The sequence below is a fragment of the Aphelocoma coerulescens genome, chromosome 6 (genome assembly GCF_041296385.1).
Source record: "Aphelocoma coerulescens isolate FSJ_1873_10779 chromosome 6, UR_Acoe_1.0, whole genome shotgun sequence".
NCBI classification, from domain to species: domain Eukaryota; kingdom Metazoa; phylum Chordata; class Aves; order Passeriformes; family Corvidae; genus Aphelocoma; species Aphelocoma coerulescens.
In genome coordinates, this window is record NC_091020.1 from 33,360,557 (window position 1) to 33,432,645 (window position 72,089).

At 43.6% G+C, this 72,089-nt stretch overlaps 1 protein-coding gene across 2 annotated transcripts; it reads right to left on the minus strand.

The window, feature by feature from the left end:
* Positions 1 to 710: 710 nt before the first annotated feature.
* On the minus strand, positions 711 to 45,797 carry CHST15 (carbohydrate sulfotransferase 15). 2 transcript variants are annotated; one of them, XM_069020221.1, is made up of 8 exons: positions 45,724 to 45,797; positions 19,267 to 20,332; positions 18,197 to 18,536; positions 14,365 to 14,511; positions 9,771 to 9,927; positions 5,474 to 5,630; positions 2,476 to 2,623; positions 711 to 1,347 (listed from the first exon to the last, which is right to left on the minus strand). In XM_069020221.1, the coding sequence occupies exons 2-8, from the start codon at positions 19,807 to 19,809 to the stop codon at positions 1,157 to 1,159; spliced, it is 1,683 nt and encodes a 560-aa protein (XP_068876322.1). In that variant the 5' UTR covers positions 19,810 to 20,332; positions 45,724 to 45,797; the 3' UTR covers positions 711 to 1,156. The 2 variants fall into 2 exon arrangements, with proteins under 2 accessions (XP_068876322.1, XP_068876323.1); XM_069020222.1 differs by lacking the exon at positions 45,724 to 45,797 and adding an exon at positions 28,292 to 28,520.
* Between the last annotated feature and the right edge of the window lie 26,292 nt (positions 45,798 to 72,089).

Here is a 72,089-nt window from a genome sequence, read left to right on the forward strand (position 1 = left end):
ACCTAACCAGGTGTGTTTGAAAGCAAAGATTGAATTGCTGCACATCTACATAGAAATCCGACCATTTTAGTCAAACAAAAACTTTCAGGTATCTCAAAGTTTCTCCATAGCTTTCAATTTTTATTTTTTTTTACTCAAGTCTGCATATCTCGACCTCTTTAACCAGATGTAGATGTTTTTCCTGAAGAGCAAAACACATAACATACACCTAATTCCTTAGGTAACACATCTGTTCTGTAAGGTACTGAGTGTCCTGCCCACTTATGATTTTAATAACAAAATTTCATATGGCTTTTAAAATGCATATTCCTTCACAATGGAGAAGAGGAATCCTGTGGAATTTAGCAGAAATATCCATAAAAGCTCTCCATGGCCAGGAATGGACTTTTAATAAAGCCCATTCTCACTGGGAAAATGTGTGAGTGACATGAATAAATGATACATATTCATACTTACATGAACAAACTGAATTTGTTATGCTAAACACCAAATCAGCCTGTTTGGATCTCAGCTATCTATTCTTACCTGGCTTAGAAAATTTTCTTTTACAAGAACTGTGGCTAGGAAAGTCCATTTATCTTGAAGATATAAATTAGATTTGGAAATTTGTGTGAATACACTTTATCTTTCTTTCAGATTTAAGGAAACACACTTAGCCATGAGTGAAGACCATTTGTAAATAGGCTGACAAAAAGAAACAGAATTTTAGGTTGAATTCAATTAAAAATTTTAATGACTAAATGACATTGATTGTTTGAAAAGAAAATGAGTGAATAACATATACTGAAAATGAGATTATAAGTGTAATTGTAGGAAACTGATGCTAACTCTGTGTTGTAGCATCTCAGAGAAGTTTCAGCTTCAATACCCCTGTGGAAGAGTGTAAGACATCATCTTTGTCCTAATTCTTGTCCACTCCTTTGCAGGGGTGAAAGAAGTTGCAATAAACTGATTAAAGCAAGATGCTTTCCATTCTCCCAAGGAAAACGTGGTAGAGCTGTTGAGACATGTGCTGACTGAAGGTGAGGCTCTCAGCTCATCCACCGGCTGCTCTTTGGAATGGGGGAAAAAAAAAGTCAATATCCACACACAAAAATAGAATTTAAAAAAATAAAAACTCCTTTAAGCACTGTAGTTGTGGCACGAAATTTACACGTTATGTCCTCTTCCATAAAAAAGCATCATCAAAAAGAACTTGTGCCAGTTTTGTATTAAAAGGCCTATAGAAATCTCTTAAAATTGCCTTGGTGGTTGGCAGCATTGGGCCCAGGCTTCTGTCTTCAGGTCTTCGGGTGTTTGATGCAGGACTTTTGGTAATCAGAGCTTCTTGTTTCTCACTCAGAGGTCCTGTGGGAAAAGAGAATGTTATCTTCAAATATTTCCCCAAAAAATGCCCATCCTAAAGAAATTTAATGACTAAATTAGAAGGTTTGCCATGGGGAGAAAAATGTGATTTTTGTTAGCAGCCACGTTGTTTCAGAATATTGAAGGCAGGCTCAGATTAGTAAAATAAATCACTGCTGGTAAATTTGGAAGTAATACATCTTCCTCTCCCATTAATTAATCAGCTCTATAAAAAGCAGCATAAATCACTCTTGGAGGAAAAGACCTGTTTTCAGAAAAAAAATGATTGAAGACAACATCCCATCCATTTTGGAGCTGCAGGTATTTTATGCTGCTATTTCATTTCACAGTGTGAGTTGATGAATACCTGACAGAAACTCTACAAGCTTCACTCAGCACTCAGGTAAGCCCTTGTTTTGTTTATTTTGGAGGCTGGCAGTGGGATCAAAGTGGACACAGGTGTAGTGATGCCCCCACTTTGGGAATAAATGTGCATCAGCAAGATAAAAACCTACAGAGTTTTCCAGCACAAACCATATTCAGGAAGCAGATGCCAAGCTTTTCATCTGTTCAGTCTGCTACATCCAAGCTTTCTCATCATCTAGACCAATCTTTGGACCAGACAGACAATTTTTCAGCCACATTTTCATTCTCTTGCTGCTGTCAAATCAACATTGGGCAACGTTTTGTCTGCCGGCGTTTCTCCGAGGATTAGCAGCAGATGTCTCAATCAACACAGCAAAAACACAATTTCCCCCTTCTCAGCTACAAGCACAACCTTTCATCATGCTCAGATTTAGGTTCTGGGCTAAAATTGTGCGGGGTTCCTTAGCATCCCTGGAAGCCTGTGGCAAGCAAGCCCTGAGTGCCTTCCGAAGCAGGACTGGCTTCTGTATGGGAAGATAAATCCCTGCACTCTGAGTGGTCTGGAATTTTTTTCTTTATATAATCTAAGATCTTCTAACACCAGGCATTTGAGAATTTAATTTTGCTTGACTCCAGGCAATGAGATTAACGCAGCCTTCAAGCCAGATTCCTTTGCTGCTCTTTTTGCCTCTTAAAAAAGCAAAAAACGACCGAAAAGAAGAAGGATAATAAGGATTTTGCATGCTTAAACCAGCAAGCACCTACCCAGATCCAGGAACTGGAACACCATGTGCATGGTGTACTTCATGTTTGATGCATGGTCCTCCAGGCGAAGAACAAGTATCTGATCTTTGTTAAAAACTGTCAGCCAGTCCAGGAGATACACAACGTAGAGCCCAACTTGTAACCTCACCTGTAAGCACAAAAAACCCCAAGTTAATTCACCTTACAACACTTCTAGCTGTAAGAAAAACAACACTCACCTCTATCATCTGGGCAAAATATCCCCAAAATGTGCTTTTGAGGAACGGCAAAAAGAAAATAGGTGAACATTTTGTCATCTTCCTCTTGTTTTCAGAGCAGCCGAAGGAAATCTTTGCAAATGGCTTTTCTACAGGGGAGAGATGTCATTTTACCAAGGGCTGGGCTGTGCACCCGCTGCACCAGCCACAGGTGTGTGTAAAAGTGTTGCACAGACACAGTTAGCTGTAGAAGGATGCTCAGACACCTCACATCCAAGCTCCTCCGTGCTTGGGATGATCCAGCCTTCACGGAGATGCTGAGGGCTCTTGGCTCCCAGATGAGCAGCCATCCAAGGGAAGATGCTCAGTCTTGTCACTTTCCCAGTCCCTAGGGCTGCTTATTTCAGTTTGATTTCACCTTGGGGACGTGGTTTAGGGCTGGGCTTGGCAGCGCTGCCTTACAACTTGGACTCAACGACCTTAAGAGTCTTTTCCAACCTAAATGATTCCATGACTATCAGCTGCACCAGGTCATGCTGCCACAAGCAGGACAAATATTTGGACTTGACATCAGGTATGAGATTTTGGGTGCATTTTGCTGCATCCTCTGATTGCAATAATTAGGTTGAGATCTCAGCTGCAGCAGCGTTGATGGTGCCTTGTCTGAGTACACAACGACAGAGCCAGGCTCTGTCAGACCAGAGAGGGGGAAAGGCAGATTTTCAGCCTCTCCTGCCCTAATCTCTGGTTTTTTTCCCTCCTCAATATTAAATAACAAGTTGAAACATAAAAAGTGTAGCCTGGTGTTCTTAAAAAGTCCAGGCTCCAACTATGCTTATAAATATTTTTCTAAATCCCTTCAGGCTCAGAAGAGAGGAACATGAATCCCAAGTCTTAAGTATCTTTCATAAAAGAGACTTAGCATCTTCAGCTCACTTTGCCACAGAGCCAATGAAGTCAGACAACAGCCTCTTTCACTTCTGACACTGCCCCGTGACCTACAGGACTACCTAAATTCCTCTAAAAAAGCTATATTTTGAATTATTGCTGAATTATTATTATCCTGTGTGATTCTGACGTGTGTCTTTGGCTGATTATAACTTGAGTCTCCATATTTAGCAGGCTTCTTTATGGATGTGCTGCACCAGAATTTGGAACCTCTTACTTGATTAAGACATCAGGCTAAGATGGGGTAATTCTGGCAGGGCAGCACCCCAGCCCTCAGTCAATGCCTCCTTCCACTCAGCACTGGGGCAAACTTGTGGTTTAATGTTTATTTTCTTACTCCAGGCTCTTGTGAACAGTCTCTCCATCTCCCTTGTCCACTCCTTCAGGTGCTGGAAGGCCACAACTGGGAGCACCCTGGTCATTGTGCCTTTCTCTGGGTAATGTTCTTTCCACTGATTCCAAGTGCCAAACACCCCTTTCTTCACCATCAGCATCCAGCAGCAGCCACGATGCCCAGGGCACCTCTCTGGTTTCAGAAATACATTAACAAATAGCAAACCCACTTTTTTCCTGGCATAGTCACAGAATTAGCAACCTAATGAGCTCACCAGGGACAGCAATCCTCACTTTTTCAACACACAGCAAACCACGAACACAACAGATTTAGCAACTTGGCTGAAGAAGAAGCTAAAAAGGGCCATTGAGGAGCACAGTTGGCATGTGGGTTTTATTCAAACACCTGCTTGTGGCTCTATGGAAAGAGGCCTCCTCTGCTCATTTCCAAAAGCATCTCCTTCAGAGGGCTGCCGAAGACAACAAACGGAGATGGGTTCTGCACCCTGAGGATGAACGTAAGAGGAAAATCTTTCCTTCTGGTTCTCTCTCTGCCTTTCTCTGCCACACTGGAAGGAACACTTTTGTGCAAGCAGATGGCTGGAAAATTCAGTGATGCTGCCCAGCAGCAATTGGTGTGTGAGGGAGTCCTGGCAGCTGCAGTCAGGGATCAGCAGCTCCAGTCTACCTGGTGAGTGAGAGCAGTGTCCTGTTTGCTCTGCTGCTGCAGGGCTCCAGCCCATGAAATACACTCTTGTACTGTTATTTTATCCAGTGGACGAGGCAATAACTTCACCCCAGAGGCAAAGGAGGGAACTATTCCCTCTGAATCCTTTACAGCCTGAGCAAATAAAAGAGGATTGACTGGCAAAGTGGCCAGATGTGATACTTCAAGTCAATCTCTTCTGTATTATTTTCTGCCCTCAAGCAAAATCTGACGTGAGTTCTATGCAAAAATTGTGAATTTTGGAATCCTAAGCCTCTAATAGTTATCCACTCCCCTGCCAGCAGTTTCTGTGTTTTCTTGTATCATTTTCTGGCACACACAAATTAAAAAAAAAAAAAAAAAAAAAAAAAAAAAAAAAAAAAAAAAAAAAGGGAAAAAAAAGGTTTTATCTAGCTATTGGTAGCCTTTTCTTACAAAAGAACACATAATTTATTCTGATTTTGAGGCAATTTGGTACTGCAAAGATCTTTGCCAGAGCTACTTTTTGGAGACATCTGCAAAAAGCATGCACATTAAATTGCAATCTTCACTAAATGCACTCTCCATGCACTTGCACAATAGCAAGGCTGCGTTATTCCTGTTGGCATTCATCAGGGAACAGGCTGAGGAGACAGGTGGGCCCCTACACCATCTTTTACATGTTTACACTTATATTTATGTCCTCCACTTTACAAACGAAAAGGGACAAAGTTTCGATTTCTCGCTGCTTCCTTGCGCAGGATTTTGGTGTCTTCACAACCTTTCCCCCAGGTGAAAAAGCAGCAAGGAACCAAATGTGCCTGGAAATACCTACAGGCATGGCGTTGTTGAGGGTGTTATTGTAGACACAGGCTCGCAGGGAGAAATCCAGCACACAGCTCTCAAACAGCTGCAGGGACTCCGCCACTTTTTCATGGAAATCCTCCGCGGATTTGTTGGCGCTGGCGAAGTACAGATAATCGGAGTACAACCTGTGGGGGAAACGTGGCAGTGAGGGGCTGAGGGGGTGGAAGAGTGTGGATACAAAAATGCTGCTAGCAAGGATTTCCTTGCTATTTTCTAAGCCCGTGAGAGACTTTTCTCCCTCACAGAAGAGGTGGCAGGGAATGCAAACAACCAAACACCTGCAGCCTTGAAAAGTCTTGTTTGTAGCATAGTAGTAAAATATTTTGACAATGGATGTTTTAGGATTTTAGCCAATCACCCCCAAGGGGAGCCTGATCCTTTGTCCAATTAGACTATGAAGAAAAAAGTCTATCAAAGAGTTTGTAAAATAATTAAATAGATCAATCTTGCTGCACAGTTCCTGCCTGCTGGATCTTCTCTCCTCCTCCCTATGGCTGTGGGACACAGTGATATGCCCTAGGGCATTTTAATAGAAGAGCATTTATTTACCTGGCAATTCCAATCTGGAATTCCATACTGGACTCCAGGGAAAGGGGACATGTGTGTAACAGCATCCCACCCACAGCCTGCTGCCCAGAAACACTTTTTCCACTCATTTTAATGAGTTTTAGCTCCCAGCAAAAGCCTCTCCAGGGAATTTTGAACAGCATCCCCACTTTCAAGGTCAGCATCCCTGGAGACCTGACCCTAGAAATTGTGGGTGTTTTCTCCTGAAGGCAAATTTTTAGGCTTTAAATTCATGCTCTCCGTGAGCAATAGAACCGGTCTCAGGTGATGTTGGTGCCCCTCTGCACTTGGTGTTCCATGGACAGGAACAGTCCTTGCCTCTAAAGCTTAAAGCTGATTTTAGAAACTGTCACTTTAGCTGGGTTAGAAAGTGTAATTTGTATATGATTACCAAGCTGGCTACCATCATGACTGAGTCTGGATTTCACACTCTTTTTACAGGAAGCTTCACCTCCAATCTTACATTGATTTTCCATCAAAAATTTCCCATTTAGAGCATTCCACCTGTTGATTTTCTATTTTTTTTTTTCAAGATGAAGCAGGAGTTTCACTAAGTTACAGAGGAGTATCCTCTCATTGCACACTTTTAGCACAAGTTTTTCAATTGCTTAAAATGACTTTAAAAAGTTTATGTAAATTCAAATCTCTTTGGGGGTGATGTGGTGAAAAAACCCAAAACCTACAGGCAAGGAAAATATGAATTTTAGCATTAACCCCTGAAAGCTTGGTTAGGCTTTTGCAAGATGAACATGTTTTAAAGAGACAAAAGAAATACTCTGACATGGCACAAATACTGGATCTGCTGAACATGATATTTTAAATTCCATTTGTAATTAGGCTTAGAATGACCAGAATCACAACAATACCACAGGATTTTGTATCATTCGAGGAGTCACTTCTCCAAGTGTGTTTGCAGCACAGATTTTATGCCTCCACAGTACCCATCTCTTGACAAAATTCCAGAAATCCTACATATTTTTCAGCCTCTTCCAAAAACCCACAGGTGTCTAAGAAATGACCTAAAACCACCAATCTATTTAGGTCTCGCTTATTACTCTAGTAACCTTTTGTATTGTACTTACTTTATTTATCCTTTAACTTCCCTAGATTTCTGTGGGTACTTAAAAATATCTCATTTGGAAAGTTTAGGCCTTAATCCAGCAAAGCACTTAAGCACAGGAATAGCCCCTCTGCACTCATTATTTATGTCAGTGTTTTGCAAGAACAAGGATTTTAATTCCCATGTGAAACAAATGAAGACTCCATTCATTTAATAAAAAAGAAAAAAGGGAACAGCTGAAGGACCAAGCCTGCTGAGTTCACCTAAATTAGACACACAATAGCATCTCCTACTTGCAGGAAATGTGGATATATCAGCACTCAGCTTGTCCCAGGGATGGTGGGACTGACTGGTGAAAGGTTTCTTCCTGGGGAAAATCAGCCAGCAGGCATCAGGTACAGCATGGGCCAGGTTGAAGTGTCATTAAAGAGGTTTAATATGACTGCTTAATGTTTCTAACCATCCATCAAAAGAAATGCATCATTTTTAAGGCTTGCTGGCATCTTATGAAAAACTACATTCTTGAAGACAAGTTCTCCCTCTGCAGGGCAGTTGAGATTTTCTTTCCATTTTTCTTTCTTTTTTTTTTTTTTTTTTTTTCCCCTATGTGTTTTTAATTCTGGGGACATCTGCCTTTGCTGATTAGGATTTCAGCTGTTCTGGCTGCTTGAAGTCCTTCCCTTCAACCTCTATCCATTCTGATGAACTAATGACACCGGTTGACAGCCATCACAAAAATTATGTCATTCAAATATTCCCTGCTGGGGATAGGCCAGACCCTGTGCAGGTTAGATCAGAGCCTGTCCCAGCTCCATGCCCTCCTGGCTACTCCAAGGAACCTGTCCCACTGCCTGGCATCACCAGTGGATGCCTGAGCTGTCCCTTCTGCTTTTGGTCCTGCAGCTCAGATGAGCCATCAGGAATGTAAGGAACTGTAAACAAAAAGGAACCAATTTGTCACAAACACAGTAAGGGAGATGAAGCTGACTTTTTCTGTCACCCCTGATAAGGCTGGCAGAGAGTACATCCCCATTACAGAGGGTGGTTAAGGCAATCAGGGAGTTTGTCACTAATTTACATGAGGAAGCCACTTCAGGCGTTCTCTCACATAAAATTACCATCTGTTAACCCCTGGGGTCAGGAGATGCCGCTGAAGTTGAGAGCTGCAGTTCCTGACACAGGAGCTGGGAAGCATCTCCCAGCCCTGCTCGCACCACAGCCATGTCCTGCTAGCAGGGGAGCTCCTTGGGGTGCCCCATCCCTGCTCTGGAAGCTGCTGGGCAGTGGGTACAGGCTGCCTGCACAAGCACCACGGGTCTGCTCTTCTCCCAGAGCCACCAGAGCCTGGTGCCCACTATCATCTGCAGCCCCACCAACATCTGCAGCCCCACCAACATCTGCATCCTCACCACCATCTGCATCCCCACCATCATCTGCAACCCCAGCATCATCTGCACCTCCACCATCATCTGCAACCCCATCATCTGCATCCCCACCATCATCTGCAACCCCACCAACATCTGCAGCCCCACCATCATCTGCAGCCCCACCATCATCTACACCCCCACCATCATCTGCACCCCCACCAATATCTGCACCCCCACCATCTGCATCCCCACCATCATCTGCATCCCCACCATCATCTGCACCTCCACCATCATCTGCATCCCCACCATCATCTGCAACCCCCACCATCATCTGCAACCCCCACCATCATCTGCATCCCCTTCCTTCCCTGAGTTTTTCTGGGGCTCTGCCCTTGGGCATTGACCTTGCCAGAGGTATCCTGAATACCCCTATGGAGCTACAGTGAGAAGGAATTCACACCCCCTCAGTCTGATCCTTGTGGACTCTATCTTCACCCCATCCACTCTCCCCATTACCCTCATCATTTTTATCCTTCCTCAGAGGACATAGTGGAAAGAAATGTCCCAGAAATCTGAAGGAAGACTGGAGAGAAGAAGTGACATGCAAGAGGAAAGCTGCACATTCCTGTCTCTCCACAGCCATTCAAAACAGCCCATACCTTGGCAAAAGCCAAGCCCTTTCCCTACAAACAAGTCAGGAACACCAAGGATGAACTTCTGTAGCTGTTGGCTGTGCAAGCTACAAATGCCCAGTGAAACTTTACACAAGGTTCTCACCAAGCACTTTCCAGATTTAAAGACGTTTATATCCTTTGCTGACTCTGGAGCTATTTAATCATTGTTAATCATTATTATTTAATCAGTAGGAACTTCAAACCCCATGAAAACATACATTTTTCTACCTAAATGAAATGAAGCTTTTCCCAGGACCACTTCTGCTGAGGTCTGACCACTTCTGCAGTGCCCTCCTAATCTAGCGAGCCCTGCTGAGAACCAAGGCATATTAGCTCATGTGATGGCATTTGATTGCATTTGGAAACCTATAAATTCTTCTTTTTAGAATAGCTCAGGTGTCCAGGCATGGCACTCATGGCATTCACACTCACATGCTTCTCTTTAAAACATTATCACAGTTACCTGTGCCAAAATACACAGAATAAAACCCCTCTTACCACAACCAAGTAGCTCTCCAACACCACGTGAATATTTACCTGCATCCAACAGAGTGAGAACTAATAATATTATTATAACAAGAAAATTTTCTGGCTCACCTTTCTACAGGGTCCCTCAGCATGATGATAAGTTTGGCATTTGGCTGGAAGGCATGGATAAAATCCTGGATTAGGAAGGGAGGTTCTCCTTCAGTACTGTTGTCATAGAAGAAAATCCAAGCGTTGTTGTCCCACATTGTCGAGGCACTGGCCTCCCCTGGAAATGAGAGGCATCTCTGCTGGTAACTCATTCAACTCTTCATGTTGGAGTGGAAATTGGCTGAATTTTAAATTGCTATGGATAGATCAAAATTGACTCCAAGAATTTCAATACACCTTAGCTCTTGCAAACTGATCTGGCTAAAGTTCCCAGGGCTGCAGCAATCCCAATGCCCTGTGCCTTTGGGAAGGCAGGGATGGTTAAGGCAGGTTTTGTGCAATTCCCCCTGAAATATTACTGTCCATAAGCACACTGCTTCCTGCTGGTGCTTAACACATGCAAATAGATTTGAGCTGGAATGGACTGCTCAGGGTTTTATCCCATTCTGTAGTGAAAAATCAAGGAATCACAGAATGATCTGGGCTGGAAGGAATATTAATGATCATCTTGTTGCCACCCTTGCCATGGGCAGGGACACTTTCCACTAGGCCAGGTGGCTCCAAGCCCCATCCAACCTGGCCATGAGGAAGCAGGAGTTTGTCCCTGCTGAAGCCTTGCAGTGCTCTTTGTAGCACCCACGGGTTGGCCTTAATGTTCCCAATCTCAGAGGAGCAGCTTGCTAACAAATTGTACAATTTCCTACAGAAAAGTGTGGAAACTACCACCCCTGCTGATCAACAGCGTGGAAAACATAATCAGGAGAATCAGTGAGCACATAAGAAATATTTTAAAAGCAGCTGAGTTGTGTCATTGAGGATTGAAATATTTTTTATGTAATTATTCATGTAGAAGAAGTCAAGTATTTACTAATAGATAAAAGGTTTACAGAATAAATAGCACACTTTGGTAAAATACCAGATTCTGGTGTCTTTCATGACTGAAGAAGCTCACTCTGAATGCAATGCTACAGGGAGAAATATAATCAGTAAAAATCTCTGCCAGAGTGAGTATATGATGGTTCAGCTGCTAAATAAATGATCTGATGTTTTGAATTTTGTAACCTTCTCTGTCTTTTTAAGAAATACTGGCATTTATGTGGCACTGTACTGTTTAATAAAACATATATGGAAGCTTTTTGGGGACTTGCACTCTCTGGCAGTCTATGAAAGCTAATTCTTGCTAATGAGGTTTTTCAAATCAAAGGGAAGGAGATTAAAAAAATAATAATGTTGTAGGCTTATAGACTTGTACATTATTTCCCTATTTTTTCTTCTTTCCTCTTCTGGGAAAGTCCAATAAAGATTTAAAAGACGGACAAAACACAACATGAGAAAGGTACTGGCTCCAAACTTCAGCTGAACATAATGGGATTCATTAACAAAGTCTGGGAGTTGTTAGAAAACACATTAATCTTCTGTCACGTTCATTTTGCCTCTTTTCAGGAGGAGGAGATCAGGTCCATTGGCTATAGCTGGGTGTCCACAACAGCTCCGCTCTTCCATTCTAAATTAATTAGCCAAAGCACTGCCTAATCACCAGCAGGCTTTGAGTTGTCAATTAAAACTCAATTAGCCCAGCTCCCACGCTGGGTGAGGCAGAAACACAAAGGATTAAACAGAGGCCAGGAGCTGAGACAGCCCTGCCACAGAAACCTCTCCTGAGCTACCGGGACGTGGGGAAATGCAAAGGGGTACAAGCCCTTGCAGACAGGGCTTTACAGGAGAGGGCACTCCAGGGATGGGAGCAACCTTGGGAAGTCACTGCTCCATCTCTGTGGCAGGCACAGCTGAGCTGAGACAGCTCCCTCAGAAATGTTTGCCTAAATCATGCCAAGGTAATTAAAGTCTATGTCCTCATCGAGCCACCTACTCCTCTCTGGACGAGGCATGATCACCCTTCACAGTTCTCTGCTCTGTTCCCTGATCACATTTAATGTTCTGTTGGATTTATCCCAATTAGCGTGGTCAAACCTGTGAACACCTCCCTACACTTCTGCAACGTGAACTACAAAAAAATCACTGCATTTACATGTAAGTGGGTGGATTCTCTGAACATCAGAGCCCACATTCCACAGAAATTGTGACAGCTGGATCAGCTGCCACCACCCGAAATCTGCAGGCAGGACCCAAACCAGGGAAAATCCCAGAATCATAAAGGTTGGGAAAGACCTCCAAGATTGTCAAGTCCAACCCAAGATCACAGGCACACAACCAAATCATGCTAAAGCATTAACAGGGCTCAAGGTGCTGCTCCAGTGCAGTCAGCCCAGCAGAACCTGGGCTCAAGAGGGTAAATCTTCCCACAAGATGACTGTCACAAATTTAATGAGGGAAAAAAAAATATATATATATATACGTGAAAAAAATTGCAATCATTCTGGTCCCTGCTGATTTTTTATAATTTTAATTTCCTGAAGCAGCCTAACAAAAATATTCCTGACAATTTGACAGTTTGGTTTTAATACCTGCAAAGAGAAAAAACCATACTAAACATGAGATAAATTAATCACCGACAATTAATTATGTTTAATTACTCCAGTGCAACTGAATTGGGGTTTTTTTGGTATGGACTTAAAGAACATATGAATTATTAAATTGCCTAAAGAATGGACATATAACCTCCTTATTTAGTCATTAATGGATTAACATCATATTGTGTTTTCGCAAGCCATTCCTCTGAATTTATCATATTAATGATCCCACATAAACAACTCCTGCTCAGAATGCCTCAGGCTGGATCAGCCCTGTCCTCTCTGGCTCATCTCTGAGCAGATGTTGGAGTTGGATTTTTTTTGGAAAATGCAGTTATTACCCACTAGGTTTAATATCCAAAGAAGCTTAACTTTTCAAAATAATATAACATGATGAACTACTGAAATATTTACAGTTTTAATTTGATTTTTCTTTGCAGTCATCTGAAATAAGAAAAGGAAGATTATGAGCAAACCTGATATTCATACAGATTCATTTTAGGCTAGATGGCTTTGTTTTGTTTTTTACCAAGGTCATAAAAGACTGCCTTAATGAGTATAATCATTCAAGACTTTTCCTGTAAACTTAATAAGAAAACCCAGCAGAACCTTAATGAAACAAGAAATGAGACCACCGGAAAAAGAAACACAAAGTGAACTCTACAAAAAGCTGCAACAGGAGGTAAGTAATCAAAGATGTACGTTGCCAATTAGATTAGTGAATTTAATTAGCATAAGCACTTCACCCATGAAAGGACAGGAGATATTATTGTAAGTAGCAGGCAAATCTGCAGATGTCCTTGACAGCAACATTTCTTAAGAATCGCATCTTGTAGATGCTGCTCAGTGTTGCAGATGTTTAATAAAGTGAATGATGGGTTTAAACAGGGGCTGGGGAAGTTCTGAACAAATGTGACTCAGCCCAGGCTCTGGTTTAACCAAGCTAAGGCATCATCACCATCTCATCCAGCCAGCAATAGGTTATAATTTTTGCTTATAATGAGACCAAACCCCCCATAATTCTGAGGGCAGGCAGCAAAAATCTTATCTCTATTTTCTGTAGAATTGTGGCTTCAAGCCTCCTTGAAAAGTCTCTTTTTGACAGGGAACTGTCACTTGCACAACTACTTTTTGCATGGAACGTGTCTGGTTTTCCTGGGAAATTCTGAGGTGACAGAGTAACACTTGTAAAACTCCCATCCCCTCAGTTTTCTGGATTTAGCAGAGAGCAAGAGCAGAATTTAGAAGTTTGTGATGTTCCTCATGGGCACTATAAACCTGTAACCATGGACCGGAGTGGATGAGCCCACTGTGTGTCACGGAAAGCAATCCAGGGATCCCTCCCTAGAGCCCAGTGCTAACCATGGACTTCCAGAAAGTACAATAAAACAGCACTTCTAGACCATTTTTAGTGGTAATTAGGTAATTTAATTTTCATACCAATTCATTATATCAATATCTTCTGTTGGAGGTTGAGAAGAGCCACTGAGAGCTTTCCTTATCGTGTCTCCCATCAGCTCCAGGATTTTTCCAGTAGCCAGTGTGTGTCATTACACCACAGTTTTGTGTTATCCCAGACACACTGCTCCAGCATTTGGAACTGAAGCCACAATCCCAGCACTACAGGCAATCCCCTCATAATTGTACTTAAAGTGGATGTGGCACCTGGGGACACGGGTTAGGGGTGATCTTGGAAGTGCTGTGGGGCAATGGATGGACTTGATGATCTTAGAGGGTTTTTCCAACCTAAATGATTCTATGAAAACAAAAGGAAAACTGGGTTTGAAGGAGTTTCCAAGGTCATTCTCATTCTTGGAAGCAGAACCCCACATTAATTAAATGCTGACGTTCATCAGATAATACAGCACTTGCTCAGGAATTTTCTAAAGATAATCACAGCTTCTTAACAAAGCAGGGAACCACCCTCCAGGGAAAGAAAGCCAAGAGCTTCCAGGCACACCAGGGAAAAACAACGCCAGGGGCTCTGTGCTGAGAACAAGTCACAAAATCCCCCTCTGGCCCCTCAGCTCTGAGTGCTGCCCATGTGGAGCTACGGGGATGTTTTGGGGCTGCATTTGCCCTACCAATGATGATGTTGTTCCTCCTGCCACGCTCCTTCCCCTCATCGCTCTGCAGCACGCTCTGGATCTGATGTGCTGCCAAGTCGAACAGATCCAGGTAATCTTCCACCGGGTAGCGGTCGTGAAATCCATCCCTCAGCCGGATGATTCCTGAAAAAACAGCAAAAAAGAGAGAATTAAAAACAGCTATTATAATAACAACAGGGCAAGACTGACCATGGTGCAAACCAAGGTGATTTCGTAGATGTGGCTGGCCCCAAGCCAGCCAACATCAGCACGAGATCCGACAGACGGAGTGCAACCCTCAGATAAAAGTGCCAATAATGAAGTGGCTGAGATCTGAGATCTGAGTTACTGAATGATTACACCATAAATTCACAGTGATAGGAAATATTTTAAGCGCTCTGTTTTGTAGTCCCTGCATGAATGAGCTTGGATTTATTTTCTTCTAAATTTAGCTGTTGGAAAGAACATAGAAGATAAGATTCTACTTCCATTTGCACCCATGTAAATTGAAGTAATATTGGACTCCCACTAGATTTACTGTTCTGAGATTGAGCACAGGCTCTGATGCCAAATATGCAAATCAATACACACTGGGAAATCATTCATGTTTTTTTTTTTCCTTTCACAGGTATGCAAATAAAGCTCCACAGTAGTATCTCATTTTTCTCCTCTCCTTCCCTCCACTCTGGGGTGAGTTCAGTATCACCTTCCCCCTGCATTTCTCAGCATCTTGAGCCACATCCTGTGATTTTTATACTCCTTTTCCCACTCCTGTTTCCAAATCTAGTCTCACTTCTCCATTTGCTGTGCATGCTCCCCACACAGGACTTCTCAGCTCTCCCTTTCTTGTTCCCATAAGGCCAATAATTATCAATTATGTGAGAGGAAAGCTCAGCAAGGGAGTTCTTTTGTCCATTGCCTCTGATTTTCCCCTTTAGGAAAGTGGGATTTAATGAGGGTAGAAGAAAGTTCAACAGCGTATTTTGACTTGTTTTGAGGGGGAAAAAAACTGCAAGCGTGGTGCTACAGACAGCCTTGGTTTGTTACCACCCCACTCCTGGGAACAGAAACAGTGGCAAGGAGCCAGGAGAGAGAGACAGTCAAGCTGAGACAAAGTCCTGTGGAGCATCAACCATCCCAGCAGAAGGGGAAAGGAGTGATTTGCGAAATGGGGCCTCCCCAGAGGGCTGTTTAACTTCAGCTGAAATTAGTCTGTCTCAAAAATCCATTGAATCAGAGGATGTCATTGAACAAAGAGATTTTCTTGCCCAGCTTGTGTTAGAAACCTAACCAAGTTAATAGCCAGGAGCATAGGAGTCATAGCCACTCGCTGGCTGTCCCAATTTCACTTGTGAGTGTATTTGTCATAGTCTCTGTTTTTCTTTTTTTAATTTTAAATAGTAACCATTAGGTAATGCACTTTTAAGGCAGAATTAAAGGACTGAGCCACCAGGAATAAACTTATCTTTCATTCTCAGTGGCAGACAGCTGAGATGATCTGAAGGTCATCCCTACAGATCCCCCTCCCATGAGACCACAAGCTCTGCAATCTTTCCTTATTCTCCAGCTTTACAAAACAACTTCAAAAAAAACCTGAATTATGCAAAGAATGTTCTCTTCAAGGATCAGCACTTGGTCCCCAGTGGCTGACCACAAGACTGTGCAAGTGGAGGGGTTGTGAATGCCAGCACAGAGATAGGAATTCACCCTGTTCTCAAGTTAGATGCACTCCAGCTTGATTTTTTGCATTCTTCTGCCTGTTTGGAAGGTCAGGTTCAGAGCTTTAGTGAGCCCAGTCTTGCTGAAGTGAGGTTGGGTGCATTACCTCCTCCAACATTCATTCCAAACATTTATGTTGAGGTTAATGTAAGTGGAGAGAACTATTCGGTGGAAAACATTTTAGCTTAAGGTATCAGTTGGGTTCAGCCTTTGCTGCCAACTCTCCCGTGGAACACAAAATCCTCCACAGATTTTGCTGCCAGTCCCTCATTTTCATCACTCTATTTGAATGTGAGAAAAAGTTGTGGCTGCCCCATCCCTGGAAGCGTCCAAGGCCAGGTTGGACAGGGCTTGGAGCAACCTGGGATAGTGGAAGGTGTCCCTGCCCATGGCAGGTAGAACAAGATGATTAAGGTCCCTTCCAACCCAAACCATTCCATGTTTTGTCTTCAGTCAGCTACTGAGATGAACAAGTCCCTTTTCATGGGTCTTCAAGGGACACCACAATGCTTCTCTTCTTTGACTTGATTTCATTCCTCAGTTCACACTGGTGCCTCCAGTGTTTCTTAAACCAGATGAAATTATCTCAAAAGCAAAGCTGTATTTTCATCACATTGCTTTAAACCTTAGCTTACAAAAAAGGATTTAGAAAATGTCTAAAATATTTATCTTGGCAATGTTCATATGGCATTTGCAAAGGAAGAAAATTGAAAATTTAACAGCAAAATCATGAAATCCCATCTCTGTGGCCAGGAGCACCTCACCAAGCAGCGAGGAACAAAATCCTGTCTGCAGGAGCTCAAAGGTTCTTCTGGGATCCAAGGCATGGGAAAACATGATGGAAATGACAGGACCGCATGCAGGAGAAATGAAGAATTTGAGGTATGATCTCAAAATAAAGAACAGAAGCAGCACTGCAGGTGTCCCAATGCCTCAGAAAGTGTCCTTCCTTGCCTTTAGCCACAGCAATTCACTATTTTCCCATTCCAAGGAAGCTCAGAAAGTCACCAAAAGAAAGTAGTGATCAAAGTCCTCATCTACCCCCCAGTGCCAGGTCTCTCCCGTTCCAATGGCTGTGCCTGCCATAAAGCAACAGCAAATGAGAAACAGAAATTAAGATGTCACTAAAATAAGCAAAATCTTCCTCTTGGAAACAGTAAAATCACTGAAAAGTCTTTGATCTTTGACACCAAAGTCATAAAAAGGGAGGGCACGCCAGCACTTAACAAAGCCAGACCCAAGAGCCGGAAAATCCAGTGCCTGGGTGGAATACAGAAGGCACAACACTCATCCACAATAGAGGGGAGCAGTTAGGAAATTAAAATGGGTCTCTGCAGCTCATGTAATCTCTAACCACAAGACTGGCCTTCCTTGGCATCCAGAGAAGAGAGATAAGGAGGAGGAAAACACTTCAGATGGATGAAATTCTGTGCTCAGCCCCACTGCCCTGAGACCCTTTGGACGTGCAATCATGAGGTGTGGGTGCCTTTTACTCCAGTTGGCCACAGCCCCAACTATTCAAGTCTGCCTTCACAGATGGAAATATTGATATCATCCAGGAAAAGTATCAAAATATGTGCAGGGCCCTCAGTGTGAGAGAGATTCCTCATGCAGAGCATCTCTACTGTTCAGAGATGGCCAGAGCTGTGACATTAAAGAAGCTCCTGCTACAGTGGTATTTATCGAACCATAAGGACTGAAATTTTGAATAGTGATCCATCATTTATTGATGTGAGAAAGGCTTTACAGAATTTCCCAATACAAAACTATCACTGCTACTCTTCAATTCCCCCATGACAACCTAATTCATTTCTCTCCTTGCCTTTACAAATTCTTAAGGTGGGTTTTATCGGCCATTTTTGTTTTTTCTTAGATTTTCCAAACCACTGCAAATGAACCAAATGAAATGTGTGTTTTCTCAAGAGGTTTAACCCAAAACATCATTGAACAAAAGCAGGTTGAGCATCCACCACGAGGATGTCTCAAAACTATCTGTTTCAGTGGTTTCTAGGTAAACCAATACGGAGCAAATCCATTAATTTCATCCCAGACATGTAGAAAATTTTAGGAGACACAACTTGCCTGGATAGCAGAGGACATTTTCACTCACCAAAGCGTTTCCTTGTCCACCAGTGGGGCTCCTTGATGGCCGAGAAGCGAACGTCGGGGTGCAGCCTCAGGCGGTCGTACAGGTCCGTGGTGCCACACTTGGGCTGCCCGATGATGTAGAAGTGTGGGAGGCAGCGCAGGCGGTAGTGCTTGTCCTTGTAGTGGTACAAGTGGTTCCAAAATACCTTCCTGAGGTAATCAAAAATGATCCGAAAGCGCTTGGAGTACAGTGCATAGGAGTTGGTTGCGTAAGGATCCGTGGTTGTGTTTCCTCGGTACTCTTCATACCAACAAGGGTTCTTGCTATTTGGAAGGAATTTGTTAGGAATTACTGAAAACATCTGCAACATAAAGAACAACAATTTCAGTCAAGGCAGCAAGTAATCAACAGTTATACTTTTCTTACTTAGCACGGTGAGAGAACAGAAACTTTACCTGGACATCTTTACCTACAAAGTTTACTCCAATTTTGCTTCTGATGACACCAGAACCAAATCCTGTACAACCCATTGGACTGGGAGAGGAGTATTTAGAAATCCTTTTATTTTAAGGCCAGAAAGGGCCTTAATAATCTCCCAACTGCCCTGCAACCCCAGGAAATAATTTTTAAATTCAAACACCCAATACTCAAAGCAAATTACCTTCCAGTTGTTAACTCTGAAATACAAGGTTTGCAATGATTTTCAGGAAGGCACCCTGGCAAGCAGTTATTAGAAAGGCTCTTTTCTTATTTATCATTTCAGGTGACAGGTAAATCTAAGTCACAATGATTTTGCATGAGACAAGGTAAAAGTTCAGTAATGTTGTACAGCTATCAGAGGGCTGCCTGATTTTTTGCTTCAGGTGTCAAGCCCATTTACAGAACCCATCCATCCTGCCCGTGACTCAGAGGGATGTGATCTACAACGGCAACTTCTCAGCTGCTGTGAATCAGGAGACTCTAGATGGTGTAAATCACTTTATGAACATCCCAGCACTTGCACTTTTTTATATCTAGGCAAAAGATTGATCCAAAAGCCTTGAAACAAGGACGTAAGAAGCAGTTTAAGACACGCCTCAATTCATACTTACATGTGGCTCTTGCTTCCTCAGCTCTTCTAAATCAGGGCGCTGCCTCGTTATAAACTCTATCTTTGAAGTAATGGTGTCAATAATTAATTTAATGCTTGGATAATCCTTTACATATGAAATATTCATTTTTGAAGGCTGGTAATGGTCTTTCATGTCACTAAGGCTTTCATTGTCCATTAAGCTGGGATTGCTAGCAAAAGCTCCATAATGGAAGGGAGATGGGATCAGCAACAGGCCATGCTTGGCTCCAGTCAGTATGTAGGATACCATCACCAGAGTCATTATGATCAACCCAAACATCAAACTGCAGAGCTTCCCCTTCCTGAGGCAGAACAATCCATTCCAGCTCTCACAGTGATCAGTCCTCACTTCCAGAACCGCGAGCCACTTCATCTGCTTGCTGTCGGTGTACAAAGGGATTTTATTTTCTCCTCTGCACACAGGACACTTCTGGTTATTGTGATCAGGTCCACGGCATCTGAAACATTGTCTGTGCAAGTCATTTGGTAATAAATGTATGCAGCAATTAATGCAATACCTCATATTACTACAGTTAAACTCCTAGATCAATGAGCCGAGCACAGCCATAAAAATGTTTCTGAAGAATATGAGTCATCTTCTCTAAGTCTGAAATTATTTCATTCCTGGAGTGATTCTGCGACTACTCAGCAATGCAAAAGGACAGGTTCAAAACAGAATAAAAAGTGACATGTGTCACAGAGAGAAAAAGAAACCCCAACCACCGCCAACACACAAAAATAGATGTACTCTGGATGTGGTTCCCAAGAATTTGGCTCAGTAAGAGGAATGTGGCAAAGTAAGGATCAGCTACAAAACTGGCTCAAGTTTTTCCCATTGAACAAAATGAGAAGGAAGAAATATTGTTACGTAGTGTGAAAATATGCAAAAAATAAAAATAACTCATTGTCCTCTGCTTTGTGCTGCAATAGGCAAATATGGGTAGAAATGTCCAGAATTCCTTAAAACGAGCAGTTTCCAAACCACACTACTGCTGCTGGAAGCTTCATCTTCCCAGAGGTGGTTCCAAAGAGATGCATTGTCCACCCTAGGGAAACAAAAACCAGATGTTTATATACACCCAGACATCATATCCCCATCACCCACAGCCACAGCAAAGCACAACGTACCACGAGTCATTTCACAATTCTATTTGAAAGATGCCTGCTGTTGCCAAGTCTGTTCATTACAGCATTCAGGATATTAAACCCAGGAAACATTTGGCTCCAGGTTCACAGCGAGCTGCCCTTGCTTTCCCATCACCCATCTGCTCACACCAATGACTGGTTGCTACCACAGGTAACACTACACAACCCCCCTCAGCTGCTCACTAACCCACCCAACAGATCTTAATCTGCTCTTGAAATATGGGAGCATTTCTGGACAGTATCCAGTGACACAGGTTTAAATAATTACACTCTGTCTGCTCGTGGGGATCTTAAATTAACTGTCCTAAAGTGGGGTAGGACCCTGTTTGAGGCAGGGATAAAATAACAGTTTCCTTTCAAACATAAGAGATAAAAAGCCAAACAAAAAAAAAAAAAAAAAAAAAAGCCACAAGTAAAACTTTCAGCAAGCTGAAGGGATTAAAAAACAGACACAAGGAAATGCTAATGACAGGATCTCAGGTTTCTGGACCAAATGATGGGTCTTCTTATTACTCATCAAATCAGAGAAGTATAATCATTACTATTATGAATCCCACAATTTGACTATTTTGCCTTTAGCTCTATCAACACCTATTTTTAATGCTTAAGAAACACTGCTATAATTCTAGATAATAACTCCTTCTTCATTCCTACAAAAGCGTCCTGATCAAATGGGGCAGTCACTTCAGATCCTGCATTTATCCTCATCCTTCTGGCTGCATTTTTGTATGAGACAAAGTGCTTTTGTAAAAATTATTTGTATTCTGATGTTTCTCCCACTGAACAGAGTCACATATTGGAGGATTTCTGCAATCAGAGCAAGTAGGCTGTGTCTCAGGGACTCAAGAATAATTAGATAAATATTGAACAAAAGTATTTGCAAAATACTGTTCTTCCCCCAAAAAAAGTTCATTTCCTTAATGAGTTTATTCTCTAAGTTAGATGAGGCAGACAGAAATCTCAGCATAATCATTACTAACTATATTTAAACCAAAGGGAAAGAAATTAATGCAAGACTTCTCAAAGAGACCAGTCTTAAAAACTTCTCAAAGGAACAGAGCTGTGATGATTTTGACAGAAGTTTGAACTAGAGAGATTAAATCAGATTCATATTTCATATTAAACCTAGAAAGTTTATTCTTTCTTATGCATAAAATATCCCCCCAGTAAATGTCCAGAAGAAAAAGAGAAACTATGGAAAGAAGCCAAGATTGGAAAGACCGTGATGGTTGTCCAAACACCAGCAATGGTGGTGAGAGGGAGGACAAGGAAGGGAAGTCCTGACAAGAAGTGAGAAGTTTCCACTTCCCACTTAAATATTTCAGGCAGCAATAACCCCTGATCAAATATTTTCAAAGAGGAAACCAAGGGGGCTGGAGACAGAAGCAGTGTCAGGGCAGATTCAGGCAGCATCCACAGAGGTAATGGAGAAAGTAATGAAAACAGAGATATCTCAAAAAAATACGGTGAAAAAAAAAAAAAAGAGAGAATGGAGATGAGGGCCTTCATCACAAAAGATAAAAAAGGAAGGTGAAAAAAGCCCCTCTCAAAAAAGAAGCATGAAGAAGAAACTACAGGTTAAAGCAGTACCTAGAAAAGATCTGGTAACCAAAAGCCACCCTACAGCATCTCTTCAATTAAATTTATCATGTTCAACACTTTTGTTTTTATGTAATCCCTCCACCCTGAACTCCTCCTCTTTGACATCCCCCCCTCCCAGACCTCTGCTCCTCAGCTCCTTGCTGTTTATTTTCAGACACCAGTTCCTATGCACTGGCTATTTAGAATACAGAAAAAATCCAATTTATCTTCCAGTCCTCTTCTAACAGGGATCTGCAACCTTCTCAGTGACAGTGACTGAACAGATTTATCTGAGATAGCCTTATGGAATCAATTCCAGGTTTGTGTATTTGACATCAATTCTCAAGGTTTTAAAAAGAGCAATCAGAAATACATTAATGAATACAGACCACAGGACCTTAGAAAAACCACATAACCATCTCTGTCCTATTCTGTGTCCATTTTTGTGTTAAAAAAATGGACTGGAATTTACTGAACCCTGCCCAGGTGCAGACACTTCTCATGAAAATCTGTTACAAATACTACAAAGTGGAGGAAAAACCACGTTAACTACATCTTTGACAGGTGAAGAAAATGATTTATCATGAAGCTGATGCAAGGGTAAAAAAATAGAAATATGTTTAGGCTACAGTAAAACTGAGATCTTAATCACACCAATCATGAGGGGAAATTTAAAGTTCCACCAGCGACCATAACTCTGCCAGCTCGTGCACAGGCACTGCATCAGGCTGCTTAATTAGATAATCAGTTTGATGACCTATCACAGGACAATGACAGATCACTCAGCTAATAGAATAGAGACATTAATCTCATTTTTTTTAATAACTGCTAGTTGCCAACACACCATTTTACATGATTTTCCACTGTCATGTTCACAAAATAAAAAAATTGAATTGTAATAAACACGTAAAAGTTGGGATGTAATTTCCTAGTGCCACTCCCTTCTCTTTCCCAAGAAGCTTTTTAATAGAAGTTCATTCCCCAACCTTTCACCATGGCATGAATGATGCTCACCAGCAGGGCAGGATCTTCCCCCAGCCCTCATTTCCCTCATTCACCCCATGAAACCGAGACATCTACACCATCTTTTTCTTGTTCCTTCCATCCAACATTCCCAGCAGCCACAACCACAGCCACCAACACACGTCACCTCTTTGTATTCCACTCCTGAGAGCAGAAGGATGTGGATTGCAGGCAGAGGGAAGGTTATGAGGCTTGAGCTGGTAATAAACCATGTGTGTCCCCTTATATTTTAGCTGCAAAGCTGCTGGCTGTTCACTGGCAGAAAATTACTCTCTTTACACAACAAGCAGTGTCTTTGTATATTGAATAATGTAGCATGTAATTTCCCCTTGTTGGAGGGAGCAGTGAATTATTTATGATCACGTCTATACTGCATTTGTCTGCTGTACATTAACGAGTGGCAGCCCTAACCACAGAGCAGAAATCAACAGCAACCTCTGCAAGCTCCTTGGCCAAAAGTAAACTGTCCTCATAAAAATAAGGATCTCTGGGAATAGCCTAAGGAGGAAAGATGGATATACAAGATGACACACAGCAGAATGGGGCGGGGGAAAGGAAAAGCTCTCTTAGATTTCAATATATTCAGGGGGACTTTGCATCACTGCTCCAAACTGAAGGAGGCTCAAGCTAACGAAGGTATTTATATGCAACAGAAATCTCAATAGCAAACAGGTGAGAGCTTTTAATGCCAGTTTCTCCAAGCAATTCCTGCATGAGAGGAGGGGCTGTTGAGTGGTCAGGATGCAGGAGAGATCTCAATGACACCAGTCAGGTAACACTGGCAGGAACCACAAAAGCAAACAGCAAAAGTCTGAGCTGCCTGCTCGAGCCTCACACCAAAGCACTGAAATTACAGCATCCACCAGGCCCTACTCACCTCATAAACAGGGTAAAAAGAGACATTCCCCCAAAAAGAAAACATGCAGGATTTTTCATCATTCACATGGTTTTGTTGGCTGTATAGAAAATATTTGAAATTATGTATTTTTCCTATTAAATAAACATTTCATAAAATTCCTCCCTTTCCTCTTTAAGGGTTGTAAGAGAAGATTACAATCAAAACGGCTACAGAATCCCAGAATCATGGAATTATTGAGGTTGGAAAAGCTCTCCAAGATCATTAAGGCCAAGGAATAACTGAGCACTGCCAAGGCCACCACTGACCCATGTCCCCAAGTGCCACATCTACACAGCTTTTACATCCCTCCAGTGATGGTGACTTCACCACTGGGCAGCTCCAGTGCTCAACAACACTTTTGATGAAGAAATTTTCCCTAATATCCAACCTAAACCTCCACTGATGCAACTTGAGGCCATTTCCTCTTGTCCTAAATCTTGTCCCTGGGGAGAAGAGACCAACAGGCTATAAAACCAATTACTTTCATGTGCTCAGTCATGTAGCTAAAATTCTCCTCCTCTATCAATAAGGTAAAACAGATTGAACAGATTTTACACACATGTATACCTATGTGTTTTCCAGGTCACCAGTTCCTTAGTATTTAATATGCTTTCCTTTCTTTCAAAACTCTTTAAAATAAGGATGAATCAAACTTTTGCTGGTGCTCTTCAGGCTAAATTTTGTAGCAGCCTTCTAATCACAGTCAGCTTCTCCTCCCACCACATGAAAGGGTGACACCCTGTTAACATCTTTATGAACACATTTCAGGTACACCAGGAACACATTTCTCAGCCTGGGGTATAAAAGCTCCCCTGGTTTATGTCAGTGGAGCTACAGGGCTTTGTTTCCTGCCTTCACATGATATAATTGAAGATTTCAGGTAAATCAGTCCTGTTGGGCAGGTCACAGCCTAAAACATGGATGTCTAAGGCAAGTGAGAAAATAATCCACAAGCTCTCAGGTTAGATGGGATGAAGCCCAACTGAAAAGCTACAGATGCTATAAAATTAAGGATAAACACTTTTATCCAGAAAAAAAAAAAAAAACCAAACCAAAAAAAAACCCCAAAAAAAGATTAGGCAAAAGATAATACTGCTGAATCACCTGGCCAGTAACATCACATTGCTTCTAATTTAATACATCTAATGCCATTCTTAGAGTAACAGCTATGCTGATTTATCCATACTCTCCTAATTTTTTCCACTAATCTGGATAAATATTCCCACTGCCTAAGTGCCTTCCCTGCCAAATCAGGAAGGTTTTTTTCAATCAACTTCTCAGCTTGCACTGCTGATGTTTTTTGAAATCTCAGAGCAAAGCTGATCCCATGCCCTCCATGAACACTCCAGAAATTAACTTCCCCACGGAAATGTTTCCCTCTGAAGAGCTCCTGTGAAGACGAGGCTGTCATTAGTCACAAAGAGATGTAGGCCTGGAAGTGAAAGGCTGCCCACATCGGATGATGATAAACTTTCCATGACTCACATCAAGAGGAATGGAGACATGAAAGGGCAGAGAGAGGCTGCTGGAGTGAAATCCTCACAACATTTTCATATGGAAGGAGAAAACCCAACAATATTTAGTGGCAGTGCAGCACAACCATGTCATTCCTTTTCCATTCCTCCATCACCCAGTGCAACACTGTCCCTGTACAGCATCAATTCTTCAGCCCATGCAGGATAAATTTATGACCTTTGGACATAAAAAACCTGCAAAACTTCACAATTACAGATTTTTTTTTTTTAGCTATTGAACTTACTGGAAATGGTTAGAATTGAAGACTACAGGCAGCACACAAACAACCCCAAGTATTTGTACAAGTGTAGTGAAGTATTTGTACAGCAGGAGGAAGTTCATCCTGTTAGTGGGCAGGTTGTACCATTTCAGTAAAAAAATCCCCAGAGAATTAATAAAACTTAACTAAATTTTAAAAGAAAGAAAGTGATATGAGGAAAGGAGAGAGATAATCGTAGATTTTCTCTGTCCTGCTTATTGGGCACATTTGGCTCCTCAAGTTAACATTTTTGGAAATAAACTTTGCCTGAACTCACATCTATTTACCTCAGAGAAATCAGAAAGATGCCAGAAAGATGATATGTCAATAAAAAGAGGATCATGAATCACTGACCTCTGCAAACTTCTGGCGAGAAAAAGAAAAGAGAAAAAACCCAAAGCAAAACAATAAGAACAAGCAAAAACCAATTGCAGTGATTTAGAAAAGCCACAGGACTCATTACAAAGCTCAGCAACCTCCTGCAGACTGAAGTTATGTAAAGCTCCTTTATTTACTCAAACCCCCTAATTTTTAAAGAATCATCAATAAATTCAACTCCCAAGACTGTATAAACCTATGCAACCATGTTCAAGGCAATCCGTTGGAAAACAGGTACACCCTAAAAGCAAGAATAGGTGGCCACAGCCCATGGTTGCACACTCAACCTGGTGAACAACTGCTGAACACTTGTTCAAGTCTAAAATGTTCTTTAAAAAGCCCATTTCATGGCCTTGTAAAGCCAAAGAAAACCTCCTGAATCACCACTGAATCAGCAAACTCGCCTAAAAAACAAGTGGTTTTTTTCTCAGAATCTAATCCAAACACTATCTGCTCCTTCCTCATCCATACACTTCCAAATAAAATGTGAGAAGGGAAAAAATTACTTGCTCCACATGCAAAAAAATCAGCAAACTCCCCTAAAAGCAGTCGTAGTTTCAATCACATCAGGATGACTCCTATTATTTGGGCTGCAATGCTCAGGAAATAGGTACTGAGTTTGAATCACCACTCAATTAGGGCATAAACACTGCCTGAATAAACAGATCCTTGGAAGCAAGGGAAAAAGAGAGGGATTGGGAGGGGGAGCTGCCTGGCCTGGATCAGTGACAGCAGGGTCATGCCCTCCCCCAGAAACCTGTTATTACACCTGAAGGCTTGTGCAAGTTCCTGGAAATGACCAAGCTCCAGTTCCTTGCACTCCTAACATGCCACAGCCACATGTTCTGATGTGTTATTGTTTGGTCTGCCTTGAGAATGTGAAAATAATAAAACTTGATATTACCCATTTTTAAATTAAAGCATTTTTCAGAAGGAAAAAAAGCGCCACTAATGATATTTAATGACTTCAGTGCTCTTTCTTTCTATTTTATCTGATTTAAATCAGTCTAAAACAGATTCATCGTTTATTATTTGGGCAGAATAAAAAATGCAGACAGGAGAACAAAATAGAACAAAAGTCAGCCATTACTCCAGAAGTACAGGTCCAAAAGCCCTCGAAATGAAAAAGCACCACCAGCAGCTGCCCAACCTGTGGCAGCACATGCCTGGAGCTCCTGTGCCAGGGCAGAGCTCCCATCGATGTGTTTAAATCCTCCCTGTTGTACAAACATGGAGCAAAGTGCTGTTCTCATACACTTCTGAGGATGTTTGGAGCAGAATTTTGCCTGCAGTACACTCTGGCTTCTCAACTGCTGATCAAAACTTGCTGCCTACGATGTGCAACAGCTCCAGCAATTCATCTTTTCCCTTCCCTTAGTTCCTATTCATCTCACATAGTGCCTTGCTACAGAATCACTGACAGGTTTATATTGAATATGAAAGAGTTGCACACTGTAGGAAAAAAACTGTGTCTTTGCATAAATTACTCCAGTGCATTTCTTCTCACAAAAAGCCACTTTAATCCACTTTCAGAGATCATTCTGCATGGTCAAAGTTTAGCATCTGTATTTTCAATCCTCACAGTAACTGTGAGCAACCTCCCAAGAGACCCCACATGGTCCTGGGGGTCATTCCATGGAAACAAGGATAAACCAATGCACCCATCCTGTGGGGCTCACAGATTCCTTTCCCAAAAATCTGGAGCCAGATTAGAAAGTTCTGACATTCAGCACACAACCAGAAATTGCATCTATTTAACAAAAACCAGCCAGTCCCTCATTAAAATGATCGATTCACTAAGAGCCAGAATAAAGTACTGATGCTATCAGGAGTTAATTTTTATCCCTTCTTAAGAAAAATGCATCTACTTAAATGCCCAGACAGCCACCAATGCCAAAATAGGATAAAGACAGATGCAGAAGGTTAAATAATTCATGCAGTGATTTAATATCAGTGAGAATCGCTCGGTCTAAATTTGCCCTATGGACTTTCTTTACTTATATGGAAAAAGGAGAAATAAGCAAAGAGCTCCCTGGGAAGGCACAGGGATCACCTGAAATACGACTTCAGGTGCAGAAAGTGAATGTGCTGAGGCTGGTCTTGCCACAAATGTTTTAATTGCATTTTTAGTAAGACCAAACAGCTGCTGAGGTTTCATTCCCAAAACAGGGTATCACGATAATTTACAATAATAGAAATTCTTACCTGCCTGCTCTTTCAAGGAATACATCCCACTCTCAGCCCACAAATCAGCCAAATTCCTGTTCTACAAGCGAGTGCAACAGGGAACCACGGAGCACGAAGGCTGAATCTGTTATGAAGCTCTTTCACTGCAGTTATTTTTATCGAACAAATTGAAGAGGTTTGGGGGTTGGCAAGAGGGAAAAAAAATATCATCTCTAAATACAGCTCTCATACGCCCTGCAGTCAGGCTGTAATGAGAAATAAATAAGTGTTTATCTTCAGAAAACGCCCGAGGCAAAGAATCGGTCTGGTGTTGACAGAGCTCACGTCTCAAACGCAGCTGTTTCGTAGTTACCTGGTTCTTTCTGTCCTCTGTGAATCGTGTTTGATTTCAGGCTCCCAAGGCTGCTTCATTGACTCTGGAAAGATATTGCTGCAATTTACTCAAACAGCTCTTCTGGAGCAACTTACTTGATAGAGATACAAGGTTTTCCCTCGGTGCAGAGCTCAGTTAGGTGAGGACAGCACAGTGATTTCATCACTCTACCTGAACAAGAGAAAAAGTTGTGGATTCCCCATCCCTGGAAGTGTTCAGGGCCAGGTTGGACGGGGCTTGGAGCAACCTGGGAGAGTGGAAGAACCTCACTGTGCTAAAGAGAATAAACCTTTGCTTTCAGTGTGCCAGCTGACTCTTACTCGAGGGAGAGGTGGAGAGCTGGTGTAGCACAGTTGGATTTGCAGGAAAGGATCCTTCAGTGCTGAAGGGTTATTTTAAGCCCAGCTCTTTGTCTCTTGCATTGATTACTGGTCCAGAACCAGCACGTGGTAGAAAAATGTTCCGAGAGTATTTCCAACGTCCTGCCAAGCATTTTCAGCCTTGACATGCTGCAAAACAGTGGGCATAACTCACAGTTATGAGTTACTCTGATTACCATCTTGTTCCTTTTACACTTTTGATTTTCCTTGATTTTAGCAGCTGCTACCTCAGGTTGATTTAAAGCGAGGAACATATTCTATCCACCATCTGATCTCTAATAATTTCTGCCACTTTGCAAGGGGTATGCAGCACAAATTGCTAAATCTTGTGGGTTGTGAGAGATCAGCTGCTAATTTAAGGCTGCTTTTGAGGGATGAATAACATTGTATGGAATAAATAGAATTTGCATCACGTAATGCCTTCGGTGCCTGTTTATCTCATCCTGTGGTAAAATGGTTTTGTATGCAATGATGCAACCAAATGGTGTCTACTAGAATTCCTCTGATACACCTTCACACTTCATATATAAGCAGTTTTTCTCAAAGGGGATCAGTCTACTTTAGGCTTAACTTTGCTTTGAACACAATACAGTTATGGCAATTCTAGAGCAATGTAAATGCTCACAGCTGCTCATTTGATTTTTAGTGGCTGAGAAGGGATTTTCCTCCACCTCCAAGCAGAATTTTCTCCATAAACTTTACTATCTTAACAGAGTCATCGGAATTCTTTTCTTTGTGACTCATATATGGTACCTTCTCTGCGAGACATGCCTTGAAATGGATGGAAAAACATATCTCATCTGTACATAAGTACCATGTAAGTGCTTTTTCATGAATAGGGCATTTCATCTTTCATCTAGTGCTGAGTGGGTGAAAGGAAACATACACAGCTGCATCCTGAAAAGACAAACTCAGCATTAGAGTCTGTCATTAAAGTTTCTTGTAAATTCAAACAAAAATTACTCAACTCAAACTATTCATTGATGCCAAATCACAACTGGGGCTTTGTTCCAGTACTTTTAAAAAAACCTAACTCTGTTCCAAGCTTGGTAGTAACTTTTTTAAATGTTCAACAACTTTAATTCTTTAAGCAATGACACATCAGATGAACCTCAGCCCATTAACCAAGAAACCACACATTTATTACAAGGTGAAGCAGACTCAGAGTCCAAAGTGGAAAACCCAAGAAAGCTCTAAGCATTCTCAAGAAATTTCTAATTAGTTATCTCTAAAATATCACCAGATAAAATTCCTGCAGGTAACTGCTGGCTACACCTAATTAAGCAAAACCTTTTTGATGTAATGTCATTATACTGCTTCCAGCTTCTGAGAAAAGCATTTATTCTGCATAAGTCAAGCAACATTTACTTCCAAAGTCTCCTGCCACTCTTCCTAAGTGTTTCATCAAAGGCTTGGGCTCCATCACTCACTCCTCTCTAGTCTGTGCTCTTTACACAAAAGTGCAGTAAGATTTTGTTAAAAAGTTTACAAGGTCCCACCATTCTGAAGACATTTCTGCAGCTCTACACCCCGGGCTTTGTGGCCTATTGAGGTATGTGTGGTTGGCAGAGCACACACTTGGTGTGGAACCTGATGCCACTTGATAATGGATTAAACACTCATGATTGTCCTCTCCTATCTTCATGTCACCACATCTAAAGAACAACACTTCTGTCACAAGCTTCAAGGGAATCAAAATCTTAACTTACTGGTTTCCACTAGTGGAGGAGAGAGGTTTTGCTGCACTCTGTCACCAGCCTCTCAAAAACATCACAGCTGTGGATGCTGTTCTCATAACACGGCACAATCCAGCCCAGCAATCTTGCAACTGCACAAAGAGCCCAGTTTACAACAGTCATAACAAAAGGGAAAAATTCCATGCTGTGTATGGAACCCAGTAAGCAGACCCTGTGATATCCAGGGCAATGACAAGAAGGTCTGTTCCTCAGCCACTGAGCCATTGAGTCCCTTGACTTGGCTCTCTATTCCTGCAGGTTTCTCTCGTGTTTGGCTTCAGGATGTTTGTTTTCCACTCGGAAAGAACACAACCACAAATACCTTTTCAGGCCTTACACTGCACTTAGCTGGCCTGCAGATTGTAAACAAACAAGATAAAAATCTGAGAGTTCTTTACTGAATCTCCATGAAAAGAAACCAAGGGGAAAAAGAAATTAAAAAAGCAAACCAAAACCCCAACTCTGCATAATGATGAATGTACCGAGAGAAATTTGGCATGCACTCCCTCACACCCTGCCTCTTCTGCAACATTTTCTTCAATATAAAGACAACATTTAGCTTAGCAAACTAGATGGTCTTTATTTGTGGGCAGAGGAAACCCGAGGCAAGCGCTCCAAGAGACTTTTTTTTTTTTTCCAATGGATATGTTAATTACTTAACTTCTGTTATTGGGAAAGTGTCCCAAACTAACCTTCCACTCTCCCTCTGCTTCAGCTGCAGACAGGTCAAAATTCACTTTTTAAGGTTTTGCAGTGAGAAACCCGAGTATTGAGAAGAACCTGATCTATTGAGAAGACAAAGCCCACCCTTAACGGAGCTCTGAGATGGCACAAGTGCCTTATTCAGATCCTTACTGATCCCTACCTGAACACCTTTTGGGAGCTACACAAGGATGTCTGGGGCCAGGATGCTCCAAGATCTGCTCTGTGGGACAGAGCATTTCCTGACACAGCCCAGAGAACAGAGTTCTAAGGAGAAAGGGAGCAGAACTGTTCCCAAATGCTCTGCTCCAGCCAGAAAGCTCTCGCTCCCATGAAAAATCCCTGTGTCCCTGGAGGCAGCAGAGCACGAAAGTGAACACTGGGAGGTAAAATGAAGTTTCATTTTTAAACAGCAGTGCTTGTTGATGTATTTGGTTCCAGACAAATAGAGGAGGACACAGAGTCACTGCAGGACACTGCAGCTGAAATGGCACCAACGCGAGTTCTGAGCTCAGGTTCCACCGCTTTTACTGAGGCAAATCACACAAGGAATCTGAAGTGACACAATTCCCATCAACTGCAGTTGGCAGCCAGATTTTCAAGAACAGATGCATGACTGTTAATGATAACCCAAAAAGCTCGGTTTCTAATGCAGAAAGACTGAAACTGTGTTAACGTTACAAAGCTCTGCAGAGAACTGGAAGCATCTCCAGAACACACCCCACAAAATACTTCGCAGGAACTTACAAACTCCAACTTTAGCAGAATTAACATATCTAACAAAAAAAAAAAAAAAATCACCAGCAAAATTGCCTCCCAAGTTTTGAAATGCATTTCCATCTGTTAAATTTCTCTGTTGCTGATGGTGTTTACCTTGAGTCAAAGAGATGAATCTTTGATTTCATGAGATTAATGTAATAACTTGGTTTAGGCTGTTAATGCATTCAAAGCTCTCAGACACACAAGAGACTAAGACAGCATCAAGAGCCTACAGATACATTTGGAGGGGATGCTTTTAATGTGAAATAGATTAGAAATTCCTTAATCTATTTCTGCAGCAAGGACTACACTGAAATAAAAGCTTCCTGGGGTGTCTTAGGCTGGAAGAGGTGACTTCCAAGCCCATTTATTCCTAAGCACTACTATATAACCTAAATAATAACACTAAGGAAAACCCCTAAAGCCTTGTCAGATAAGTGAGGACTTAAGCTTTCGAGGAATGCAATGTTCATTTCTCAAAAGTGACACCTGGCCCCAAGAAAGCAATGATAAATAAAATATGCATATTATACGCAAAGAACTGAATAGAAAAAGGCTGTATTGGTCAGCAGAAGAGCTCAGTCCAGTTGATGCATCAAGCTGCAAGAGGCAATGCTTCCATTGGTGCCTCAGACCCACAGAAATGTGAAAACAAGTCTGTCCTCAGCTGTCCTATCAATAATGCTAGTGAGTTATTTTTCAGTGGGCACTGAACGGAGTTGTGTGGGTTTGGGAATGAGCCATTGTAGAAGCTGCCCTGCCTCAGTGTCTTTAACACCTTCCACCCTCAAGAACAGTGTTTAAAAAGCACAGCAGTGCCACCACAAGCTGTATCAATCTTTGTCTCCTGCAAAGATCACGCCACGCCCATAGCTAAGGACAGCAACGTGCAACAAAATGCCAAGAAATGCCACGTATTCCATCAAAGCTTTGGGAAGGTGACTCAGCAGCTGGGCTGGAGCAGTTTTGGGCACTGCAGCCCCTCCACCCTGCCTTATGTCCTCTTCAGGAGAGGTCCAAAGAGCAGCACTGCCCACACCCCACCAGCTCTGCTTGCCTTGGCTTTGACAGCAACAGCTCCAACATCAATTCAGCAACCTGATCAGAGAATTGTTAAAATTGGAAAAGACCCTTAAGATCACTGAGGCCAACCCTCAGCCTAAAGCTGCCACCTTCACCTCTAAACCATGATCACCACTTCAGCACTGTCACCCAGCTGGGCGAGCACTCCTGAGTCTGGGCGAGGAGGCTGCCAGCCAAAATTGGTTGTTTTGGTTGAGTTTTTGCATCATGAGCTGCTGTGGTGCTCCTGCCATGAAAAACTCCACCCTTTGGCAAAATAATTGTTCCACGAGCTCATCTCTCTGCTCCGGCTGTCAAGGGGGAGTTGGCATCTCGAGTATGGTGATCCCCTGGTGCATCTCCTCTGTGCTTCAGGAGAGCAGCTCCCGGTCTGCAGAGCTCCAGACCAGAGTCCACAAGGGAAGGCACCCAGGGATGGGCTCTCTGGTCCTCCTGGACAAAAATGAAAGGTTGGACGGGGCTTGGAGCAACCTGGGATAGTGGAACGTGTCCCTGCCCACGGCAGGGGCTGGAATGGGATGAACTTTAATGTCCCTTCCAACCAAAACCATTCTGTGGCTCTCCATTTTCCCATTGTGAATAACCAAGTCTTGCTCCTTTTCCAGCAGTTATTTCACCAGGATATGAAAAATGAGACATTCTAGAACACCGTCCTAGGTGCAGGAGAGAAATATTATAAGTCTCACCACTCACTGATCATTTGATTTAATTTGCAGTTTTTCCTGCATGTTTAAATCCTGGAAAATGCCTTCAGCATCCAAATCATTTATAATCAAAGTACTTACTGCAGAATAATCTATAAACTCAAAAAATGTCACAGTTCTTCTCATCAAGTGAAAAAATAAATTATATGCTGATAACACACCTCAGTTTCTTTATTGCATGGCTCAGTGGTTTAAATTACACTTTGAGAAGAATAGCAAATCAGAATGAAACCTTACCACTACATGGGTTTCCTTCCTTTGCATATGAAAACTTGCACTTGTTGTTATTCTTACTATTCCCACTGGAGGTTACTTGTGTAGGGCCAACAAAATTGAACTGAAACACACATAAGGTTTTATCCAAACATGGACATTTAAGTACAATGTGAATTATCTTATCAGTGGTTTTACAGAGAAGCTTCTGCCCAAGGGGAAAACTAATTAAATGAGAAAATGCAGTTGTAACCATTCATGCCATACACAGGAGCCTCAGGCCAGAACGCACTCAAATGTATCTTGGGGTTTGGTTATGGTCCATAAAGGGTGGGTAACTCCCAGCATGAGACCTCGGAGGGCTTCTCAAAGGTGCTTCTCCATTTCTGGGTGACAAAATGACAGAGTTCTGGCATGTGCCACCTGCAACATCACATGGAATAAAATGGTAGAAGTCCAAGAAAAATCTAGATCTCCTAACTCACCATCCAGAATCCCTTACATGGGAATTGAGGGATTTTGAGTGAAATTCAGATTTGTGTTACACAAGATAGAAGGCCACCAGCAATCCGATTTCTAAATAACCCATCTAAGGCAGACAGCACTGACTCTGACTTTCCCCCAGTAACCATATTAACCAGAATGAATTTCAGTCTTTCATAAGCTCAACAGACAGAGAAAGTGAATTTTCCAAGCTTCCCAAGCTGCAGCCGTGCTCCCCATCCCAGACCTGTGCCAGAATCTCCCTGCACAATAGTGGCAGGGAGCACTTTTTGGGGCCAAAGCTGGCAGATGGCACTTTTGGGAGCAATGGTGCAAGACCTGCAGTAGGAAATGAAACCCTCCCTGTCATAAACAATTCCCAGTTAAGAACTGGAGCCCTCATTAATATAATTGGTTTCATACGAGGTGCTAAAACACTGATTTGGTGCATTTAGAAGCCAACACTTTCTATCAGTTCAGGAGTGTTTTGTTCACCTCTATTTTGGCTCAAGCACAGAAGAAAAAGGGAGAGGAAAGTGTGTCATGTAGTTCTGCCTCCAGCTGGAGAATGCCATGCTGGAGTACATTTTTCACCTCAGATGAAAAATGAAGGCAGGTAGCCTTTCAGCACAGCTGCTCCTGAGGACTGAAATGGAAAATTATTTGGACAGAGAGAGCAACTCTCACATCATTCACTCAGAGCTGTGGATTTACATCCTCCAACCTGCATGAGATCCACAGAGTGAGTATGACTCCATCCCAAGCTGAAATCTGAGGGAGAAGACATATTTAAAATGTAAAAACAAACTACAGTACTACCACTGGGGGAAAAAAATCACTAATCATTACCCTTCAGGGAATTACTCAATTTTCAGTCTTCCTGCTTCAAGACCAGAAAATTAAATTTCCCCTTTTTAATGGTGCTGCCATTGAGTACAGGCCAAAAAATGAAAGAGCAGGAGGGTTATGTTACCACAGAGTGGGAAGAGGGTCTGCACCTCTCAATTTGGAGGGCAAAACCCTCAGTGGAACAGCAGGACACCTCCAGGACGAGGAGCCCTTTGTTCACTCTCACTGGTGAGGAATTGTCACCTCATCCTGCTCCCTGACACTGGCCATGCCCATCCAAATTGGAAAATCCAGCTTTGCATTGGGTACCAAGTGTTGTTTTTCCCCTTTAGAGACACCTCTCCATCTACCTTTGCTCCGCTTCTCCTTGAAGCCTTTAAACCCTGAGGATGAACTGCACCACTTTAGAAGCAGATCTCTGATTTCAGAATTATTCCTTTCTCTCTCCACAAGCACTTCCACCTCCTGCATGACTTTAAAACTCCTCTCACTGCTTTTAACTTGGCTGAAGATGAATATCTGTGTGAGCCATTGGCTGAAGTGTCTTTGATGACAGAACAGCTCTCAACAATAAAACCATCCTTTCTTAAAGTGTACTCTCCTCCTTCTGGAAATGGAGTCAGCCTATTAATTATTTTCTTAAAGACTGAATCTCAAAATGGCACTGCTGACATTTAAGGCTCGTAAAAAATGCAAGTCTGTCTGATCTGTGAGAAATGAGTTTATACGATCTATTTAAGATGAAAATATTTATCAAGGAAGAGAGTTGCCAATTAGGAACACAAACAGAAACAAAACCACTTACAGTAAGTTGCCTTTTTTCCTTTTTAATCTTTTCCATGCCAAGAGCATGCTCATACCCAGAACAGTGGTGGACAAAATAAGTGACATCTGGTGGCTTTATACTGTAATAGAATAAGGCACCTCATTTCAATGCTGTTAACCAAATCCATTTTTAAATTTACTGCTTCTTAGCAAAGCTTTTTAAATGCTTTATTTATTTATTTTCACACAGATACTTCTGAGACCCCTGGGCATCACAGTCCCTCTTGCAGGGTGACAACTGCTGTTATCCCATTTAAGTGGGATTGTCATGTTCACATCAGGAAAAACACAGCTCCACAAAGGAGTTTGGAAGGCACAGGAAAAGAGCACTAAGATGTAGCTGGGCAGCACCAGTGAGAATCACATAGAGCCAGGCTAAAGGAAAAGGCTGTGCAGAATTTGGTGAAGGAAATCCTTCACCTGCCCCAATTATTCACATGCTCAAAGTAATTAATATCAACTCAGGTCTCTCTGAATTGTCTTCCACTGGATTTTAATTAAACCCAAAAGAAACAGCTGCATTTTTCATTCTGAGCTTAGCAGCATCCTGGCAGCTAAAACTTTTACAAATTTGAAACAGCTTTTCCCCTTTTTGTGTTTTATTGATCCTCAGCAATGGCCACATCTAATCCAGCCAAGCATCCTGCACCTAAACCTGCACTCCAGACATAAAGCAATTACAACTCCCCTTCAAACTCCTCCAGCCAGAAATACACTTTTCTTTTAGAAAGCCATAAGCCTCTCCTGGATAATTAATAGAAGTACTGTCAGCCATCCTCAATTAAAATTACAAAACTGCTGGCACTGCAATATCAAGGCTTGCAACACCAATTTCTGCAGTAATAAGTATTTATGGGGGGAGAAAAATCTGTAAGCACTATGTAACAGAAATGAGATGAAAGATAAACAGACTCTAAATATTTATCAGCAGAGGAAGTTCAAAAATATCCCAGCAAAAAATGGAGCGGATGGCAGCTAAATCCAGACCATTGAGGGTTCCTCGAAGGATGTGCAAGGAGGAACTTCATTTTCAGCTTGACATGGCTAAATCAAATTAATTCCTTCCTCCTATTCAACTGCTGCATGGAAACTCCTGGTGCCAAGAGGACAAAGCTAAAAATGTCCCCAAACCCATGTCTGAATTCTGCACTTGCACACCACAACAGGGCAATACTTTTAAATAAAGAGTGGGACTTTGGGGCTTTTCCATCACTTTTAGGGGCTAAATGTCCTCAAGAGGAACGTCCACCTGCACGGTTGGCTTCCCTCAGCACTGCAAGGGGGCTCCACATCTGCAGGATCTCCATGAAAAGGGGCCTCTGGGATAGCACAGCTACTGATGGATTATTTCAAAGAGAAATATTATTTCCTGCTCACATTCCCTCCTCCCTACCAGACATTATCTTCACCTTAAGACCTCCTGGCTGAGCTAAATAACACATGCACAGAAAAGCACAGCTGAATGGCTTTGGCTCCAGCCACTCATCAAGAAGAAAACTTTTAAAGATCCCATTTCAATTTATTTTCTGAAATCCTGGCATGCTGAAGTCAGCAGGAAGACATTTCGTTGACTTTAATGAAGCCAGAGGTTCATCCAGAGAATTGCTGTTTGGAATGAGCACAGCATTTATATTATCTCATTTGAAACCCTCCAAGTTTTTTGTTAAATGCAACTTAATGATATTTGCTATTTCGGAATTATTTCCTATCTTTCAAAACACAGAAAGGAGGGTGTTAAAGTTCTGCAGTGTAAAATGCCTAGTGATGATGGATGGGGTACTCTTGTTTCAGTAACAGGCACGTTTTTAATGCATAAATATTAATTGTCATAAAGTGCCTGTTCATTCTGCAGTTTTGGAAAGCTTTATGTTGTAGGAATTTTAATAGTCCAAAAAAAAATACTGTTGGTATTTACATGTTTATCTGTATTTTCAGAGCACATTTTCAGGGCTTTTTTTTTTTTTTTTCATTTATTATCTGATGTACCAGCACAGCAAGACAAAAAAAAAAAAATGGAAAACTGGAGAGATGACTACACCCACTTAATGAGTATCATTACAGGAAAACACTATCAAAACTCAGCAGAGGCTTTTTATGCATTCTCCTGTATTACACCAAAATGAGTTATTGCAACATTCTAACCCTGATAGCAAACCACCAGAATGCTCAATTTTTACAGCTGTAGCAGAAATGAGCAGCAGGTGAGTAGAACCCATCTGAGAGAGTTATTGACTCCAGTAAAAGCTGCTCCCTGACAAGCTCTGGAGGGTTACCCAGCTTTTCCAGCCTTGCCACACATCTTGGGGAGCAGAGAGCTCTGAATTCCTCCAAACAACTGGAAAACTGTTCCCACTCCCACAAGATTCTGGTCCCACTCACACCAGTGAAACCCAAAAGGTGAATTACTCCTGATCTATCTTAATGCAAGATAAATCCATGTGGGATTTCCATGGATACCAATCTAGATTGCATTTACTCTCCTGTGTATTTTTCATTTTGCTGATCTCTCAGCAATGCTCAAAAATCTACTCTGAAGGGTTAAAAACTTCACCATTTAAAATCATTTGATGTCAGACAAATTATTATTTCTTCTTTCCTCAATGAGAGGATGAGCTTAGATTCCACTCTTCCCTTCTGCTCGCTTCTCACATCTCATTTCTTGTTGGAACTGCTTTAAAGATGGTATAAATAGCTTTACAAAGTAATTCTATTACTAAATGTCAAGTGCAATAGTAGCTTCATTCTGATTTATCCTTATCTGATCCTCAGGCAAGTTAATCCTCAACCTGAGAAACTGTTTTCAGAGCTTTATAATTGATGAAACTTTTCATCTGAATTATTTACTTTACGAACGGCTCCGATGAGTTGCTCAGGGCATAAAGCTGTAGTACTCAATGCTGGAGTGCTCAAGAACATGGTTTTGTCTTTTTAAGTTAAGAGCCCATCACTGCATCTCGTGCTGCAGTTTCTATTGGCAGTCTTTAATGCACAGCAGGGTTTTTATCTGAATTTTTATCGCTTGCAATAGATGCAGTTACAACCCAGATGTCACAGTGTTATCCCAGCCTGGAGCTCTGGGGAGACACAAAGCAGGCAGAGAATCCCTGATGCTGAAGGTGTGAATCTCGCAGTGTGGATCAGTATTCCTTCCCTGGAATCAGCTGGGCACGGGCTCAAAACCTGATGGACACGTTCAGAACCTGCCCCTCTTCCATTGCAACAGCAGCACCCAAAATCCTTTCCAGAAGTGGCCCCAGGAAATATCCTCAGGCTCCAGCAATCAGAAGGATGAGCTGTACATCAGCAGCCCAAAAAATGCACTAAGAAGGGGTGGAAGGCAAGAGCAGGAGCCCAGCCAGCAGCCTAACAGAGTGAAATACATCTGCAAAATTATGAACTTGAAAATTTGAGATTCATTATCCATTTAATTTACTTAACATTACCCGTATCTATTTAACATTAGCTAATATCCACAGAGCTAAGCAAAAAGACAAATTACAACTAAAAAGTAGCCAAAATCAAAGAGGCTGGGAAGGAGTATTAGATAAGGTATTTGATGGGCTCGCAAGGAGGTGTTGGTTTTAAGAGCTGCTAAAGAATTTTCAAGAGATGAAGCTCCCCTGTGAGGAGCTGGGCCTGCAGGCAAACCCATCTCATTATGTTCTCCTAATAAACTATTAAACCATCCTTCTCCATTTCCTTCTATTTCCATCTTTTCACAGACAAACCTCCTGGCTGCACCAGTCAAAGAGTCCTTTTTCTTTGGATTAATAAATTCTGGCACTCAGACCATTATATCCCAGTTTAGGCACAGCAAGGCTATCACTGGACTCTCACATTTCCTCCAAATTATGGGCAAAACCATCCAGAATTCTAATTTCTGAGCCTTTTTCCTGAGGTCTCTCCTATTTGTTGGTATCTCACTACTCATTTGGAGCCAGTTATAAAGCACTTTAATTAAATGCTTTTTCTCCACACTGTTCCAAGACCTGAAATTGGGCAAACCATCCAATACTACAAACTCACATCCACGTGCAGCCCACCCTCAGAGCACTCTTTCAACACTACCAGGTTTCTTCCATCTCCTAAGCACACATGCTGCACATAAATCTTTATTTTTCTCGCTTTGTACCTTGCAGAGGTTTTCATTTTTCAAAGCAGTCTTATCTTGTTTCCTCTGTATGACTTTGAACTTTACATTTTATCTTCGCTCCTGTCTGACCTCAGAGTTCTCCCCAGCTGAAACTCACCTGGAACTCAATGACTTATTTGAAAGGAATGACCTTCCCTCTATTCCATGCAATCCTGAGAAGTTACCAGTCTAACTTCATCTTGTCATATTTAAGCCCAACACCAATAAATGCAAAACCAAAATACAACATAATAACACAAAAAGCCTTTTTCACTCTCATCAGTTTTTCTAATTTTACGGTGAGATAGCAGGGTGCATTCACCCACACTGAAAATCAAGGTTTTTCTACAGGAAAAAAAATATCTCCTCGTGAAACTTATTTTTTCCTACTGGAAGGCGTGAAGCAAATGGAAAATGTCAGTTTGAGTATTTTGCTATTTAGCTACAGATCTGCACCTTTTACAGTGAGGAACGACCCACCTTAGATACAGATTTGGCATAAACTCCCATTTATTTATAAAATGCTCTGCTTATTTGGTGAGTAAATGATAGCATAGTAAGTTTTAGAATATTAAGTGTGTACTTTGTACTGCTTGGTGTATAAACAAATAAAAGCCCGTGTTGCTTCCCTGCCACTCCATCCCACCGGTTCTCCACAGGACTGGATTTATTTCCAAGGAAACCCATGGCACAGGAGGCAGCCACGTGCCCTCCACCATCCCCAACACTGCAGGGGCTGTGGCTGCTTTCAGCAAACCAACAGGGGAAGGTTCACACCACCAGCAGCTCCAAAAATGTGTCTGGAGTTTACGTGGGCTACCTCACTTCTGGCAAAATCAGAAGGAAGTCAGCAGCCAGCTGCTGAGATTTGGGAAACGAGTGTTTCAGGCAGCTCAGGCTCTTGTGGGAGTTTGAGGAAGGTGGATCTGGGAATGAGAAGAGGCAGGGCAATAGGTTGGGGTTGGAGGGTTCATGCAGGAGAGGTGCTCCAGGCCAGAGTGATCAGAGGGCTGGAGTATCAATCCTGTGAGGAAAGGCTGAGAGTGGGGCTGTTCAGCCTGGAGAAGAGAAGGCTCCAGGGAGATCTCAGAGCCCCTTCCAGGGCCTAAAGGGGCTCCAAAAGAGCTGGAGAGGGACTTGGGACAAGAGATGGAGGGACAGGACAAGGGGGAATGGCTTCAAACTGGCACAGGGCAGGGATAGACTGGATATTGGGAAGGAATTGTTCCTTGTGAGGGTGGGCAGGCCCTGGCACAGGGTGCCCAGAGCAGCTGGGGCTGCCCCTGGATCCCTGGCAGTGCCCAAGGCCAGGCTGGACATTGGGGCTGGGAGCAGCCTGGGACAGTGGGAGGTGTCCCTGCCCATGGCAGGGGTGGAACAGGATGAGCTTCAAGTTCCCTTCCCGCACAAACCAGTCTGAGATTCTGTCTTGTGACCTCTGGTGTGCTGCCACCAGAGGGGACAGAGGCCATGAGTCAGAGTGTGCCATGTCTCTCATTCCTGCTCACATTCACCACCTCATTAGGTCTCTCAGCACCACCACAGCTGCCTTGCCACTGCCATCAGCCACCAGTGCCCATTAGGAAAACATTTCTCCTTCTGTTTCTTCTTGCAAGGCATCACCTGCTTATCTTCCCTCAGAGACGCTCCTTAAAGCTAAAGCTTACACGCCACGTCCAACAGCTGCTGGAAACCAGGTGTAACATAAATTAATAAATATTCCATGGAAAAGCTACATTAACTGCTTGCCCCTGAAGTGCTGTTTAGTGGCATGTCAGGCACAGCTGTGTAATCAAAGGATTACAGTGCTCCCATTGCAAGGCTCTCCACCTCCTCCGGAGCTTCCCTGTCTCCCTCGCCTGTAAAAACCCAGTCCAGGCACCAGGACAGAATTGTAATCATGTCTTTGAGACCAGGAAACACAACCCAACAGGCCGTGGGGAAGAACATAACACATTTTCTGCCAGGTACGTGGGCAGCCACACGAATTTTTGAAAGGATGGGTCTGCAAAGCTACAGATCATTAGTTCATTTCAGTGAAATTGCAGTGTTAGTGGAGATGTGGATGCAATTTGAGATAAGAACTTGCAGGAGCTTGCAGATCCCTTCCCCTGAACAGCTGTATTTAGACTCCAGATCTGACACCACACTTGGTCAGCAAGAAAAACAGGGCACTTCACTAAAAAACATAAATAAATAAGAAATACTAATTTGTGGGGGGAAGCGGTGAAGAAAATGCTCTCTTATTGGAAATCTACCATGTTTTTCCACAGCACTTTGGATTCTTCCAGCTGAGCAACATAACTCCAGCCAAGGAGTATGGTGGGAATTTAGAATTACCCCTCCCTGTGCGAGATACGGAGGACAAAAGGCTTAAAGAGGAAAATGAAAGTCCAAAAACAGCAATTAAGCAGCCTGGTTCAAACCAGGGCACAGCTTCTGCAAACCCTCCGAGGTGTTAGAAACAATGTTCCACATCGGGCAAGTACGCAGAGTAGCACTGAATGATTTAAGAGCACATTTCCTTGGAGTTCATGATGGTGGGATACACATTAACTGTAGGGGTAATTAGGAGGGAGAGGGAGTACATCAGTATCTGTTTGTGTCATGGCTTTTCTTCACCTAAGTGATGCATCTGCACCAGAAGAGAAGCACAGCTGGGTGTTCCAAGTTCCTAAATCCACGTGTCATTTAGGTGAGATCAGCCCTCTGCTGCCAGCTCACCTCTGGAGAAATTGTGTCAGCACCCAGTGGTGACAGAATGCTGAGTTACAACTGTGAGATTTTGCTCCACGGACATACAAGGAAGCACTCAGTGTAGGAAAAGTAGTTTATAATAGGAAGGATTCCCTTCAGCAGAGGAATTCCATAAGAAATCCTTATTGGCCAGCAATAGCTCATCAACTTGGGCAGAGTTTGCTGCCATCCCCCAAACCATTTCATCTTAAATACAAACCAAGGCTTTGAGAGCTGCTTTAGTACCAGGCCACACCTTAAAAACATGTTCAGCAACACTGAAATCACCTGGGCTACCAGCAAAAGCTTTGACCACTGAAACTCCCCGTTCTCACAGAGCTCCTGCCACAGGTTGCTTAAAATAATGTTAAAATATAACACAAGCAGTACCTTATTTGCATCTCTGTGATTATGCCTACATGATCCTGTCCTTGTTAATGCTGCTAGTGAATTACACACCTTCATCCTTCCCCTTCAACCACATGAAATAATTCAAATATGAGAGTCTGCTTCACCCTTCTCATTTATATGATTTTCAGATACCTGCTTTTAGTTTAGCAATGAAGATAAAATCCATTACTGCCTTGCACTGCATTAGTGGAATTAAGTGTTTTGCAATGTAAATCTCCACTGTTTCATCGTGTTCCTGTTACAAACCACCAAATAAAACACTCTGAATTTGAGATTAGTCCTCCTATGGCAAAATCTGAGCCACAAAACTGTTTTGTTACTGATTTCAGAACTGCACGGTGGCTGCACTCACAGACACAGGATCTAAGTGCTATTAAAAAAAAAAAAAAAAGGGAAGAAAGAAGGTAGTTTCTCTACTAAATCTTCATACAAGTAGTTTCCTCCTTTCTGCATTCAAATTGATTTTCTTTCTTTAGGCATGTGAAGAGCCAGATGAATCCTTTGACTCAATGCCCAAGAGTGAAATGGCACCAGCAGCAGCAGCAGCAGAGAAGCTCTCAGGGCACGAGACGTGTGACAACATTTTAATCACTGACAAAAAGAGGCTTCAAGGCAGCTACTCTGTCAGTGTTTGCTGGCTTTAAGTGAGATTTACTCTTGATGAGTGAGTGCATATGTGTGTGAGTATATAAAACACATATATGTATATAAATAGCACAGATATAAATATATGTATAGTTCATGTACATTTGGGGACTTTTGTTGATGGAAATTTCCCTCTTTGCCAGAGATTGAGCAGTCCCCAGTCAGTATTAAGTGCAGTGCTGCTCAATCAGGTGTTTGTGTATCCAAACGAGCGCATACGATTTTCAGTTCAACCTTAAAAATATTTACTTTTCACGAACAGTTCCAGCAAACTTTGAGATTTAATCTGTGATGTGCTCAGCTGGCCACTCTGCTCTTTTTTTTTTCCTAGTCTCAAAATACAAAAGAACATGTTTGTTCTACAGGAGATGATGGTGATGATGATGGGTTTTTGGTCTGTCTAACAATGCAAGAAGTGAAACCATTCTGATGTCATACACGAGGAAGTCAATGTGAAGGGGACTTTAGGCCATAGAATGATATAACAAGTAAAACTAAATTTTTTTTTAAATTCCAAATCAAAGAGTTTGGTAGGTGTTTAGACGCACCATCCGAGCAATACTCTCAGATATCCTATCAGCCTACAAACCTGTCTGTGCCTAAGACAGTCAGATCACTGCAGAGTACGGCTGTAGTATTACAATGAAGCAGCAGAGGAAAATTAAAAAAAAAAAAAAAAAAAAAAGAGAGAAGAAAAAGAGAAGCCCACATACGAGACCGCCAAAGTTCAGCTGGTGAATTGTTGCTTAACAGACTCTGACCATAATAACCCGTCACTGAACCTTGCCTGCATTCTCAGCAGCTATGAAGCTATTTTTAACAGCCAACAGCTTGCATTTAAGAAATACCCCTCTTCACCCAAAAATATCCACAGCGAATGGCAACATCCATGCCCGGCTCCATCCTAGGTGGGATGCGCTGCCGGGATTGAATGGCTCTTTCAGGAAAGCCCCTTTACAAGTGTCTGCTCTCCCAAACCCCGACCCCAGCGCCATCCGCGGCTGCGGGGACCTGCCCAGCGCGGGCAGTGACAGCATCTGCGCTACCTTTGTCCCCGCGGGGTCCCCCGGAGCACGGACCGGCTCCGGGGTGCGTTCCCCCCGCCGTGCCCCGCTCCAGCCGCGGCTCCGGGGGATGCTGCTCCCGGGGAGCGCCCGGGGTGCCCCAGCCCGCCGGGGAGCGGGGACAGTCCTGTGTCCCCCGGCTGCCCCCGGCTGCAGCCCCGCGTCCCCCGAGCCCAGCCGTGCCCAGCGCTGCCCCCGGGGCTGCTGCTGCCCAACTTCGCGCGAAGTCCCGCCGCCTCCAAACTTGGGGAGCCGCGGCCTGGGCACCCCCCGCCTTCCCGCAGCGCCCATCCCATTCCATCCCATTCCGTCCCATTCCATCTCATCCCACCCCATCCCATCCCTGCGCTCCTACCTCCGCCGGCTCGGCTCGGCTCTGCCCCGCGCCCGCCGCCTCCGCCGGCTCTGCCCTGCGGGAGGGGGGCGGAGGACGAGGAGGAGGAGGAGGAGGGGGAAGAGGAGGAGGAGGAGGAGGAAGGGGGAGGGAGGGAGCAGCCCCGCCGCTCGCCGGCCGCGCTGCGCAGCCCGGGAGGCGGAGTGCTGCCCTCGGCTCTGCCCCGCCGCTCCCCGGGGCGGGGGTCCCCCCGGGGCCGCGGGGGCAGGGATGGGGTGCGAGCCGAGCGGTCCCGCTGCGGGGGCAGGGATGGGGTGCGAGCCGAGCGGTCCCGCTGCGGGGGCAGGGATGGGGTGCGAGCCGAGCGGTCCCGCTGCGGGGGCAGGGATGGGGTGCGAGCCGAGCGGTCCCGCTGCGGGGGCAGGGATGGGGTGCGAGCCGAGCGGTCCCGCTGCGGGGGATGCGCCGCGGAGCCCGCCGGGGGGGGTGCGGGGCATCCCCCGGGCATCCCGGGCCCCAAGAACCGCCAGCGGCAGCGCCGGGGGATGGATCGAGAGCATCGGGAAGGAGATGGGCCCCTCCTGAGCCCCCCCCCGGCAGGAATTCGGGCTGTCCCGAGAGAGCGGTGTGTGGGTGGCACCGGCATCCCGAATCCGGGTGTGCAGGCAAAGGTCAGCCCGAGGAGACTCAGGCTCGGATCTGCCAAGGCTCCGAGGCTGGAGCGAGTCCGACCTTCCCTGCTGCACACCTGGCAGGCTGCAGGCAGCATCCACTGCCCTGCTCCGGACTTGGAATGGAACGGCAACAGCACAAACGTGGCTAAGAAGCCAAAGTCTTCTGCTCAGTGAATGCAAGGTTCATTCTCAAACAAGACATCCTACCAGAATATACATATATATATATATATATATATAATATACATCAAAACTGTTAAACTGACAGAGGGCAAGTTGAGATTAAATTATTAAATTTTAGGAAGAAATTGTTCTCTGGGAGGGTGGGCAGGCCCTGGCACAGGTTGCCCAGAGCAGCCGGGGCTGCCCCTGGATCCCTGGCAGTGTCCAAGGCTGGGTTGCACAGGGCTTGGAGCAACCTAGGATAGTGGAAGGTGTCCCTGCCCATGGCAGGAGGGTTCCAACAAGCTAGTCTTTAAGGTCCCTCCCAACCCAAAGTGTTCTATGATTCCATGATGATAAATATATGTTTAAAGGTATAGTCTGGTTATTAAGTCTGTGATATCCACCCATCCCTTCTGAGGTGCAGCACAGGCCATTTCCCTCCAAGGTTTAATGCAACACTTGCAAAGCCAATGGTATCAAAAGGAAAACTCTTCATATTTCCCTCCTTACACTGTTAAATCCATGTGTTTAATACTGAGCAATATTATTTCTAAGAGTTTGAAGCAATGAAGCGTGAGCTGAACATGAAAGAACAGTGAATTCTCTATTTTAGTACTTCCTTTCGTGATCAAGCCCATCTTTGGCTTTAACTTTCAGAAGCATCTAAAACTCACACAGCTCTGTGGGAATCTGCTTTGCAGAGAAACCATATGCACCTTAATAGTAAAATGCAAAGCAGAAGTTTACAAATTACACAGCTCTGATTGGGAGCCAAACAGATTAAAGATTTCAAGTGGGTGATTGTGCACCTGTAAGACCGCATAAAAATTTTAAAAATATTTTAAAAGCCACACATACACACATTTCCCACAGAACCAGGTATGTATCTCTGTTCAGATCACATCTGATTCTCACCTGTTTTTTAAATTAAAAAAACACCCATAATAAAGACCCTGATGAGGTGAAACCTGTGATTTATAAAATACTCACACATATTCAGTGTTTCTGTTCTGAGTTAAATATGCTGCCCTCCAAGGCCCTTTTTGGCCTCGTGGGATGCTCTGAATAGCAATTATCCTTAGCCAGATTTCTGTGTAATTACACTCCCTTCCTTTTTCTGTATTTTTAAATAACAAAAAATCAAAGAAGCTGTCATGAAAACAAGATCTTCATTCCCTGGGGAAGTCTCTGTTTACATTATTCCTCACCAAGCAGCAGCTGGAGTAGAAATCTTGGTGGTGTTTTCCACACGTGGTAGCTCAAACTTCCAGGCACTCCATAAAGGTTGAGACTGCCCATCTCACAGACACTCACAGACTGTCTTCAGTGTTACCTGGAGAGACAGGGAGGAAAATGCAAACTTTAATGGTGTAATAAGTCCCTCCCCAGGAACCATGTTACCAGGAAAAATCACAGAATCCCAGAATGGTTTGGGCTGGAAGGGCCCGTAAAGCTCATCCAGTGCCACCCCTGCCATGGCAGGGACATTTTTCCACTATCCCAGGGTGCTCCAAGCCCTGTCCAACCCGGCCTTGGACACTGCCAGGGATCCAGGGGCAGCCCCGGCTGCTCTGGGCACCCTGTGCCAGGGCCTCCCCACCCTCCCAGGGAAGAATTTTTTTCTAGTATCCCATCCAACCCTGCCCTGTGTCAGTTTGAAGCCATTCCCCCTTGTCCTGTCACTACATGCCCTTGTAATGATTGCCAGAGGAAGAAAAATCAGAATAAACAGCCTAAAAATCTAAAAGCTAAGACTGGCCTTTAATTCTCATGATTCAGAGTTCAAAGAAGGAGGAAATTAAGAAGTTTCAATATAGAAATTAGAGTAGAGCTATCTCTGACTAGATTGGTTTTCATAAAAAGAAAGGTCCTGACCTCCACCTCTGTAAATCTGATTTCTGCTGGTTGCCATGCTTACTCTGCAACACACGAAGAATCATCCCACTTTTAAAACAAGTTTGTACATATTTCTTAGCTCTGAGCAGGCTTATGTGGTGAAAAAGATGGGAGAGTCCTTCAGCAGTGTTGAAAAGCAGGCACACAATTAGTAGTGCAGACGTGTGAATTTAAAAGGTGAATTTTTAACCATGTGAGTCCTTTCTCCTTGCTGCTGGCTGTGGTTTGGGGCAGAAATCTGGTGGACAGGTCCAGTGGCTGGGTTTGCCAGCAGCAGAGCTGTGCATTTACAGGCAGATTTAACTCTGGGATAAATAAATCAGATTGTGTCCTCAGAGCACCGCTGTAATGGAATGCTAATCCCGGGAAACGGGCTGCTTTTCCTCCACGTGCCTATTCCAGCATCAGCGTCTCTGGGTTATTCTCACAGAGAGGGCTTAGAAATGCAGATGTTTCTGTTTTGTGCTTCCTCTCTCCCAAACTCATAAAGCAGAGGAAGGAGTTCATTGCCCGCAAGGGCCGAGGAGGATTTTGCTTCCCACTCCGGCTGCTTTTGGGGGGCCCTTTTCCCATGACCTCCATCACCAGGCAGTGCTTCCCAAAGCCCTTCTCAAGGGATGTTGCTGCAGGGTGCCAGCACAAAGTAATATCCTTATGTCAAATCCTAATTCCACCAGAAACGGACGTGGGCAGTGACAGGAAAAGACCAAAACTTCCCCAAAACCTCTCTGTCCCCCTTGTGCCACGAGCTGCCAGGAGAAAAGGGACCTGCCACGTTCCCCAAGGGAGCTGCCTGAGCCAGCACGTTCAGGACCCCCCTATTTCAGGGAAAGCAGAGGGGTGGCTGGAGCTGGAAGCAAATAACATCCTGGGTGGGACCTGTAAATCCAGCCGGGAGTTTCCGTGCAATGAGCCTGGAAAACCACCAGGTGATACGGATGTTGTGCTTTACAGCTTTAGGACTCAGCGCTGAGCCGCTCCGCCGGGCAGAGCCGAGCTCAGCCCGGTTCCAGGCAGATTCCCCATCCCGCTGGATGCACGGCTGCTGTCTGACACAGGCAGGGCCTGGGATGTGCAATCACAGCCCTTCGGCACCCCCAGAGATTATTTCAGCTCTTCTCCGAGGCTGGGAGTTGGTGCTGTGAGAAAATTGCAGGAAGATTTGCTATTCTTAGTTGTCTGTTCTCCCATTAAAATATTGGTGTAATCTCACTGGAATTAATGGAATGTGTATATTTTAAAGAAATGCATTATTACTCTCATTTTGCCCCCGGTATCCTGGCAACAGGCACATTCACATCACTAATTTCATATCTTGTACATCCTTCAGCTCTGAGTAAAGGGTAGATCAACCTTCAGATATTCTGAATGCCTTTTTTGCTGTTTTCCCAACTTGGGTTGGGAATTATTCTTCTTGGCATGCACATTCCTGGAATGCCTCTGGGAATTCATGCTCAGCCTTTAATTGAAGACAATGCCTTTGTCCCTGGAACAGGGAAAAATTAATACTGAAACTTGATTAGGTAAATGTGGCAGAATTTGGTTTCCCACAAATGGTCTGTTAGATTTTAATGATGGCAGCCAAGAGCCTGCTGCCTTTTGCTTGATGCCATCCTTTCATCCTGAGCTGTGTCCTTCAGCACCCTAAAGAGTTCCTTTCATTGGTGATCTCTGTGCCCTCCAAGTACATGTTGAAGGGTATCATTCCCCTCTTAGTCATCATTTAGCCAAGCGATGCATATTAAGTTCCTTTAATCTTCACTCATAACTCAGTCTCTTCCGACCTTTAATCATTTTTATGTCTCTTCTTATGAATTTCTTCCAATTTGTCTGCATCTCTCTGGCAATGAGGCGCCCAGGATTTACTGCCTTGTTTTAGATGTACTCTCCCTGCAGCAACTCAGAAGATGTTACCTCCTGCTACTTTTACCCACCACTGATTTAACAATATGCAGGAGTTGTGAGGTAGCTGGGAATCAATTAAAATAGAATTTAAATGGTTCAGTGCTCAGAATTGCCGTAATTCTTTTGTGGCACCGTGCTCAACGAGAAGCCTTGGAGCCTGTGAAAACCTGCTGCTTCTGGGAGCACGTGACTGTGGTTCCTGGGGCAGGCAAAGCTTTGAAACCTGCTGCATGCACAGCTCTGTGAGCCTCTGAAGGGGTATGAAGGACGAGTGATGATCCAGAAGACAAATGGAGATGGGTTTGGTTTGGCACCAGGAACAGCTCACGTGTGCTGCTGGCCTCAGGGGTCCACCCTGCTCCTCCTGGAGCTCTCAGACAGGTGACAGCCCCCAAGGGCTCATCACAGCAGAGGCAAGACTGAGAGAGGCAGCAGCCAAGAGCTTAACATTAGGTTGCTTCAAGCTCTGTTTAAATGGTTTGCTTTAATAAAATTTTTTTTTAAAAAGTCTTTAGGAATCTGTAATGCATTTTGAGCTTTGATTAATGAAGAGTTTGAGATAGCTGAGCAGCAAACTAAATGATGAAAGATGCTCTAAGACCTCTCAGATCTGCTAAAACGATCAGATGGCTTCTCTGTCCCCATCATGTGTGGTCTTGATTCAAGGCACGCACTGGAGTCAACAGGATCTCTGCTGCTGGTTCCTCTTTTCCCATCTGAACAGCCCTGTGGTTTCACATTGCTCTGGTGGATAAGGAGGGAAGGCTGTTACCTCTGGAGCTGTTTAGTTCCTCTTACAGAACAATTTTTCCTTATCTGTCCCATACACAAACTGTGGCTCTCCACATCTCTTTTGTGTTGCCACTGCTGGTCTCTGAGCCACTGGTAGGGAATTGAGGGGCACTGGGCCTTCACATGCATACTCCAGTGCCCTGAGTTTTCACTTTCATGTCATTTATTGCTCCTTCTCCAGCTCCTGAATTCAAAATGAAGCGTTTAAAATTTGATCAGGGATGTGTTCTTACGAGTGCTTGGATTATATGTGTGCCCTGTTTCCTTAAGTGATTTTTACCATTCTCTCTACCTCCAGAAACAACAGATTAACTGCATTTTATAGGCTCCTTTCTCCACATACCCCAGTCTTTCCTCTTTCCCATCTGTTGCTCTTCATTCATGAAGCTCCTCACAAACCCCAGCCTTCAAGTGGAGCTCAAGAATTAATAAAACAGCTTGTGGCATGAAGCACATTGACATACAAGTTGTGTGTAAGCTCATATGGATCTTGCCTTAAAAATTATTTACATTGTGGACAAACATCTCATAGTGTTGGAAAAAACAAAACAAAACAAAGCAAAGCAAAACAAAACAAAACAGAACAAAACAAAACTGTTTCTTTTAGCCATAATGTATAAATATTTGAAGTACCAAGGCTGATTTGTTACTGCTGAGTTTGTGGGGTCTATTTGTATGGTCTGTGCCATCCTGCTTTTCTCCTTCAGGAGCAGAGGATGGGCCCTGCCCCTGTACAACTGCAAAAGAATGAATTTCCAAGCCTGCTTTTGCTATATTAGCATTCATTTTAGATACACAAATAAAGTAATTTGACTTGTTAGACATTCTATGAAAAACACCAAGATAGACCAACTGTCTTTACCTTCAAAGTTATGAAAACCATTATTAAAAAGATCAATCACATAACCTCCTTGCTGACATAATGATAAATGTTTCCTGTTATTCTATCTTCTAATTTCAGAAAAATTAATATACCTTCTTTCTGCCTTTTTTTTTTCTTTTTGCTAGCTCAGGCCTTGTTACAAAGCCATTTTAATTTGCAATCATTCTTCCAGTGCACCTGCAATGATAGAGCTGATAAACACTTTCTTAGATGATAATTTTTAATGACTACCACAATTGCAAACTGAATTTTGGCTTTAGGAAGAATGCCAGAGATGGCAGAAAACTGAGAGACTGAACAAGCAGAAGAAATAGCATGGGAGGGATGCATTTCATACATAGATTATGTTGAGCAATTTGGTCTAGTGGAAGGTGTTGGGGGTTGGAGTGAGATGAGCTTTAAGGTCCCTTCCAACACCAAACATTCTGTGGTTCTGTGATTATCTATTCTTACTGCATTTTATTTTCCTGATAAATTTCTACTCATACAGTTAAAACACTGCCATGCTTGAATCCATCAAAAAGCCCTCAGTTTCTCCTTTTTCCCAGTGCCTAAAAGCTGAAACAGTGGGTTTCTGCACACTGCTGATATCTTGCTGAATCAGGCAGTTTGGGGCAAAGCCAATTCCTGTGACTCCTGTGGTCTTGCATGAGGAATTGCTTCTGTTGGAGAAGCGTTGACCATTTAATATACGGTGCTCATGACTCACCATATATTCCCAGAGCACTTGGAGGTATTTCCATGCTGTCTCTGTATTTTTACAACCTAAACATATTCCCCTGGAGATTTATGCAGCTTTACATTCTTTTCTCTCATACACACTTCCAGGAGTTTTATGGGGGAGCAGAGAGGGAGCCTAACCAGCGCAGGCAGCTCGCTTAATTTAGCACAGTCCTGTCCTTTCCAGTTCACCCACCTGCAAAATGGGAATAATAATAAGCACTTAAGGGAGAATATTCACATGTCTAGCTTGAGACCTTTAATGTTCATCTCTCCAGAGGTTCCGCAGAGAGAAACAGCTTCTAATTCAGGTGCTTTGAATGGGCTTCTAATGGAGCTTGCTCCTCTCCTGGCAGTCAGGGAGGCCAAGTTCTCAGCTCCAGCACCCCTCCATCAGGCATGGAGTGACATGCCAAAAGCCAGACACTGTGAACATCCTTTTTCATGCCTCATCCTGCAACCATTTTCACGCTCAGCTTCCTGCTGTGGAGCAATATCTGATTAACTCAGTGGTTTTCCACATCTGCAAAGTGGAGTGGGCTGTGGGATGAAGACCATGCAGAGCCCCAGTGATCACTGAGGATGAACAAATGAGCATCTCAACAGCACTTTGAGCGTGTTAAACCCAGTGAAAGCACTATTAATTATCAATATGGCCAGTGATTAGCATTCATTAGGGCTTAGAATAAACTACTGAGACTCAAATCTTCCTGTTGCAATCTCTGGGTTGCAACTGTGTGACATTGAGCAAGTCACTTCTCTTGTCCTCATTTTTCCTGTCATTAGGACCTCTGCATCGTCCCAGAGTGTGATGTGAACCTTAATAAGGCCTGAAAAGGGCTTTGTGAACTTGTGGTGAAAAGGGAAATATTAATGTCAAGCATTGCTGTAACAGCAGATGAGATGGAGTGAGAGCCTCATCCTGATCCAAAGGGCTCGGGGTGGTGCCATGGAGCACTTGAATGGCTTGTGAATCCTGCCCAGGAATACTGAGCACAGAGAGGCACACCGAGCCAGTTCTGCTCACAGGCAGAGCCAAGAAGCACCACCAGGGAGTTGAGATTTGGAAAACCCATCCCTCTCTCGCTTTTCTTCTGGTTGCACAGGCAAGCTGCCCATTGGTATGCACAAATAGATATTTGGGCTTCTAAACACCCACTCCTGGACACAGAAATGCAGTTTGGGACCGTGTTTAGCATGGAAAGACTGGCACAGAAATCAATCTTTATTTCAGAAAATCTTCTTTTCAGTGTTTAGCCTTGGTGTTGATTATATGAATTAGATCCCTATTACAAATGAGCCTCATGTCCCAGAAGCTAATGTGCTGTGCTCAAAGCAAGACTTTCTGCATTTCATCATCATTCTGTTCCTTAACAATTCAGTTTTCCTGGCAATGATGAGAAATGTTTATTTCCCTGGAGTATTTTTTGGATGGTAAAATTACAGTGTTATTTGTGGGCAGTGGATGCTGCATTAACCCACCAAGGCTGCACTGCTGTCTTTAATCACTGTTTGGAGACCTGGCCACCTTCCTTCACACCTCTGGTTTCCATGGTACCCTTTGGCCACTTTTAATCTGTTCAATCCACTTTTATGCTGGAGACAGTGGCTGCCAGCTTCTGCCTGCTCGGAGGCACACGAGCAAGACAAAGTGACAAAGTGACAGTGAGATAAACACTACTGAGAGGCCTTAGTCTGCATTTTGAGGACTGCTGTAAATCAGAGTGATGGAGAGAGACAGATTAGTGATGCCAGCATAGAGAGGTGAATGTGCATGCTGGGATCTACATATTCCTGTGAAATGCATCTACATTTCATTTATGCCCAGTGATAGGAACGCTGTCGTAATGTTGTGGAAAAGAAGGATATGTTGACAGCACGGTCAGGCTCTTGCACAGTTCCTCAGACTCTGCAGGAGTCATTGATGGAATTAGTGCAGGTTCCTACAGTGCTACAGCCACATTTTCTTATTTCCATCTCCAGTTAGAAGCAGAGCAATACGTTATTCTACATGATCATATACAAGAAATTCTTCATTTCATGTGCCTTGTAACTTCTGTCACCAGGTGTTGGCTGACACTCTCCATCCTGTTCCAAAATCCAGCTGCCTTGCCCAAGCTGAAAATCCAAACCCAAACACCTGAGATGAGATGAGTTACATACCCACACATACATTGGGTGTTTGAGGTAATGGCACTGTCAGCTAAAGCAAAATCTCGGTGAATTTGACCCCCACCAAAGAATTTCATTTAAGAAAGTTACATCAATGCAAAGTCAGGCCTGAAATCTGCCATCTGCCAAACCAGGGAACCCTAAAGTTAAATTCACCATTGGAGCCAATGCTTGGCTGCTCTGCAGTTACCATCTGTAGTTTTTTTACATTGCTGTTTATTCTGTTAAATTTATGCCTTAGTGTGTAAAAATGTCTCCAGACTGTGAAAGCAAATGAGCAATGTGACAGGGCTCAGCCCAGTAAAGACAATAACTTTGACATTATCAGATTTTTCAGACTTGAAAATCTCAAGGCTTAACCTCACGTAAACCCTTGCTTTTACAGTTTGAGATCTGCTTAGTACTGGAAGTCTTGCAATACTCATTCTCTCTGCCTGCACTCCCAGCACACTGGAATTTCCTCTCATGTTGCACTAACACAGAGCTCTTTGCTCAGAACTGATTATTCTCTCTGCTGCAGAACATACAACCTCTGCTATCAGTGGCTCCTGTTCGAGTTTTTAGGCCAACACAGGTGAAAAAAAGCCATGCAAAAAGCTTTGGTGCTCAGCTCCATGTGCTCCTAATCTCAAATTCAGCCTACATATGAACAGAGGAGGATGTTTGGGAAATGTACAGGCCTGCAAAAACCACCATGTTTGATGATTTACTCACAGGTGACTTTTTCTTTAATGCAAAGGGATGCAATGTAAAAAGGAGCAAACTTCCCTGTGGTTGATTCATTCAGCTTTTTGGATGAGAAGATGCAGAACTGCCTAGAATGGCAATGTAGCCCCATTGCTTTTTTTTTTCCTCTTCTGGTTCAAAAAAGAAATGTCAGTCTGACCCATCTGCTGGAATCTGAGCAGAGCCCCAAAAGACCCACACACAGCCTGGAAGACAAGTGCCCATATGGTGTCTGCATGCATTCATTGCAGAGCTGGTAGGCAGCAGAAATACCTCAGGGAAGAATTGGGGATGAGAAGATATTTTTAATAAACCAGACTGCAGTGATCTATAATGGGAAATAATCACCGAGCCTTTTCCACAAATACCTAAATTTCTGTCTCCCCTACTTTCCCTTCCAGCGCTGGCAGAGAAAAAACAGAAAAGAAAGGTTTCTTGTACCGTAAAACACTTCAAAAATTTCCCAGATACAGGTGTTCTACTCTATCAAGGTTACTGTTAATGTTATTAATATTCATTTTCATTTACACCACCTCAAAGCCATTAATGTGATAAGAGTGTTATTATCTTTATAGCAATAAGTATTTATTAAAAGCATGTACAGTGAAAATTGGTAATAAGATGAAGCAATGCAAAGCAGAATGCAATGAATCCCTTAGGAAGAATAATAAAGATTTCTGGCTCTTTTTATTCCTCCCAACAACTTCACAGTAGAAAAAAAATAAAAGCAAGATAGCAATGCAGGCTCGAAGTCACTTATCAGAATTTGCAAGGGCTTTGAGTGTTTATCCTCACTAAGAGCTGGAGAGATCCATTTCTGGAAAATTATTGTTGTTTGCCCTTTTAGCAAGAAACTGTCTTGATGTTTTTGTTTAATTAAACTGCCGCTGTCAATTACTGCCTGCAAATAACACAAAGTATTGCCCAATGAACTTGGGAGGGCACTCAGCAGTCACCGGGCTGTTGTGAGCTCCCTCTGCACTCCCTGCACATCTACTGGGGGTGGGAGGCGATAAAATTCCCCATTTCTGTCCTTTTCCTGCTTCCTTCAAGGAAATAAAAATAACCCATCATTGTTGTGGCCCCACTGATTGAAACATCAGCGCTTCCATCACAAGCTGAAGTATTTGCTTCAGTCCCCAAGGGTTCATGTTTGCTGAGCCTTTCCTGTTGTCCTGGCAAGGGCTTCCTCCCAGGAGGTGCAGCGGGATGCTCCACTCCAACTTCCACTCATCCCCTGGACCTCTGCCCTGGCCAAATCGGGCACTCCTCTTCCTCTCCCTCCTGGCACATCCCTCCATTTCCAATTTCACAACCAAGCTTTATTTCTGCTCCTTTTCTCTTCTCTTTTTTTGCCAGGAGAAATTGTGGTTGGCTTTATGCTCCGCGCTGACCCCGGCTGCTGGGCCGGCAGCTCCATGAAGGTAGAGCATTCCCAAACCACAGGAACACAGAGAGCCAGCCCTTCCTCCGTACTCTGTGTTCCCTGCAGCTCTGCTGGACACTTCCTCAGGCAACAAGGAATCTCACCACTGGCTGCAGCTGAGGCTGGCAAGTGCTGCTGCCTGAAGAAATGACAATCTATTTTTTTCCTTTTCAACTGCTCACCAGCTGAGCAAAGGCTCCCGGTGCTTTCTGCTTTGGGGAGCTGAAAAGGTGACCTCTGATGAACTTTCTGTGCCAACAACCCCTTACATTCACGGTGCTGTACCCAAGGACCACAGCCAAGTTATTGACTGCTCCAAAAGTCCTTTCCCTTATTCAAAATCTCCCTCTTTTCATCCCAGTGCTGAGCCGAAAAAGTGACAGGACAAGTGTTGCTGACATGTATGGTCTTAATTGAATTGGATGCAATTCTGACCAAAGTATCAGAATTCCAGGAAGATACAACCAGAAAAGTTCCACCACCAAGTCTGGGGTTTTTTTTGGAGTGCAACTTTCCACAAGAAACTCTTTTCAGTGGAGTCGAAGGCACTGTGCTCTTTCCAGTGGCCAGCCACGAAAAAGATTGCTCCCCCTCAGATTTGAATGTTGAGGATAACTGACTGTGGGGAGGATTTTCCATGGTGTACATTCAATATAATCTCTACCTGGACTCCAGACTTTACTTTCAAGTTGTACAGAGATAAGAAACACCATATGAGTAGAGTGTAATATTAATTAGGTTCAGTTTCCCTCCTGTCTGGTTGGCCCGGCACAGTTCACTGATTTTATTTGTGGATAGATTGGAGATAAGTTCACATACTTATAACCCCCCTGCCATGGGCAGGGACACCTTTCACTATCCCAGGCTGCTCCAAGCCCCATCCAGCCTGGCCTTGAATGCTTCCAGGGATCCAGGGGCAGCCACAGCTTCTCTGGGCACCCTGTGCCAGGGCCTCAGCACCCTCACAGGGAATTCCTTTCTATGAATGTGGTAAAACAGAGGTGAAAAATCACGGCTAAAGTGATGCATTTATTGTATGTCCCAGATGCCTTCACTTTTTCCTTTCTATTTGAATTCTCTCTTCCCTCAATGTTACAGCTTTAGCTTTGATCCATCCCAGCAGAATCAACAATCTTTTGTAAAATGTTCTTTTCAGTCCAAGTCCTTTCTGTGATAACAAAAAAACAGTACAAAAAGAAGATTTGGATTATATTTATGTGTGACTAGACTATTGATCTCACAGCCCGGGAAATGAAAAATGAGATGAAATGTGATTTTTAAATCCGACCAGGAGTAGGGGATCAGGGTGAAGCCAAGCACAAGTCAGGGGGAAGTGTGAGTCTACAAAGAATCCACCTCAGAAAATCAACTTTCAGTGTTTGTATAACACAAATTCAACTACTTGTACTCATTGGGGACCTGGTTTCCTCAGGGGAATATTTTCAGCCTTTTAATTTACCTTACTCCCATTACCTACACATTATGGAGAGACAGTGAATGCACTCTGGTGTGCAAGAAAAGATTCCTGTCTTGAACACCTCCATTCCTACCTCTCCTTCACTAAAACCCAGCTTTGATCCCACTTGTTTGACTGAGGACTTTCCTCCAGAGATGGTGGAGGACTCAGCACAGGTCCTTCTCTAAACTTCAGTTTTTCTGTGCTGAAGAAAACGTGCTTATTCCTGTCACAAGGTCCTTGTGTCCCACCTCCAGCTGCTCAGGCTGCTCCTCATTTCCACCAGGACTTGGCTCTATACAGAAATCATGAGGCAGACTGGGCTGAAGGGACCTGTCTGACAGCACGCTGGGAGTTTTTTTTCTTCCTTTTTCTACTGTAAAGCATTCTTCCTTCCCCAGCCTGCCCTAGAGAATCTAATTAGTGGCCTAATTACCACCCCCATACTATGCCCTGGCTGACCTTTGCTGTCTGTGTTCTCAGCCTGCCTTCCCTTGTCAATACAATTTTGGGCCGTAGGTCTGTGGGGTCTGCGCTGCTTCCTCTGCGCACCACGACGTCACCACGCTCCACTCAATGCTTAGTTTTATTCCCCACTCCAACAAAATTGAACTGTGAAAGCACTGTAAATTTTCAGCCTCGAGAGGCTCTTCATTAAGCAACAAATAACTCTCTGCACCTAGTTGATATTACCCTCCTGTTGGCTGTTTGTCACATGGCGCTTTCCCCCCGCTCAGCCGGCTGTGGCCGTTCCACTCGGCTGACAGAGCTGCTGCTGGCCAAAAAAATGCACATTACAGCCTGTTTGCTGAGCCTCTGACTTCAATATAGAAGCAACAGCATCATTTTTATCCTTATTTGGCTCAAAGGTTCATGCTATCTCGCTGTTCTTATCAGCTAACAGCGGGCAGTGTTTCACGGGCCTGGATCCGGGTGCTGTCCTACAGGAATGGCTTTTTAGGGCTCCAACCCCACTGCTGCTGCTAATGGTGCTTCCACGCAAAGAGGTGCTGTCCAAAACAATGAGCTGCATTTAATGCCTCCATGCTCTGTCCCTGACACTGCCCCACCAGGGCAGCTGCTCCCCAGTCTTGGGAACAGTCTGGGCTCCCACCCCTCTGCAAATCCTGCCTTGCCCCAGGGTTAAGTGGTGTCTCAGCTCCCTGATAGGTGCGTTGGTAATTTTCAAGCCACAGTGCATCTAAAAGCCAAGCACCACCCTGGGAAGGATGTCATAAAACAAATATTCCTTTCCTGCTGAAATGCATTATTAAAGCCTCCACCCCATAAATCCCAAGTAGATAACACTCTCCGTGGCACCTTGTAAAATAAGCAATTTTCTGCTACTGAGGAAACAAATTCTTTTTCTCATTCCTATCTAAACTCCACCAACACGGTGACAGACACAACACTGCATCTGAGCTGGGTTTTGACAGCCTCATACATTTCTAACTCTGTCAGCAAGAATAAATGTTGGAGGCTTTTCACTTTAAAGAGCTCTGGAGCAAAATGGACTTTCTGGGACCTGCTTCACCCTTTGTGTCTACCAGCCATAAAGTTTCCCACCGTTTCCAGCACTGCTTCCTTGCAAGGCTGAGGTAGAATTGAAGTGCTGAGATCAAATCAAATTCCTTCAGAGAGGAAGTAAGGCTGGGAGTAGAAAGATAGACATCATAGATTCCCAAAAATTTGGTTTTTCACCCCAGAACATATCAGGATGAAGCTCACTGTGTATCACACCCTCTGGGTGCTGCTGGGGCAGAAACAGGGAATATCTGGGACTGTATCAAACAGTCCTTGCTAAGACAGACATGGAGCAACACTTGGACCAGGCTGGTTCTGCAGCAGTGATAAATGAATTTGGACTCCATTTTCTAGTTTCCTGATGGATCTGTCAATGTCTCATTTCAATAAGATGTTATCTCCATTTTTTCTTTGGATTTGTTTGGGTTTTTTCAACAATAACACCACAATACTGCTACTCAATGCTGCATCAGCAAATGTTAATGTTTTATTCCAGTTTAGAACAAGAAGAGATTAAGGAATTCCAGCATTCACCTGCAAAATGCAGCTGCTGTTTTCCAAATAGCTCTAATCAGCTACCAAGGACACTGTCCTGTTTTCATCCATTGTGGACCATGCAGGTTTACAGGTTTCTTTCTTGTATAAAAGGTCTATGGGATCATTCATTTCAGAAACTTATGTAATGTCTTATGTTCATTTCTAGAGCAATCAGGGGAGTTAACTTAGTAGTTCATTGCTATTTTTCTGCTCTCTGGTGCACAGAGTGTATCTCCTGTGTTCAATATCAACAGACCTTACCAAGGTCCATATGTGGCCACAGATTTTAAATACAGACTTTTCCTTTTTCTTTTATTCTTTTAAAGTTGAAGCTAAATTCAAGAAATGTTTATCTACATCATCATATATTCAGGGATCAGCCTGAAGCCAAACTAAATTCTTTCATATTATGAGTGAAAAAATGGCTTGTTCTCCTGCTCAGCACAGATCACTCAGCATAAATCCCTTGTGTTAAAGCCCCTGCTCCTCATTACCAATGCAGAATTCCCAATAAGAAGGAAAATTTCCTTTTCCTCCTCATCCTCACAGTTCACTCAAGATGCAGCCTGTGCTTTGAAAAACATTTCTATTCCAATATTTAACAAGTGGATAGGTGTTGAAGCAGGGTCCTGGAGGGGTGGAAAGGGATGGACTGGAACAAAATTATACTGGGATATGGGGCAAATTCAGGGACACCTCCAAGTCCATCCTACCCTTGAGAGAGCTGCTGAAACATATGAGGAAGATCCTCCTGGAGGTGATGTGCCCACTGAGGTGGGTGATAAGCAGTTTATCACAGGTCCATGCAAAGAGAACCTTTAGCCATGGCTCTGAGGGAGGAACATGAAGGTGACAAGGACACTGAGTGACCACTTAGAGCAAGACACTGAAGTAGTCCAGGACTCGGGATTGACCACTCTCCAGTGGTGCTTTCATCTGATAAAACTTGTCCCAAGCTGCTTTCCTCATGTCTGAGGAGGAAACCCAGCACCCATGCCCATGAGAAAGGACCCACGGTGTCACTCAATCCTACCATGAAAGCCAGTTAAAATTCCTTCACAGGGAAACCAACTTTGGGTTGGGTTTGTTTTGGGTTTGGTTTTTCTTTTTTTTTTTTTCAGTCTGCTATTATAAATAATAGCAAGGATAAATAAAGTTTTTAATTTGTGCAAATGCCTTGACAAAGTTGTCCTTCATCCTTGTGTAAATATTGCTCCTGTAACCCTGCCAAGGAATGGCCTTGAGTGTCTGCAGCCAAAAAAAATCAGACCTGCTCCTATCTGAGCCCATGAGACCTACATATAACTCATGTTTGTGGCTGGTATTCCAGCTCTTCAAAAACTGCCTCTGAGCCTGTCCTGGCTGGGAATCCAGGCTGCTGTTCCCTGACTTCTGTGTAGCATTTCAGGAGTAGTGATGGCAAATTTTGCAAGGAAAAATACTTCTATTAGACAAGCTGGAAAAGCTGGAGAGAAAGGCCAAGGTCTCAAACAAGGAATTCCTTTCCAAACATTCAGACTTGCATGCCTGGATGCTTATCTGTCCTTTCAGAGTAATCCAACAAAAGATAAACTTTCTCCTCCTAAAAGCCTTTACTCCACTTAAACCCTAGACCATTGTGGTTGAAATTCCATGGCTAGCTCCAAAGATGATGGTGGAGATAAGCAGTAGGGAATCTGTTTATCTAAAGAGGGATACATTTGTACAGAATGAACAGAAATGTCATAGCTCTATTGCATAATCTGGCTGTATTTCAGTTCCTCTAGTGGCTGAGCCTGCACTCAGGTGGGGAGGGGAGAGCCACTCCAGGCAAGATCCGTGTGGAGGTGGTGCCTGTAGGATGTGTCTCAGCTCTGAAGCTTCCATTGGGTCTCTAGCTCCCATATCTCATTTGCTAGGAAAAGCTGGCCAGGAGGCACAAGGCTTCTCCCAGAGCCTCTGGAAACTGGAGGGTTCAGTCACTCTCGTGGAAAGGGATGTGAGAATGAACACAAGTTACATGCTTTCCAAGAACTCAGGCTGCAGCTTGCAAACCTGCAGGTGTTTTATGGCACCAACATTTCATAACCTGTGAGCTTGCAGATTTGGAGACAAAACTACAAATGGAGTTCAATTTAAAAATCCTGTAGGAGGAGATGCTTGATTCTGATGAAGTGTCCAGACTAAACCTTTCATTCTAAGATAGTTCTCACTTACATTCCAACCAAAAATTCCTAAATCTGCATGTAGGGCAAAGTGCTGAAGAACCACCTACTGCTCTCCTGAAAAAGAGAATCAGCTCCTCTTATGCCAGGACAAGAGGGAATGGCTGTAAACTGACGGAGGGCAGGGTTAGATGAGATATTGGGAAGGAATTCCTGCCTGGGAGGGAGGGCAGGCCCTGGCACAGGGTGCCCAGAGAAGCTGTGGCTGCCCCTGGATCCCTGGCAGTGCCCAAGTCCAGGCTGGACAGGGCTTGGAACAGCCTGGGATAGTGGAAGGTGTCCCTACCCATGGCAGGAGATGGGACTGGATGAGCTTTAATGTCCCTTCCTGCCCAAAACATCCTGGAATTCTATTCTATGATTATTCACTACTTTTTAGGGCTGTTTTCAAAACTTCATTTATATGTGTACCTTCCCCTACAAAACCCCCAGCACTGAGACAGCAGCTCTCTTCACCCAAATGGTTCTATGTATGTTCTATACAGTTTTTGGCCATTGAGGCATTTGCTAAAAAACTGCTATAATTTTAGTAAAAAAGCTGTGCTGGCAAGCTTTAAGTGAGGGAAAGGCCTTAACTCCAAGTTATCAGTAGACATCACTGTGGCCAACCAATTGAAATAGTTAAATTATTCTGGGTTTTAAGGTCAGGAAATAGTGAAACTGTAGCAGGAAAGCATATTTTACATAATGCAGAATCTCAGTCCTGAACCAAAACACTGAGAATAGCCTGGAGGAGATCAGCACCTTTCATCCAGTTCCAAGAGAGTCTGGAAACATTCACATTTAAATTTGCCAACCACCCTTTAACCTTTTCTCCCTTTTCTTTCCATCTACTGTGGTCTCTCCACATGCACCTCCTTCCTGTTTATTGGGTATTTTTCTATTAATACAAGAGGGGGAGATCACTTTGAGGACCTCCCCAGGCTCAGCCTCTTTAGGGTCCTCTTTAGGATCCTTTCCCTCCACGGCTGCTCAGTTCAAAGGGAAATCAATGGTCAAAAAAAGGTACCTGGGCATGAAAACCTTTCTCTGCAAAACAAAGGGGTATCTGCCACAGCTGTGGGTCACAGAAACCTGGGAGAGGGGAAAGTATTCCTTTCAGAGTGCTTCCCAAATGAAAAAAAACCAAAACAATATAAGCAACAGATTCTTGACAAATGCATGGCATTCGCTGTGTCCAAATATTTAATTTTCATTTTTAAAAAGTGCCTAATCCTCTTAATGAAACCATTACATCCTGAGTACCCTGGTTTAAAATTAGAAAATCAGAAGAAAGTGAAGAGTAAAAGTTGGTCTTGTCTTTTACTGTGTTACAGGTGAATGCAGAGGGTACCACAACCACAGAGAAACAGCCAGGCTGGGACAGCAGCTCTGCCCCATTTTCCTCCCCTGGCACCACCAGAGCCAGTAACTGGTCTGAGCATAGGAAACACACAAGCAGCCCAGAAAATTGACCAAATTCTGATTTTCTCCATTAAGTGTGCTCTGCCAGGCTAACAGAAGTAAAAATTCATTAAAAAGTGGCGCAGCATTGGAGTGCTGAGCTGTACATGGATGCACAAGAGGCATCATTTTGAGAAAGAGATTCCATCTCCTACACGGCCCCTGCTCTCAGACAATCACCTTTTCAAGCATGCTGATGTTGTTGCTCTCCTTAATACATTTTAATTCTGCTCTTAATGTTTTTGCACGCTCATGGTGCATAGCCAGGGACATTGCTCTGCAGAACCATTCCCTGGGAAAGGGTGCAAGAAGCCAAAGCAGTGACAGGAGGGGGAGTGTGGTTTCCTTGTAGAATCAAGGAAAATATAATGATGCCACACAGCGTGTAATTACTACGGCTCCCTCTTTGTGCTGCTTGTCTCTGTGGGCTGCATTCCTCCAGCAGGTAGAGAAGCAAAAGAGAAGGGGGAAGGGGAGGAAAGGGCTCTGACACTGCCACCTTTCCCCATCAGCTGGAAGCCCATGAGCTCAGTGACAAGAAAAGGGAGCAGCACGTTCAGAGAGCTGTGGGGCTGGACTCGGAGGGAGATGGGAAGGTTCAGCCCTATTTTCTTACCTCTCCCTTGGCCTGAGAAGTGCAGGGAGAAGTAGTCAGAGCCAAAAACACCATCCATCCATCATCCATCCATCCATCCATCCATCATCCATCCATCCATCCATCCATCCATCCATCCATCCATCCATCCATCTCTTCATCCATCCATCATCCATCATCCATCCATCCATCCATCCATCTCTTCATCCATCCGTCATCCATCATCCATCATCCATCCCTCCATCCCTCCATCCATCCATCATCCATCCATCCATCCATCCCTCCATCCATCCATCATCCATCCCTCCATCCATCATCCATCCATCCATCCATCCATCCATCCATCCATCCATCCATCTCTTCATCCATTCATCCATCCATCCATCCATCCATCCATCCATCCATCCATCCCTCCATCCACCCATCCATCCATCATCCATCCCTCCATCCATCCATCATCCATCCATTCATCCATCCATCCATCCATCCATCCATCCATCCATCCCTCCATCCATCCATCCATCCATCCGTCCATCCATCCATCCATCCATCCATCCTTCCATCCCTCCATCCATCCCTCCATCCATCATCCATCCATCCCTCCATCCATCCCTCCATCCATCATCCATCCATCCCTCCATCCATCCGTCATCCATCATCCATCCATCATCCATCCATCGCTTCATCTATCCATCCATCCATCATCCATCCATCCATCCATCCATCCATCCATCCATCCATCCATCCATCATCCATCCATCCTGCCAGAGTGACATTCCCAGGAGGGGACCAGCACACAGAGCAGAGCAAGGAAGTGCTTTCAAAGAGCGCCCTTGCCACTGCAGCTGATTTGGGATGCAGAAGGAAAGCAGCCCCTGTCTCCCCCAAACAGACGCTGGGAGGTCACTCCCAGGTCAGCACAGCCTTGTTTGCAGAGGAGCAAAATGCACCCTCTGCCAGCCTACCTATAATTAAAGACCTGCAGTTTCCTACATATGTATTCTTAAAACATCTGTAAGCATAATTACAGCAACCACTTAAACAGCTGAATATGAGGCGGGTGTTCTTTTTCACCAGGAGATTGCTTTTAATGACTCTGTGTACAGCAGAGTTTGCAGATGAGGGCAGAAGTGCACCCAATTATCTCTCTGCTGGCACTTATTGTGCTTAAACTCACATTTTCAGGCTTTTTTGTTTGCTTCATGAGGACTCCCATTCCTCTTATGCTCAGTTCTCCCTGCAGCACATTAAAAATTAAGGATCCAGCCCCAAACCTGAGCTCTGGTTATCAAATTACCCTCAGAAGATGCTGTAGAGCTCAGGCCCATTTCCTTATGTCTTCCCTCTTCACTTTGACGTGTGCTGATAGCACTCTTTGGTGAGCTGAGGGGTAGATTTTGCAGGAATTTGGCCAAAACACGGGCTGTGATGCCAGTAGCATGCCAAAGGGTGTTTAGGAGGGGACTGAAGGTAATTCCTGGCCGTGTTACCGCTCCTGTGTCCACAGTGTCCAGCTTTCTCCAAGACTCTTGGTAAGGCAGAGGTGTTGGGAACTATTTGATGTGTGGGGAACTATTTGATGTGTGAAACACAGTTCTCACTTAGGGGATTTTTCAGCCTGGAAAAAGAGATTAAGGAACCAAATTAAGAGTGTCTAAAAATCTGTGCTGTTTTCCAGGGAATTTACTTTTGAGTGTTTTCATTTTCCCTTTCCTGCTTGCCTGAAGAGTCACCCATCTTCAGCTTTCAGCCTAAATAAAAACACTGGAAAGATCTAGCGGATAAACTGGGTGATGCCACAAGGGTGGGAGTGTCTTTGTTGTGCAAGGCACTGCAAGGTTTGAAAGTAAAAAGCAGAACTGTGGAGGCTCACACCATACACAAAATCTGCAACTTTTTTTTTAGCATGGTATGTAGACGGAAGGAGAAAAGCAGCTGCCTAAATAAAGAACTGGCTTACAAAGAAAACATTTTATGAACAAGTTGCTGTCTTGCAGCAAGAGGTCAAATGTGGGTCGAGGAAGAACATACAGAGGGGCTTAAAAGTCAGAGATCATAGAACCATAGAATATCCTGAGTTGGAAGGGACACAAAAGGATCATGGGGTCCTGGCCCTGCACAGGGAGGAATGGATGTTGATGGGATTGGGAGTGGAGAAGGACAAATCAAGATATCAGTGCTCGCAAAAAGCCAGATAGGAATACCCAGAGAGGTCAGAAGAGGAGGACACAGAGGAGGAAAGTGCTCACAGCTTGTGGGGCTCCTTCCCTCCTGTTTACCTGCGAGGTGGTGAGTGCTGGGGAATGAAACACTGGTGCTGCTGCTTTCCAAACACAGGAGCACATCCCAGTGCAGGAGCTTTGGGTTGGACTTGTTTGGGTTTTGTCTCTCTTGATAACATCATTTCATAGCAGATGATCCCAGCTGACTGCACCCGCTCCCTGGGATGAGTCCTCTCTTGCGTGACCCTTCCTGTGTCACGGCTGGATTCCCCTCACCACAGGCACCAATTGCACAATCCAGACCGTATTTTCCAGCCCATTTAAAAGCAGCCCGTGTCCAGCTGGTTTATTCCTGTCACAAATATGACCTGTGGAGCTCACTGATGACGTAGCTCCCACTTCCTCAGTGACGCACGGACCGCTTTCCCCATCTCCCATCAGCAGACCAAGCCACCGGCTCTGTTTGGAGAAAGGGATATGCCAGGGCCATCTCCACCAGGAGATGCTTGGAATGGGCCATGAGAAATCCCCCAAAGGCCTCCATGCAGCTTGAAATTTGTCTGGGAAAATTCCATGGAGGCAGAGCCAAGGGACGATGAGGCAGAGCCCGAGGGACCACTGCTCTCACAGCGCGTGCTCTGAGGGTGACCTGTTGTGTTTGCTTTGTCCCCACCCACCAAAGCCTGAAAACATATTTAAAAAATTCATTTCTTCCCTGAAGTTTTGGATGCCAGAATTGCATCCTCATAGTCCCATTGATCATATTTCTACACAGACTTCCAAAAAGTAAATGAAAGTGCATTTTAATTCTCTGGAAGATTTGGACCGTCAGAAATGACACTCACCTGTGTCCGATGCTCAGCTGTATTTCAGTGTGTTCTTCTGATCAATAGAATAGAAACAGACTGGTTTTGTACTAATTAAATTGAGAGGCATTTTCACCCAATTAACATTTGCCTGTCAGACCAGTGAGTGCTAGAAAGCACATACATTCCTCCAAATAACTGTAGTTGCACTTTGTGTGGGCTCTGTTTGGAGGAAGGTGGTTATGAAGACAAGTCTTCATCTTAAGATGACAAGCCAAGTATTTTAAAAGAAGATAATAAATATTGTGTAAATAAGACACACCTAATGTTTCACTGTATTCCTGCAGGATCTGAGTTTGTTGTGATTCAAACTAAAGCAAAACAGAATTTTGCAAAAGAAGCTAAAGTATTTCTTCCTCTCCTACTATAATTAGAGGTAGAAGCTATTTTAAAAGCAGCTTTTCTTTTTACTAAGTCATTAAACATGAATTTTCCCTGAAAACATTTCTCTATGTCAAGTGGCCCTAATAAAACAGGATATTCTACAGCTATGAGTCCACTTCCTGCTCACTGGGAAGAAGTTTAACAGTTTCAGCACAGGGATGGGCTTCATGTGGTCTGGATGTCCTTCTGTGCCTAATTTTTGTCATCCTGTGTGACCTTAGATAAAGCAGTCTCTGAAACTCAGCCACGCTCTGTGAAAAATGAAGATAACTCTCTCCTCCTTCACAGGGAAAAGATGAGCTTTAACCAAGCAGAGTGAGTAGATATCAGCCTGAAAAACAGCAAAGAAATAGCAGTGACTTCTTTTGCAAGGATCTAAAGAGAACATCCTTTGCAGATGCTTTTTCTTCCACGAGTCACATTTTTAAAGGCCTTTCCACTACTACTGAAAATCACCTTGGTTTGACTTACCTGGTTCTGTTCAGCTTTATATGAAGAAATATTTAGCACCCATCAGTCTTTCCCAGCTACCTTTGATGTGGGAGCTGCAGCCATCCAGAGGGTTGCTGCCTGCATTCTGATATAGCAGCAGAAATGCTCAGTTTTACTGGGAATCTGGGGACTTCATCCTTAGACAAGACAATATTAGAAAATTAGATATATTTAGGACTAAGGCTTTTGTCCTTTAGTCCATCCTCATTGGTGTCACCTGATAAAACCCTGACTCTTTGGGTTAAGCAATGGGATGGGTGTGATGGCCTTGGCAGGGGGTTGGAATGAGATGAGCTTTAGGTCCCTCCCAACCCAAACCATTCTGTGGTTCTGTGATACCAGGAGCAGCTAAATTCAGATCTGAGTCAGTTTTTCTTAGGCATGGCTCTCAGATGGGCTTTGCTAGCATCTTTGCAGAAATCTAGGTAGGGATGTCTTTAAAAAGTGAAGCAGAAGAATGAGAACTAATTGGGAACAATTGCTTGAGGATGCTGCTCTATCCAGGGTAGCTGCAAGAGATTTGTTTTTGTACAACAGTTTATTACAAAATCACCCTTCCTGTTACAAAACTACCCTACCCAAAATTATGACAAACTTACTCTAAATAACTTTGAGCAGATGTGCAAACTGCTCAGTAGGACATTTTATACAATAAATAAATCCGTATGGACCATAAATTACAAATGATATCAGAAAGGAAATCATATCACAATATGTGATACTGCTGTGAACCATTGGATTATTTTAGCCCAGTAAATTATTCCAGCTGGGAAGTGATTAATAGACCTCACAGATTTGGAGATCAGCTATATCAGTGCTGGCTGGTCAGAGGGCAAGCTCTGACACCAGCTGCCCCTGGGCAGGATGTAACTGATTCCCCCAGCAATCAGATAATACAATAAAGATTTGAACCTGGTAACCTCTCTCCTTTTGGCAGAGTTGCAGTCATTCCTCTTCCTGACTGCTCCAGAGAGATTTTATCCGTGACCACACATTTCCCATTAAGTATTGGCAGTTATTGGATTAGAGCAGTGCAGTAGGAAAGGTCACACACAGAGTGGACTCCAAGCAGCTCAGGCTTTGTTGTGTGTCCACATCAGGAGGGATAATCAGATAATCACCCTGAGTGCTGGTTTGCCACTGATTTCTGTCCTAGCACTTCAGATATCTGTGCAGCTTAGTGCAGTGTTCTAGTGCTCTTGAGAAAGCATTTCAATAAGCCCTTTCTCTGAAGTTCACCTAATATTTCCATGCAATTTTCCTTTGGGTGAAATATTCTGTGGCTGCAGAGATTTTCTTGGAAAGCCAAAGGGGAAAGTAAATTTAATTTGACTGTTTCTTAGTTACCTAACCTTTCATATTCTGTGGCATTGGGATTTTCCAATAGTCTAGAATCTTAATTAGCTTCTTCTCTCATACTTCTCTCTTTTCTTTCTCAGTCTTCCTACAGTCTCTTCAGTTGCTTCCTGAGGACTGGAACTGAGATCCACAAAAAAGCCCCAAATCAAATGGGGTTATTTCTTCAGATGGGGTAACTCATGGTGTCATTGCTGACTTTATTCCAGTCCAGTCCCGAAGTTAAATGAAAAATACTGAAAATTCAGTTGAAAAACTGCAAGTATCATGGTTTTTCCATGTGTTTCCTTTCAAATTCTTTGATGGGCAGGAATGGCCTGTACACTTGCTTCCCATAATGATTGTTATTATAGAAACAGATCAAAAGAACCGGGCTTTTTATTTGTACCTTTGTGTGTATAACCACTTTTCATGTACTCCACTTTCTGTTGTAGCTGGGACTTAAACTCTACAGAGGGTAAAATTCATTAATTTTTTACTTAACTGTGCCTTTTATCTTGCTGGTTTTCAGAAGCTCTTTGCTCCTTCCTGATATAGTTTCTTCCTATGAAGCAGATTTTTTTTTAAGCCATCTTAGAAATTAAACTCCAGTTCCAACTCTAGACAGTTTTATTTCATATGCTAAACTCTCACAATCAAAGGCAGAATCTCTGCTGAACAGGTTTGGGAACATCTGTCTCTTTTCTTTTGACTTTTGAGGCCAATTATCTCAGAGCAGCTTGGGGTTGGTAAGTATGAAATTCAGCTGGCTGGCCGCAGCAGTTTTGGAGAGTTTGGGGTTTGGTTTTGTTTTTCTCCCCCTTTGTAACTATTTTCTCCACAGCCTTAAATCATGCTGAAATGGAAAGAGCACAAATATGTACCCAGGGAGCAGCCCACATGTGCTGGCACTTGGAGACACCACCACAGGAATTTCTTGCTGTGTGTTACAAGAACCGGACAATCTGTGCTGAAACCAGGGACCATGGAGGGCTTGGGAATTGGGAACAGCGATGGAAAAGCTGCTCTCATGGGGAGACTCTGCCACTGAGCCAGTCCACACAGTCCAGGGATAGGTGTTAACCCAGGGCTGGGAACCTCCTGGTGCTGCCAACAATGGTGATTGAGTGTATCTGCTCCAGGGGTCTGCCCTGTGCTGGGTGGAGCATCCAGGGTGGTCCAGCATCTGTCACATCTTCCTTCTGCACCCATGGTGGTCAGGGGATCCTGGAAAAAACAGGCCTGACCCGCTGCTTGCTGTCTTTGACTATGTCACCCAAGCCCAGCTGTGTAAAGAGTGGACACAGAGATCTCACTCTCTCTGGTTTTCCCACCCTGTCCATAAAAATGAGGGCAAGGAGCTCCTTGACCAGAGTATTCTAAAAGCCTGTGCCAGTGAGGCAGCACAGTTAGAGCTATGGGTGGACAGTGAGGCACAAAAGGAGGTAGAAACAAATTTCTTTATTAAACTGGGGGGAGGATGCCGGGGTCTTCAGTTTCACCTGCTCTAAACTTTGTTAGGGGAGCCTTGCTTCACTTCAGCTTTTTTTTTTTTTTTTTTTTTTTTGAGGATAGATGCTCTACTTGGCAGCACTGCTCCCAGAAAATTCAAAGAGAATGGATTGAAAATATGTCAGCTTGGGAGAGACCAGACATTTTTTGCCCCAAAAGGAGCAGAAGTGCTGAGGGAACTGAGATTCTTCCTTTGTCATCTGCAGAGAGTCCCACCCAGCCCCAGCATCAAACTCACACCCCAGCCTCTCCTTCTCCCCTCAGCTTTCTGTCTGCCAGGTAGTGTCTCACACAAATTCCCACACTGAGGAAGGAAAAAAGGGGAAACAACAACAGTGAATCACAGCAAACCAACCAATCTTTCCATCCAGCTTGGAAAGCCTGATGGAAGAGACTGATGTTGTTTCTGTTTTCAGACAGGAGTGCAGATGTGAAGGTGAGGAGCAGGTGAGAGGGAA

What these genes read in the sequence shown, in the direction of transcription:
- CHST15 (XM_069020221.1), bottom strand. Translation starts at nt 19,809, where the DNA reads ATGAGGTATTGCATTAATTGCTGCATACATTTATTACCAAATGACTTG. An exon ending in GAGGAACAACATCATCATTG is followed by an intron (nt 9,928 to 14,364) that starts GTAGGGCAAATG and finishes TCTCATTTCCAG; the next exon opens with GGGAGGCCAGTGCCTCGACA. An exon ending in CCCTCAACAACGCCATGCCT is followed by an intron (nt 2,624 to 5,473) that starts GTAGGTATTTCC and finishes TTGTGCTTACAG; the next exon opens with GTGAGGTTACAAGTTGGGCT.